General features: G+C 42.6%; 2 protein-coding genes, 2 long non-coding RNA genes and 1 pseudogene across 6 annotated transcripts; 1 reads left to right on the top strand and 4 right to left on the bottom strand.

The window, feature by feature from the left end:
- Positions 1-20665: 20665 nt before the first annotated feature.
- Positions 20666-22263, bottom strand: LOC9311234 (ammonium transporter 1 member 1). Its single transcript, XM_021025596.1, has one exon. The coding sequence runs from the start codon at positions 22215-22217 to the stop codon at positions 20712-20714; it is 1506 nt and encodes a 501-aa protein (XP_020881255.1). The 5' UTR covers positions 22218-22263; the 3' UTR covers positions 20666-20711.
- A 2779-nt stretch (positions 22264-25042) lies between these two features.
- Positions 25043-27188, bottom strand: LOC9311233. 2 transcript variants are annotated; one of them, XR_002331584.1, is made up of 4 exons: positions 26910-27188; positions 25979-26812; positions 25752-25820; positions 25043-25251 (listed from the first exon to the last, which is right to left on the bottom strand). It is a non-coding gene; the product is annotated as an uncharacterized LOC9311233 (long non-coding RNA). The 2 variants fall into 2 exon arrangements; XR_002331583.1 differs by lacking the exon at positions 26910-27188 and having other exon boundaries at positions 25979-26872.
- Positions 27189-37821: 10633 nt separating this feature from the next.
- LOC9311231 lies at positions 37822-59003 on the bottom strand (annotated as a pseudogene).
- Positions 38065-44855, bottom strand: LOC110228357. Of its 2 annotated transcripts, XR_002331911.1 has the most exons (3): positions 44719-44855; positions 43922-44623; positions 38065-38914 (listed from the first exon to the last, which is right to left on the bottom strand). It is a non-coding gene; the product is annotated as an uncharacterized LOC110228357 (long non-coding RNA). The 2 variants fall into 2 exon arrangements; XR_002331910.1 differs by lacking the exon at positions 38065-38914 and having other exon boundaries at positions 43340-44623.
- A 348-nt stretch (positions 59004-59351) lies between the features above and the next one.
- On the top strand, positions 59352-60147 carry LOC110228250 (the record flags this gene model as incomplete). The annotated part of the gene is made up of 1 exon (XM_021025005.1): positions 59352-60147. A coding segment is annotated over one exon (675 nt), but the record flags the coding sequence as incomplete, so codon positions are not given.
- Positions 60148-66619: the final 6472 nt, after the last annotated feature.

Below are 66619 nucleotides of genomic sequence, written 5' to 3'. Positions count from 1 at the left end.
GATAGACTGATCGTCGGACGGATCGGATCGGATAGACCGATCGTTCGGACGGATCAGATCGGACAGACCGATCGTCGGACAGACGGATCGGATCAGAGAGGAAGACGGATCGGATAGACCGTCGCACAGACGGATCGACCGACCGGGATAGGTGGATCGATCGTCGTGTCAACAGGTTGGATCGACGTATGACCGGATCGGTGTACAATCGGATAAACGGATCAAGGCGAATGATCAACGATCCAATGGAGGGACGGATAGTTCGACGACTTGATTGATGGTTCGGATCGATAGCTCGATTATGGGGTCGATGGATCGTCCGTTCTATGAATCATATCGTCGAGGGAAAGGCACGAAAAGGAAATGGATCGGCAAATCTAAGATTGTCAATATGGAAGTATTGACGAATCCAAAAATAGTCTGATAGATGATATGGTTAACGGGAAGTTAATCGGGAAGGCGTATAAGGGAAAGGTGTTCGAGGAAGCACGAGGATAAGTGCAACCGAACACACCCAAGGGTCGCCCAAGGATGTAATCTCCCGAGAAAGGGAGAAAGCACCGAGAATGGGTAAGGCACGTGGTGCTCCATGTACGGATTAAATGTTGCGGCCGCCTTTATGAATCAAACGTCGCAGCCTTGGTGGAACCGATCGAAAATCGGTAAGACCAATGGTGACTCAACGGATAACCAACGGGAAAGTCCACGGTGAGAACCGATGGACAAAACGGATGTTGGACCCGCGAGCAAACCAATGGCCAACGGACGAATGATTTTATGGGCTAGCCTACGATAATCCGATGGGTGAATCCACAGACTCTTGGGTGTGATAATGATATTGTTCGGATCGCATGGATGGATCGGTAAGCCGAAGGCGTTATGACCACCATGGACCGGACGGGTAAACGGTTAGTAGACCGTGGGCGGTCGTAGTGATAAACGACCGGATCGGAAACATGGATGGTTCGATAAGCCGAGGGCTTGATCGTCCACCATGAAACCGAAGGGGTGTACATTTGGAGGACGGATGGACCAATGAGCCAAGAGCTTTATTCGGCCACCGTGAACCAAGAAAAACGTACGATCCCCAATCTCTATCGTAGGGACTTAGACCAGTGGGGTTGGTTGGATGAATGGCTAAATAACGATAGAGATTGGTCCATCAATAGACGATTGGTTAAGAATCGTTGTACGAATGGAATAAGGCGACGAAAGGGCTAAGAGAAGGATCAATAGACGGATCGAAGAGGAATCAAATCCGCATGTAGGCCAAGGTATGTAAACGCATCTAACTTATTAGTTAAGATAGACGTTTGGGAATTGGCCGTTGGATTAGGGATACAAAGAATATGCAATCGTTAGACTTAGAATGGTTAGCGAACAAATTGCATGACTTGGCCGAGTTAATGATCGATCTAAAGTCTAAGGGACAAAGATGATCAAACCGGTACAAGGGTTGGTTGGAATTAAACCAAGGGTAGAAAGACTTCCGCTGGGTACTAAGAAAGCGATTACAGAAGTAAGCCTCGTAAAGGCAATTCTATGTTAAATCGCGAAAAATATGGAGGTTCGGCCGGGAAGAGGCACGAACGTGTGACCATGGTCGCCGGACGCCGAGAAATTGAAAAAGATCGACCCAAGCCGTATGAACGGAACATCTTGGTAAGAAATTGTATTATTTAATTTATAGTTTTACGTAGATAATCTCAATTAAATAATTTGGTATTTATAGGTATGGATTCGATAAAGGATTCACAAAGATTATCAAGAAAATCATGGAGAGCGATTTCCCCGATCCTGCTTCGAATTTTACGTCGGTCTCCGGAGACACAAAGAAACGTTGGTTTAAGGTATTTGCGGTTAGTTTATTAAAATAAAATATATGCTTTATTTAGTTTGTTTATAATTTTAGCTAAAAAAATTAAATTTTAAAATTTTACAACACTAAAAATATATTTTTTAATTTTTTTAACACTGTAGCAAAAATTTTATTGGGATTATGGTCTTACGGCCGAAGTACAAGAAATATTTGAGGAAATATGTGGGAGTCGTTTATTGGATTATGTTTATGAATGGAAAAAGAAATGGCTTAACGAGAAAGAAAAGCCAAAATTGATGCGAGAAAACGTTTGGCAAGGGCTTATTGCATATTGGTTACAAGAGCATAATAAATCCCGTAGTGAAACTAATTCTCAAAATCGCAAGAGTGAACGCGGAGGCTATGGCATGGCTAAACATACTTGTGGATCAATGCCATATGTCCGGAAAAAGGAAAAAATGGTAAATAAAAATTTAAATTTTTTACATTTCAATTGGCATCATAATAAATTTTATTGTAAATTTTTAACTAATAAATATTTTAAATGCAAGCGTAATCCTGAAACCGGTGAGTTTTCCTATATGGTGACATTCATGGAGGAGACTCACAAACGGAAATCGGACGGGACATTTGTTGATAAAAAAGCTGAGGCAATAGCTCGTCGATGTCGGGAGATGGAGAAAGAGAAACTCACACAATTGAGTCAACATGAGGACACGCCTGATGATTATCAACTCACCCAAGCAGAAAAAAACGATATTTTCCGATCGGTAAGTAATAGTAATTAAAATATTATAATTTAGATAATATGTTTTATTTCCTAACAACATTTTCATTATAATAGCAAGTTGAAGTTAAAAAAGGACGTAGATTTGGATTTGGTTCCATTCCGTTTGACGAAGACATGGGCGGAAGTTCGTCATATTCACATGCACACGTGAATTGTCAAGAAAACGCAGCCGAAATGAAAGAGTTGAAGATTCAATTAAAAGATTGTAAGTTTTGGATGGATATGATGGCCCGTCTTCATCCCGACCTCGTTCCGCCTTCTCGCCAAGATCAACCCGGAAATGAAAATGAAACAAACAATGTTGACAATCTATTTGATAATATATAATATTCGCGTTTGTAATAATTTTTAGTTGTTTAAGAACTTATTAATGTTTAATTATGTTTTTTATATTATGTGGTGAATTTTATTTTATTTAATCATGTTTATTTATGTTTTTATATAATATTTGTGTTTGTTTTATTGAATTATTACAATTAAATTAAATTAATATTATTTAATTTAATTAATTATATTAATTAACAATAAAATATAAATATATTTTTTTAATAAAATATAATATTTCGTCGGAAATTCATCGGAAAATAATAAAAAATACGATTTGTCGGAAATTCGTCGGAAACTATTAAATATATTATTATATTATGTCGGAAATTTGTCGGAACGTTCCGACGAACTTCCGACGATTTTGGTCGGAAAATCTTCGGAATCGTACTCGATCTTGCGGCGTCGTTTCTAGGAATCTCCTCGGAATGGCGTCGGAATATGCCGTCGGGATATCGTCGGAAATTTTCCGTCGCTATTCCGACGGACATTTCCGACACCTTTCCGACGGGCTTTCGACGAACATTTCCGACGATTTTCCAACAAATATTTCCGACGAATTTTCCGACAACTCATCTCGACAGAAATTTCTGACGAATATCCGACAAATATTGTTTTCCGACCAGAAAATTCCGACAAACTGGGTGTAGTCGGAAATTCGTCGGAAACGTCCATTTCCGACGAATTTCTGACTATTTGGTTTGTCGGAATTTACTAATGGCCTAGGGTCCTAAATTTTATGGGTTCACTTTTATCAAAATCTAATACACTTATACACATAGTCAATGGTTGGTCCATGGATAAATGGATAAGCAATAGTTTAGGGTCCTAAATCTTATGGGTTCACTCCTATTAGAAACTAATACACACAATCAATTACTGGTCCAACGATAAGCAATGGCTTAGGATCCTAAATATTATGGCTATAATATTTTAATTGTCGCCTATAGTAATAATTTTAAGTATTTTAAATTTTTTTTTTTTTTGTCAACATTTGGGCTACAACTGGCAGGCCCATTAGCCTAATTTCTACAATTAAATTATAGAGTCGGGAACTCGATCCCTGGTGTGATGGTGTCTGTCTTCTGTGGACTTATCATTTGCCACTAGACCAAGATCACTTCACGTATTTTAAAATATTGTAATCTCATAAATTATATTTTTATATCAAATTTTATATAATAAAAACGAATTCTTCAATATTTAATTTAACATGTATCTGATTAGAATTTTGATACGTACCAAATTCTCGTGAAAAGTTCAAACTCTATAAAATAAAAAATTGAGTTCTTTAATACTTAATTTAACTAAATTAAAACTGTTGCCATCCCTAAATTAAAAGTTGTTGACATTCTTTCTTTTGCACCAGTTAGAGTTTGACCTTTTCACGTTTCGAATAATAAATAAGAGGAGCACAATTTCTAATCACGATTAAGGGCTTTGACAACATCGGAATGGCCTGTATAATGCTTACAAAACGATAGCATATATGTTTTCATAATGCCTTTCCAAATATGTGGTCTTCTCGATCGTAATTACTTTTATAAATAAGAATCTAAAAGAACTCAATGACGATGATAACACCATATTGTATATAGATGTATCTGGATATTTGAACTTATGAAGTCTAATTAAGAATCTAAAAGAACTCAATGAAGTAACAAGTCGATATTCGATAGTATTAGTAGCTCACTCACAAGAAATTTGAAACGTTATACCAAATCGAACGACATCCAAAGTTGCATGATCTTTCGCTTGTAGCCATCGAGTTGATTCAAGTAGTAAAAGGTGGTGGAGAAGTGAATCTTTCGGGTAGGTTGCTTGAAAGAAAATGACAGTGTTGGTTATTTTTTGGAAATAATTAATGTATGTCATGTGGGATCAACTTGGTGTACCATTAATATCATATGAGAACATTTATGATTCACGAAAGAAGTTTAACTAATCTCTCACTTTCTTCACTTGAACTACATGAACCAATACTAAAAACGGACAAGAAATTTTGCTAATCTAAATAGTGACATTTTCATTTATTCTTGTATGCTGATAAATCTTGAAACTAAAAATCATTTTCTCTTCAACCAAATAGTTATAGTTAGTTAAAAAAAAAATTTAATAATATATAACTAAGTCCGGATTCTTAAATAAAATAGACTCTGTAGACTGTAGGTACGTCAAGTTTTTAGATCGAAGTCAGACTTTTGAAATATTGAAATATTGAAATATTGTAAGCTTTTCTAAGCAATATACATTGAATTTATTTATTAGCAAAAAAGTCAATAGAACAAGGAAAATTCGATTTCGTGAAAAGTCTTACGGTTTTGTTTCTAGTTGTACGGTAACGTATAGTTTAGTTATTAAATATAAGCCACCAATATTGACTACTATGTACCCAACTTCTATTCAACTACAATAAATGATTGCATATGGAGTATACAGTTGGTGTGAGTCTGAATCTCTCAGATATTGTCTCAATTTTCGGACCGATTTATATTTGCGTATAAAGGTGTCATGTTCTTAATTTCTTTTTCTAATTTGAACATGGTGGAAATTTTTTCCTCATTTTCTGCATCTAGATACTCCAGTCTTCGGTTCCTGGACTTTACCGATGTCAAATTAGTCTACTATTTTTACAGATGTTAAAGATTTGGACTCTGACTTATATATCAGATAAATAATACAATAACGAAATAACCGAATAATTATTAGAAACCCAAATTTTCTTTATAAATTGATTAAAAAGGCTACAATAACGAAATAACCGAATAATTATTAAAAATAAGTTTTTTTTTAATATGCTAGTAATATATAGCGGAATCACTTTTTCTTTAAACCGTAAAAACATAAAAGCATTAAAATTTGATAAATATTCTGAATGATAAAAAATTAGTGAAATCATGTTTTTTTAAAAAGAAAAACTTAAAAAAAAACGTGACCCAGTGTTTCAATCCCTTGGGAACCTAAGAAAATAGTATATGCAGAGTTATTACTCCCTCTTTTCCTAATAAATTGATGCTTTGAGTTTTAGTTTTGTTCTTAAAAAATTGATTTTCTAGATTAAAAAATTTAAATGATTTTTTTACTTTATACTTTTTGCCACATGTCATGTAAGTAATTGTCTAAATTTTCTCTTTTCACTCATAAAGCAATTTTAAACTAATTAAAAAATTAAAACTTTATTATGTCTTAATATGTGTGAAAAATCTAGAAAATCAATCTTTTAGAAACAGATGGAGTACTAGTTACCATTTATGATAGAGACAATGATATCACGGGTTACATATGTAGAAGAATAGCGGAGAAAGAGGGTCGTTGAGGCTCACACATGAATCATCCGTTGTCATCTCTGATTATTTTTCGAGTAGATAATGATTATAATTTAGAAAATAAAAAGGATCCTATCAAAAATCGGACAAGTGGTTGATAACACTAACTAGTTATAAACAATTTTTTAAAAAGCTAGTATGGTATATAGAACTTTAAACGTGGTTTATAACCATCGTATAATCTCTACACTAGTTGTATAAACTGTTTCATGATGATGTTTATAACTAAAATATTTATTTCCACAAACCCTAGCAATTGCTGAATATAAACCATTCGAACCTTAGTAGAAAATGCTAAAACAATAAGAAGTCTTTGACCTAGAGAAAAACACTTAACTCAAATAAAGAAGAAGAAGAAGAAAAACTCCTATGTCTTATAATTAAAAAAAAAAAAACTAAATTAGAGTCAAATGTGGTTCAAAAAGACTCGATATGTTTGGAATGGTTTTACGTATCCACGTTCGTCAATCTAGTATATGTAATTATTACTCCAAAATGAATTGAAACCTTACTCATCAGAAGATTATTTCTTAGTTTATTTTGTGAAGTTTGAACTGTACGTTAGTTCAATATATTTGGAATAATTTTTTTAATTATGTTCGTCTATTTAGTCTCTTTATTAAATGTTTTATAATGATTGAAACCGCAACCGTCTATTTCCATAAATTTCCACAGTTTTAACCGCACTTGCTGCGTTTAAATTAGTCAGATTCTAAAAATAAAATAAACGTTTACTAGTATATATATAAAGAAGAAGTAAAGATAAACAACTTATAAACTTCAGAAAGCTAGCTCTACCTAACCGAGTAGAAATCACAAATAACAGTCCATGGAAAATTATCCAAAGACAACAGTGAAATATTTTCTTCAAAATGTTGAAAACTTGAAATGTACATATGTACCTAATAATGTGAAATTGTCATGCCGACGACCGGAGACATCTGGTAAACTTTTTTATTTAGTGTATGTATCAATCAAAGTGCTGGGCCATTTTAGTTCCTTAAAACTTGTCAAAAGGTTTGTGAAGAAGATATATACTTGATCACTTGATTGGCTTCTTTACCTTTTCATATTACTAATTTTTAATTTTGGAGTAACGACAAAATATCTGTTGGGCATAATTTTATCATCGGGATTAAATAAATAAAATCCGAGATAGATCCCACAAATCTGATAATTCTAAAGAAAATAATTAATATTTTTTAAAGATATTGGATAAAGTCAACGGGGATCTTGAGATAATCTAAAAGTCTCGTGATTATCCCGATCCTAGAAGGAACCAAGCGACAGACTCCAAAACCCACGTGGATTGGAGTCATGAGGTTTCTCTATAAATAGAGAGACATGGACGCTAGCAACAGACACGGAATCGAAAGCAACTACAAGAGAAGAATCCAAGAGCACGAGACACCTTCAGTCGACCTAGAGACGCGACTAGATTGATTTATCGTGCTTTGATTCTTGTATTTGGTTTCGATACTTTGATCAATAAATAGATTACATTCGACTATTCTTCTTGTTTTCCGTATATTCTCACGAACCGATTAGTTTTGTCCAAACAATATCATCTTTCCAATTGGTAGGAGATTTGGCCTCATGTATAACACTTCCATCTTTTTTCTAAAAAAGACTAAACTACCCTTAACTTTTTCATTTATGTACGGAGTTACCATTTAAAGATATCGACAACATTATCACGAGTTCCGAGAAATTTGTGATATTTTTTTTTGTGAATCCTGTTTGTTAATATAATAATATGATACTCCGAATCTTTAGTTCATTAGTTGCCGCAATAGGGTACGTACGATCCTCCAAAATCGTTGAGTTAAATAACAAATTGGTAAAATAATAATAATACATTCAAGTATTCAACATTCCATGTGGTGGACAAATGAAATTTGAGTTTCGTGCTTGGTTGTTCAAAGTATGTAAAACAACTGCAACTAGCTGGAATCTAAAGTCTAGTAAGTGACGTAATACGATATAATTATGATTCTATAAATAATCATGTTCTGTTAGATATGAAAGAGAGTAGTTGAGACTCACAAAATATCAGACATTATATACTTCGAGAAAATGGTTCAAGCTAGTTATTAATGTTTCTAGAAAGCGAGACATATATTTATGTCTATTGAAGTATTGAGTCAATGCAAGGAACTTCAGGGACGCGAGTGGAGAGGCAAATAGCTTGGAAAAAGCCAGGGGAGGGGTGGTTAAAGCTGAACACAGATGGGGCTTCTAGAGGCAATCCGGGTTTAGCAACGGCCGCTGGTGTTTTAAGAGATGAGTCCGGAGAATGGTGTGGTGGCTTTGCTCTTAATATTGGGATTTGTTCTGCGCCGTTAGCCGAGTTATTAAAAATGGCTAGTGCCGAAATTAAAGGAGTGATGGGATTTTCGGCGGGAAATCAGAAAGATTCTCGAGCGCAATCTTTTTTTTTTGTCGTCTAGATTTATTATTAATTGCAAATTATGAGGACGATACTTAAAAGGTAATTGTTGGTGTCGGATCCCGCACCAGAAGTACGAGACCAACCAAAGATTGCCACGTAGTCAAGCGGGTGGCCCATGAAAGGATGAAGCCCATTGGGCCCGTGAACCGAGGGGACGGTCGAAGTGGTTGTCATCACGTCGAGAATCCGAAGTGACTGCACTGTGATACGAGTTCGGTGTAGAAGATGCGGGTAAGTCGGTTCAAGGACACTTGGGCCAAAAAGGCGAGGCCCATGAAGATCAGAGTCAACTCAAATTCAAACGTTGAGCATTAAAGTCGAAGAATCAAAACGGACACACTTAAGAGGGAATAATTGTACTTAATTATCCATTTTAATGTCGCTTGTCTAGGTATAAATATAGAGGCCAATGGCCATGTAAGGGGGACCCTTCCTCTCGAGAAAGAAATACAATAGTAATTTTTCGTATCAATTTACAAGTTTTTATACGTTCATTTTTGTCCCTCAAGAATAATCTTTCCTTTTTTAATAAAATACTTGAGTGTGTAAATCCGACATCCACATTTTGGCGCCGTCTGTGGGGAAGATCAGGATTCTTGAGTGGTCAGATTTCTTCTTTTCTACATTTCCGAGATAAGCGACAATGTCCGGAGGAGACGCCGTTGAGACATCGTTGGCCGAAACCCTCAAAGCTATGCAGCAAACCATGTCGGACATATCACAAAAATTCTCGGATGTGGAGAAGGCCGTCGATACGTTGCAAACATCCCAGGTATCTCTTAGTCAAAACGTCAATTCTATACAAACTCGTGTTCGCTCTTTAAGTGCAGGAAACCCGGTGGGAATCCGAAGAGGGATATTCAACTCGCCAAGTTCCGCTGCACGAAATGAAATCAGCGGACAAACAACTCCCGGAGCTACTAATAATGTAGCTCAGACGTCGGAAGAAGAGACGCAACTCGGGGATGAAGAACAACTTGCAGCTCAGTATGAGCAGGAGAACCTCGACCAGTTCGAGACCATGGGGAAGGTTAGCCAGGAATTAAAAGAAATGAAATCAAAATTTCATCAGGCTACAAGTTCGGAGCCAGACATCAATCGAGTCATTGAAGAAGCTAGGCGAACCCCTTTTATCCCGCGAATTGCAAGCTTGAGGATCAAAGATTCCCGGAAGCTCAAGTTGGACCCTTACAGCGGATTGGAGGATCCAAAAAGCTATCTCGCAGCTTTTCTGATCGCTGCTGGAAGAGTCGAATTGGATGAAGCTGATGAGGATGCAGGTTACTGCAAGCTTTTTTCGGAGAATCTGTGTGGCCAAGCTCTAATGTGGTTCACCCAATTAGAGCCGGGTTCGATCAGTAATTTCGACGAACTATCAGCCGTATTCTTAAAGCAATACTCCATCCTTATGGATAAAAGCGTTTCAGATGCCGATCTTTGGAACTTAACGCAAGGATCTAATGAGTCACTTCGAGTTTTCATCACCAAATTCAAAGGAGTGCTGTCAAAGCTCCCAAGAATCTCACAACAATCAGCTTTATCTGCCCTACGAAAAGGACTGCGACATGATTCAAGGTTTAAAGAAGACTTAATACTTCACAAACCGGACACAATTCAGGATGCACTCTTCCGCGCGAACAACTGGATGGAGGTAGAGGACGAAAAAGAAAGTTTTGCCAAACGGAATAAACAAGAAAAGCCGGCAGTCACCGTCCCTACCAAGAAGTTCGAGCCTAGAGAGAGCAAAGGACCAAGGAAGTTTGGGTCGCAACCCTTCAACAATTCCGTCGGGAAGCAATTCCAAGGGAAAGGAAGATCAAACACTTGGGTCCGTGATGAAAGTCTATATTGCGACATTCATAAAGTAACCGGACATTTAACCAAAGATTGCAGCGTACTTAAAAAGCACCTCGCAGAGCTTTGGGCTAGTGGCGATCTTTCTAAATTCGATATAAAAGATTTTGTGAAGGAATACCACGAAGCAAAGGAAAACTCCAAAGATCAAGATTCCAAAAGACCAAGGTTATCCAACGAGGAAGAACCAAGGAGTTCAAAGGGAAAGATCAATGTGATTCTAGGAGGTTCCAGATTTTGCGGAGATTCAGTAAGTTCCATCAAAAAGCATAGACGAAATGTCTTGCTCAAAGCAAGCTTGAGCGAAGAGGTTGATTTTCAAGGTGCCTCAATATCATTTAACGAAGAAGAAACGCGGCATCTCGAAAGACCGCATGATGATGCTCTAGTCATTACTCTTGATGTTGCTAACTTCGAAGTATCGAGGATCCTTGTAGATACAGGCAGTTCGGTCGACTTGATCTTTTTAAGTACTCTAGAAAGAATGGGAATCAGCCGAGCAGACATAGTGGGGCCTCCGTCTCCATTAGTAGCATTCACAAGCGAGTCAGCCATGTCTCTCGGAACAATCAAGCTACCGGTCCTTGCCAAGAAGGTATCAAAGATCGTGGACTTCGTTGTCTTCGATAAGCCTGCAGCTTACAACATCATCCTCGGGACTCCCTGGATTTATCGGATGAAAGCAGTCCCCTCTACATACCATCAATGTATCAAATTTCCAACATCAAATGGGGTGGAAACAATTCGGGGAGATCAAGAAGCTTCACGGACGTGTTACTTAGCTAGCCACCGCTTGAAGATTCAATAGCAATTAACAAAGCCCGCAAAAGAGGGACTAAGAACAAAATTTCCTAGCGGGCAGAAGAAAGAGGATGTAGTAGTCGAAGTGGTACTGGAAGAAGACAAGCCGGACCGGAAAATTAGAATTGGAGCAACTTTGACTGGCCGAATAAAAGAAGCTTTGATCGAACTCTTAAGGAAAAACAAAGCATCGTTTGCATGGTCAGCAGCGGACATGCCGGGTATAAATCCGAGTATAATTTGTCATGAACTAAACGTAGATCCAAGCTTCAAACCGGTGAAACAAAAAAGAAGAAAGCTTGGAGTGGAACGGGCAAAAATAGTAAACGACGAAGTGGATAAACTCTTGAAGATAGGGTCCATAAGAGAAGTGCAATATCCGGAGTGGGTAGCAAACACTGTCGTTGTCAAGAAAAAGAACGGGAAAGATAGGGTTTGCATCGATTTTACGGACCTGAATAAAGCATGTCCTAAAGATAGTTTCCCGCTCCCGCATATAGATCGACTTGTAGAGTCCACCGCCGGAAATGAGCTGTTAACGTTCATGGACGCCTTCTCGGGTTATAATCAGATAATGATGAACCCCGAAGATCAAGAGAAGACGTCATTTATCACAGATAGAGGTATCTACTGTTACAAGGTAATGCCTTTTGGTTTGAAAAATGCAGGAGCAACTTACCAACGATTGGTGAACAAAATGTTTCACAATCACCTCGGGAAGACTATGGAAGTCTACATAGATGATATGTTGGTTAAATCATTGAAGAAAGAAGATCATGTTAAACATTTGGAGGAATGTTTTGATATTCTCAATAAATATCAAATGAAGCTGAACCCGGCGAAGTGCACATTTGGAGTCCCATCCGGAGAATTTCTTGGCTATATCGTGACGGAAAGAGGGATTGAAGCCAATCCAAATCAAATTGACGCCTTTCTGAACATGCCATCTCCAAGAAACTTCAAAGAAGTACAACGATTGACTGGGCGGATTGCGGCTTTGAACCGTTTTATCTCGAGGTCAACAGATAAGTCGTTGCCTTTCTACCAAATTCTAAAGGGAAACAAAGGATTCCTTTGGGATGAGAAGGGTGAAGAAGCTTTTGGGCAGCTTAAGGCATACTTAACCACTCCACCTGTACTGTCCAAACCGGAAGTAGATGAAAAACTTTACTTGTACGTATCAGTTTCAAACCACGCGGTTAGTGGAGTCTTGGTTCGGGAAGACCGTGGGGAGCAGAAACCAATTTACTACGTGAGCAAATCAATGACGGATCCGGAAACCAGATACACAATGATGGAAAAACTCGCACTCGCGGTGGTAACTTCGGCTCGGAAGCTGCGTCCATATTTTCAATCCCATCCGGTTGAAGTATTAACTAACCAGCCACTCCGAACAATACTTCATAGTCCAAGTCAGTCCAGACGTTTGGCGAAATGGGCGGTGGAATTAAGCGAGTACGACATAGAGTTCAAAAGCCGGATCAGTATGAAGGCTCAGGTCTTAGCAGACTTCCTGACCGAACTACCAATACCTGGAACAATAGAGCAACCGGAGAACCAAACTTGGAAATTACACGTAGACGGGTCTTCAACAAAACAAGGATCCGGAGTAGGAATCAAGTTGGAATCTCCAACATCAGAAATTCTAGAACAGTCATTCCGATTGTTATTCAACGCCTCTAACAACGAGGCAGAATACGAAGCCCTTATCGCCGGACTTCGACTGGCACAAGGAGTTGGAGCTAAGGAAATATTGGCTTATTGCGATTCGTAATTAGTAGTTAACCAATTTAATGGAGACTATGAGGCTAAAGATTCAAGAATGGAAGCATACCTCGAAGTGGTGAAGGATCTATCTAAAAATTTCTCGAAATTTGAATTAATCCGTATACCTCGGGGAGAGAATACAACTGCAGATGCACTTGCCGCATTGGCGTCAACATCAGATCCTGAGTTAAAGAGAGTTATTCCAGTAGAATGCATCTCGGAGCGAAGCATTCAAGACAGCAAGGAAACCCTCGTCGTTACAAGGTCTCGGGCAGCAGCACGCGACCATGGCGAACCAGAGATCGAACCGCCACCCAACAAACGAAGAAAGTCAAAGGGATCAAGTACATCTGACAAGGAACCCGTTGTCTTAGCTGAAGAAATGATTCCAGAAACGATGTTAGAAACAGAGCCATTACTCGAGGAGACTATTCTTGAACCAAACGAACATCCCGAACCAGAGCCACGGATGTTTCACAAAGTTGACCAAATTCCGGCTAAAGACTGGGGGGCTGATTGGAGGGAGCCAATAAAGCACTACATCACGACAGGCGAGCTCCCAAAGAATAAATGGAAGGCCAGGAAAATGAAAGTCGTTAGCGCGAAATTTTGCCTATCAAAAGATGCGTTATATAGGCGAGGGGTTAGTGACCCTTACCTATTATGCATTTTTGGGCCCGAAGTCGAAATTGTCATGAGCGAAGTGCATGAAGGGTTATGTGGGAGTCATTCATCAGGAAGAGCTATGGCTTTTAAAGTTAAAAGAATGGGGTACTTTTGGCCCACTATGATCACAGATTGTGTAAAGTTCGCCCAAAGATGCAAGCGCTGCCAACTCCATGCGCCATTAATCCATCAACCGTCGGAGTTATTCTCCTCCATTTCCGCCCCATACCCGTTTATGAGGTGGTCAATGGACATCATTGGACCATTGCACAAATCAACTCGAGGTGTACAGTACCTTTTAGTCCTTACGGACTACTTCTCGAAATGGATTGAAGCTGAGGCGTATGTTGGTATCAAGGATTCGGCGGTGAAGACCTTTATTTGGAAAAACATTATATGTCGACATGGAGTTCCGTACGAAATAGTCACTGATAATGGACCGCAATTCATTTCACACGAGTTTGATGCCTTTTGTGCGGACTGGGGAATTAAAGTTAGTTACTCTACTCCAAGATATCCGCAAGGAAACGGTCAAGCCGAAGCCGCGAACAAGACGATATTAAGCAATCTCAAGAAACGCTTAAGTCATCTGAAGGGAGGATGGTATGAAGAACTCCAACCCGTCCTGTGGGCTTATCGTACAACCCCTAGGCGACCTACAGGAGAAACTCCATTCTCTTTGGTTTATGGCATGGAAGCGGTGGTACCAGCTGAACTCAATGTGCCCGGACTTCGTCGAACAGAAGCACCGTTAAATGAGGAAGAAAATTCAGCAATGCTTAACGATTCACTAGATACCATAAATGAAAGGCGGGATCAAGCTCTAATTCGGATCCAGAATTACCAACAGGCAGCAGCCCGGTATTACAATTCTAAAGTTAAAAGTAGGCCGTTCTTCGTGGGAGATTACGTATTAAGACGCGTCTTTGACAATAAAAAAGAAGAAGGTGCTGGAAAACTTGGTATTAATTGGGAGGGACCTTACATTATTACCGAGGTGGTTCGAAACGGCGTTTATAGGTTAAAAGACCTAGAAGACAATCCAGTCAAGCGACCTTGGAATGTGATCAACTTAAAGAAGTTTTATGTTTAAAAGCCACATGCATTGTTTATGTACATGAACTACGATTTGGCTTGATCCCGAAATGGGTACGTAGGCAGCTCGAAAACGAGTTCAGCTATTAATAAAATTTTTGTTTTATTTCTTTATTAAAGGAAGAAGGTTCGGCTATGCGAACAAGTGAAGCAAATAGAAGGTTCGGCTAAAGCGAACGTACAAAAGATTGGAAATAGAGCGTTATAAAAAAAAAAAAACGGAGTGTCCTTCATCGTACACTTCGGATTATGGAAATCTTGTTGATGAGCAGAACACTTCAACTCCTTGACCAGCAAGATCGAGGATCGGCATCATGCAGTCCGGAATTCGAGCAAAGTCAGAAATTCCAAGCTCAGTCCACTCTCCGGGGTGAGATTCAAGGATGTGAAGACTTCTTGACACTGAAGTTAGCCTGCGTTGCATCCGGTTAATCCTCTTCCGAAGTCTCCTCTTTTCCGACGTAAGCTTCCGGTGTTGAAGCTCGAGCGCCTCTATGAACGCCGTCGCCGTTCCTTGGTCTCTGATTGGGAGATCCCTGATCAGAGCGCAAGGGGCTCGGATTTGAGATCTCAAGAAGCCGCGAAGTGGAGGAGGCTGCCTGTTGGGCTCACTTGGAACATCTTCATTCATCATTCCGATTCTGGAGAAGTCGGGCATAGATTCTGAACAGCGTAGGTTGAACTCCATGCCTGCTAAAATGAAAAAAGAGTGGTGAGGAGTAAAGGGGAATTGAACCTATAATTTATAGGAACCCCATGTCCCTAGCAAGCTGCGGATTCTATCCAAGGAATGGAATGATTCGCGGAGAGATTTATGCCCTCGAACGGATCCTGCATTGAAAGGCGCATCTCCAAGAATATTTGGAAAGAAAGGAAAGTTGCAAATATTTCCATAAATAAAAAGGGCCGAGGCCCATTACGAGTTTTAAAAAAAAAAAAAAAGAGAAAAGTGAGGAAGTTAAAGAACATTTATGGGAGAGGCTCAGGAACAGACTCCTTCATCGCCGGCTTAGATTCCGAAGTGGACGCCTTGTTCGTGGCATCCACTTCGGAACGATCTCGAACGCGTTTCCGGCAGTTGTTGGCCACCTCCTCCAAGTCCTCTTCCTCTTCACTGTCACAGACAGGGGCGTTCACGGGACCCGGGACTCCTCTAGCGCGAAGATACATCCGAAGCATCTTCGGGATCTCAGCAACGGAGTCAAAGTTCCGCCACTCCCATTGAAAGGGATCGCTCTCCAGGGCCCGTATCTTCCTTTCCACCCGGGCGATGCGAGCCTCGAGCGTCTGCTTTTTGAGTCCCAGCCGCTGCCTCTCTTCACATAAGCAACGGTGCTTGTCGACGACCTAGCATAAAAATGAGTGAATAAGGCAAAACGAAAAAAAAGTTTTTAAGTAAAAAAAAAAAACTTTGAATATTTACCTTGTCGATGAAGTCGCAAGCCTCTTTCTTCTCCTTTGAAGGGAAGTGAAAGACGGCGTGAGGAAAGAGAACGCCAGCCGGTTCAAATCCGTCGCCGGACAGGAAAAGTGGGCTGCCGGGAGCGATGGGGGCTACTTCTTCGTTTTCCATTCTTAAAATATTTCTCAAGAGAGATTCTATAGTCATGCTTAATAAAGCCTAGAGGTAGGTAAGCCTTTATTTATAATGATTTAGGGTTTGTCTTGGAACCATAAATTCATTAATGGTAGCGTTTCCGAGTGGGTTAAACCATTTTTGGAAAATCGAGAAAAGGCAATTATTGCATTAAAAGACGAGCCGTTTCCTTTAAGAAGGGAAAAAGCAACCGTCGCATCAACTGCAAAAATTTCTAAGGCCCAAGCCTAACAATTTTATCGAGTTAACTAAACCCGAAGTGGGGAACTCGCTTTAAGCCGAGCTCAGTTCTCGCATTCTAAAGAGAAAGGTCTGATCAGCCTAAAAATCTCGAAAGCATTGCCACAAGGCCACAAAAGGTTAAAGCGGACTTTGCAAACCCGCATATAATTTTAACCAAACCCCCTTGGGTCACAACCTAAAAAGGTTTAAAAGCCTCCTCAGGCGAATATCTTGTTCAACAGAAAATAAAGCCTCCTTAGGCAAAAATAAGTTTGGAATTAAGTCTTAAAATTAAAAGGACAATCCCCAATTTAAAGTGGATACAGCCACTACGGAATGATCTCCACCTCGGACTCCGGCTCAGCAATCAGAGTTTCATTCACCTCCTTGACTGGTGCTTGATCAGATGGAGCTCCCTGATCACCCTCCGCGGGACAACCAACCTCCGGGGTGACCTCCGGTACCACAGGAGCTACGGGCGGGACAATGCCCTCCGTCTCACTCGAACCTGGAAATAAAAATTCCAGTCAATCAAAGGTACAATGTAAGAAAAGGTAAGCCTTAGGAGCCAAGCGTTACCTGCCCAGTCTAAACCCGATTCACTTATTGGAGGTGATTCAGTAAAGAATGCCTCGAAGTCAAGCGGGTTGAAGGCCGAAGTGGGAAGAGCTGCCAAGCGACTCCGTTTTTCAGAAAGGTTAGTCGACAGCTCGGTCCTTTCTTGCTCCTCGGAGAAATCTGCTTCATGGATTTGATCCAGCAGAATCAGGTTACTTTCGTGCTCCTTGATGTCTGACTCCAAGTCCGACCTAGCTTTCTCGGTTTGCATAAAGCGAATGGCCCCTTGGATCAATTCCATCCCGCGTCCTTAATCTCCTTTCTGGCCTTCGATGCCGACCTTGCCAACTCAGAATCACGCAATTTGGTTAGCGCCTTGTACTTCGCGTTGAGCTCGATGAGTTGGGTGTTCAGGGAATCAGCGTTTGATTCAGACTCTTGAAGCCTACCTTGAACGCCAGTAAACTCTTCCTGGAGCTTGAAGTTCTGGTCGTACTGACCCTGCAGCTCCTCCTTTACCTGCGCAAGCTCCGACGTCAACCTATCGACCTTATCCTCCAGATCGTGCTTAGAGCCATCGGAAGAGTTGAGGTCAGCCTCAAGAGCTGAGAATTTCTTCTTCCACATATCAATCTCCTTCTCCCGTCCGATGACCAACCCTTCGTAATGTTCGATCATATCGTTAAATTCGCTCTGAGCCTGGATTATACATGAACCAGGGATGGTGAGTCAGTTCGCAGAATGGCAATGCAAAAAAAAAAAAAAAAAACGGAACTAACCCGAGATGAGTGGTGAGCGTGAAGCAAATAGCGTTCACGGATTGCAGGGCGCCATTTGTTGAAATCTGGCAAGATCGAACCCGAACGGGTTTTGAAGCATCGGAAGACGCTGCCTTCTGTCTCCATAGCTGCAAGGAAGGAAGAATTGTAAAAATTGGAATTTTAATAAAGACAAAAAGTTGAAGTATGTAAATCATCAAACCTGAAAGTGATTTGACTTGAGGGACAAGAGCAGGTTTTAACCTCGAGGAAGCATCTCGAGATTCAGAGTCTCCCTTTTTCGGAGACGCACTCCGAGCAGTCTTTCCACTATCAGGCTGGGAGGAGGAAGACATATCAACCGGGCGTGGAGGACCCATTGGTTCAGGAGGAGGAGATGATCGAGGTGAGCGGTCAGTCCGAGCCCTCGACTTTTCCCTCTGCGGAGAAGAATCGCTGCGAGAGGACTTGTCTCTCTTCCGGCGAACCAAGTTCTTAATTGGCTCGTTACTAAAATCATCTCGGGGAGGACGAGGTGAATCACGATGAGGAGATTGAACCCTCCGAGGAGAACGTGAGTCGCGACGATCGCGACGGGGAGTTAGTCTGAAGGAAGCAACAGATCGGGCTCCCTCGGTACTGCCATCATCGACCAGCAAGGTCCTACTATAGTCCCTCTTGTCTATAGAAGTCGCAAGAAACTTTTTCTTCTCCTTGCAAGCCTCAGCCATCGGCTTGGAAAGCAACTTACGCTTGGCCGCAAGGGCCCGAGATGACATTCCCTGAGTTGAGGGAGGGGGAGGAATTTGGTGAAGATGACCAGGCGGACTCATCCTGAGTCTGTGGTTAGCCTCTATGAATCGTTCGAGAGTGAAGGAATTCCAAAGGGTTTCCCCTTCAAGAATTATTTTGAAGAATTCGATGAACTCTTCAGATGGGTGATTGGAAGCGATGAAAGCTGCGAAATGAAACAACGGTGTTAGTTAATAAAGATAAAGAAACAACCGGGAAAGATACGAGCGACCTAATCTCTACCAGGTTTCGCCGACCACTTCGAAGGGAGGAAATCCGCAAGATTTCCAATCGAAGCGGGAGTTTTCTTAATCAAGAACCAAGGATGATGCCAATTTTCATCCTTGTTTGGAAGATGCGAAATGATGTTCCTGTTGGCGTTAGGATATGCTGAGAAATACCCCGTTTTCTTCGATGAGCTTCTCACACTTAGAAGCTCATTTAGTTCGGCAACTCCGATAACGTAACCGGCCTCCGCCGCGATTGTTATAATGCCGAGAATAGTACGAAGAAGATTGGGGGTTAATTGAGGAAGAGCGATTTCAAGGGCCGCTAGGTATAAAATTAGGGCTTCGGGAAGAGGAAAGGTCAGCCCGCAACCTTTGAAATAAATCTCATACACACAGAAGTAACCATCGCGATGGTTCTCCGGAGATTCTGTGGGGGAGGCTATTTGTGCTTCCGCCATAATTTCCGGCGGAATCCGGCAAAGCTCTCTCAATCGCTCGAGGGATTGAAGAGTACAAGTGGACCTATAGTGCGGACCGGCAATGTCACCGGGGCGGGTACACTCGTCGTTACTAGAACGCCTCTCGTCAAAAGACGGAGACTCGGGTCTATCGGAATCAGAAGTCATTGGTAAGAAAGAAAAATTCAAGATCCGGCGAAGAAGGGTTTTGGTGAAGGAACAGAGAGAGAGTTTTTGATTAAAGTACAAAAGTAAAAGAAGAGAGTAATGGTGAAAAGAAGTTACCTCAAGCTAATGATGAAACCGCCTCGGAAGTCGTGTGGGAAGTGGGAAGGTTTTTCCCGTTTTAATAGTAATTAATCAATATACGGTCATAATGATGACAGATGTCACTCGGTTAAAAATGGCTAGTGCCGAAATTAAAGGAGTGATGGGATTTTCGGCGGGAAATCAGAAAGATTCTCGAGCGCAATCTTTGGCCACTTGAGCATTTAAAGTCCTCCGAATTGGAATAGCACTTCGAAGAACTTGGGGGGCTAATTGTTGGTGTCGGATCCCGCACCAGAAGTACGAGACCAACCAAAGATTGCCACGTAGTCAAGCGGGTGGCCCATGAAAGGATGAAGCCCATTGGGCCCGTGAACCGAGGGGACGGTCGAAGTGGTTGTCATCACGTCGAGAATCCGAAGTGACTGCACTGTGATACGAGTTCGGTGTAGAAGATGCGGGTAAGTCGGTTCAAGGACACTTGGGCCAAAAAGGCGAGGCCCATGAAGATCAGAGTCAACTCAAATTCAAACGTTGAGCATTAAAGTCGAAGAATCAAAACGGACACACTTAAGAGGGAATAATTGTACTTAATTATCCATTTTAATGTCGCTTGTCTAGGTATAAATATAGAGGCCAATGGCCATGTAAGGGGGACCCTTCCTCTCGAGAAAGAAATACAATAGTAATTTTTCGTATCAATTTACAAGTTTTTATACGTTCATTTTTGTCCCTCAAGAATAATCTTTCCTTTTTTAATAAAATACTTGAGTGTGTAAATCCGACATCCACAGTAATGAAAACTCTAAAGAGAACACAAATGATCTTGAGTGGTCAGATTTCTTCTTTTCTACATTTCCGAGATAAGCGACAATGTCCGGAGGAGACGTCCAAAACAATATTCAAATATCACAAAGTAAAAATAAAAATCCAAATCAAACCGGAGTAGGAATAGTTTTAGCACCAGAAGGAGAAGGAGATCTTGGCTCAACTCTTCTAAGCTGAATGGCTTTGTGAGACTCATCATCATCATGGTACATATAAGCAAAACCACCGTGCCGGGTCATATCCATACCGGCCATCTCATCTTCCGATGATATCCGCAATAATTTCATTTTCTTGAGGATAAAGAAAAGTGTACCCATGGTCACACTAACCCAACCTGTGATCACAATTATTTGAATCAGCTGAGCTCCAAGGAGTTTTCCTCCACCACCCATGAACAAACCGTAAGGCCTTCCGGGTCTGTCGCCATAAACCTGGTTTAAGTACTTTTTCTCAGCGAAAAGCGCTGTAAAAATTAGCCCCCACGCGCCGCAACCGCCGTGGAGCTGTGCTGCCTCGAGTGGGTCGTCGTATTTGAGTTTCTCCGCGAGCTTGTTGCATCCAAGGAGGACGAGAGCCGCTACGAACCCGCAGATGATCGCTGCCCATGGCTCTACGACGGAGCAGCCGCCGGTTATTGCTGCAAACCCTCCGAGGAGACCGTTACATACATCGGTGACGTTCCAATGGCCAGAGAGAAGACGTTTTCCGAAGAGAGTCGTGAGCGCCGCGGTGCAGCCGGCTAAGGTGGTAGTGACGGCCGTCCGTCCGACCGCGCTCCACTGGCCTTGATACGTTCCTGTTTGGTATGTGACTAGGATCTTGTTGAAAGAACCGGGGTTGAATCCGTACCATCCAAACCAAAGGAGGAATGTTCCAAGGACAACAAGTGACGCTGAGTGGCCACGAAGAGCGATGGCACGGCCACCGTTATCGAACCGGCCGAGTCGTGGTCCTTCAATGAACGCTCCCCAGAGTCCAGCGATACCTCCGACCATATGAACAACACCGGAGCCAGCGAAATCGATCGCTCCGGTTCTGAAAAGCAAATCTCCATCGGTCCGGAACGGACTGGCCCATCCATCAACCGACCAGAACCAGTGAGACACGACCGGGTAAACAAACCCGGTTAAGAAAGAGGAATAGATTAGGTAAGCCACGAACTGAGTCCGTTCAGCGATCGAACCACTAGTGATTCCAGCCGCGGCTATAGCAAAGGCCCATTGGTAGAGAAAATTGGAATAATCAGCAGTGGCCGTGGGGATATCTTTGAGACCAAAGTAGTGTTTACCAATGAAACCATTGGACGGAGATCCAAAGGCAAAAGCATAGCCAAATAGATAGTAAAAGAGACCTCCGGCCGCAGCATCAAGAACGTTGGTAAGCATGATGTTCATCGTATTCTTGGCTCTTACGGAACCGGCACAGAGCATAGCGAAGCCAAGCTGCATAGAGAAGACAAGGTAAGCGGAGAAGAGGAGGTAAGTGGTGTCTATGGCGAAAGCGGCGTCGATGAACTTGTTGTCGACGACGCTTAGCTGGCCACAGATGTAGTTGGCAGCCTCCGTGGCATTGGGACCTAACAAGACGGCGAGTTCGGTCACCGAGCAAGACATGTTGAGAGATTAGAGAAGAAGAAACAGAGAGGCTGAGAAAGAAAGTGTTTGCTTCTCTGTTTATATAAAAGGAGGAGAGCTAAAGGGGCCTAGCTAGGGTTGACTTTTCAAATTACAGCGTGACGAAATTTCGTATTGTATAACGCAAATTGCCAAATTCTTTTAAGTTTTGTTTGCTAGTAGTACATGTGAATCAGGAAAAAGAATGTAAATAGTATTCATCTAATAAATCGGTGAAGATAAGATCTGTGTGTTCGGAAAAAAATATTCTATCACATCCAAATACTAACATAAAAATAAAAATAGAAAATATATATATGTAAATGTAACTGTTTGGATTTTGTAGTTTATTTGTTTTGAAGTTGATATTTCTCATCTCTTATGAAGATAGGGCTTGATTGTTTCTCCCGCTAGCACCCGCCTAGCGGTTACTAGCGGTCGATTGCGGTTGTTAGCGGTTGGTACCAATCATAGAAATCGCTCCATACCGTTTCGAACCGCTACAAATCGCTGGATTTCAAAAGCTCATTCCCGCAAGCGTTTGCGGTTGCGGGCGGTAGCGGTTGGATTTTTTTTTTTTTTAAACATGTTTAAAAAAATTAGATTCACAAATCTTTTATTCTTACCTAACAAACTAGTATAAAAGTCAGTTCATCTCAACCCTAATATATTTGTAACGTTTTCTTTTTGCTAATTAAACGTGTTTCTTTTTCTATGATAGTAGATTTGGTTAAATTTTGCTAATGATCATGTTGATTTTAGTTGTAATTATGTTTTATTATATTTGTTTTAAGGTGATATTCATGGCTTCCCAACCTAATCTTTTGGTTTCCGTACTTCTACAATATTTTTTATGTTTATATGTTATTTACTGGATTAGAATAGTTTATTGAAATATATTTTAATATTTCAGAAATTTATATGGTTTGACGAGATCACATATGCTTTACTTCAATGGGTTATTATATATGGAGAAACAAACGGAAGAACCCAAAGAAGAATCCAAAATCAGATTTCTAAGTAGTGCTCAAAGAGAAAATATTCTTAAGAATATTAACGACCAGTTTGGAATTGATTTGAGTTGGAGCTGTGTTAAAAATCGTTTAGATACCTTGAAGAAATTTTATAATTTTTGTAAAAGAAATCCGCGAATTCAACGTTATTTGCAGTTTGTCCCGTTACATGATGCAATTTTTGGTGTTAAACCAGATGCATAAAATACTATCTTGTTGTGAAATTTCTTTATTTTTGAATAATTATTTAGTACTTTATTTATGTTTTAATTATTAAGTATGTTCAATTTTTCTAATATTATCATAATAATATATTGTTTTTTTTTAGTAGTATTTCTTATTATTTTGGTCATTTTTTAATTTAGCTACTACCCGCTGGTTTACCAGTCATAAAAATCCCGCAAACGCATCTATTTTCAAACGCTAAACCAGTCGTTCAAAACGTTTGGTAACGCTTGAATCCGCAACTGCCCGCTTCCGCAAACTCCCGCAACCGCAAACGCAACCGCTGCATTTAAACCAGTCAGGCCCATAGTAAAAGTTTATTTGACCAGATATTATTTTTGTTTGCAAAAAGTCATAGATTTTAAGTATATAAATATGTCTCTTCTAAAAGATATTTAAGTTATAAATTTCGTACTTTGATAAAAAGAATTTTGCATTTCAAATATATCGAACTCACTAATATAAAATAGTAATATAAATCTATGATATATCGATCAAGTTGTTGGTGGTATATCTTAAATATTTTGAATTAAATTGATCATAATATTATTGCTCTGTAGTTTATATGCGTTGTAGTTGCATTTCCATCCATGACCAACCCAGAGCATAAGCAACACAAACCAAATATTAAGGTTCAAAATTTTATAAATCACTTGAAAAAATAAAATAAAATAAAATTTAGTACTGATTTTTTTTACATATAATATTAATAAGATGAAATTTAGACTTATTTTTTTTTAATTTAGTTTTGTTGATTAATATTTCTGTTTGATGTTACTATTGAACTTCTCCTATTTCTTTCGTTTATAAGTTTATAACATTCAAACTTTTTAATTTTGAGTACGGCTCTCGATAACGTTGAACTGGTGCATATAACTCCAACCACACACAAGTTTCCTTGACTGATAGTTATAGCCTATAGGATACGTCGTAGTGCATTTAACCCAACCACTACTTATAAGAGCCTGATTTATACATGATTTTTGCTCATTCCCGTATCAATATTCTTTACATACTATTAGAAAGTTACTTTTAACTTTAACTTTTTTTTTTTTTTTTTTTTTTTTTTTTTTTTTTTGTAATAGTTACTTTTAACCTTATTATTATAAAACAGACGCAATAAGAGTTAAAACGAAATAGCCTGTTCGTTTGACCGCCGCAGGCGGCAGCGGCGGTAACGCTACCGCAGGTTGTTGTTCGTTTCATCGTCGCAGCTTCTGCCGCCACCGCTGCCGCAGGTTTTGTGTTTGTTTTGTCGCCGCAGCTTCCGCCGCCGCCGCTGCCGCAGGTTTTGTGTTCGTTTTGTCGCCGCAACTTCTGCCGCCGCCGCCGCCACAGGGTTTGTGTTCGTTTCGCTGACGCGACAAAAATATAATTTTGTATAATTTTTATATATTTTTATAATTTTATTTTTTGGGTCAAATTTGTATAAATTTATTTTACATCAACAAAATATAATTTATAAATTTACATCCATAAAGATATTTACTTAGCTAGTAATAATTTTTAGTTAAAATGTAATTATAATAACATATTTTTGTGATAAATTATGAGCAAAAATTGAAATAAAAATAATAAACCAAAACATATATAAACAGAACTTGATTAAACAGATTATAAATATCTCAAACAAATACTTTCCCGTAATTCAAAACAGAAAAACAGAGAGTTTAAAATAAAAATATAATCTTATTAAGCTTAAAAACACTAATAATCATCAAGGTTCCTTCTAGTCCTATGCTGCAAAAATTTAATCTTTTTAGCCATTTTCTCTCTCAAAAGACTTCCGTTTTAACCTGAAAAATCATCAAAAGCCAAACAAACAAGTGTTAAACAAGTGAACAAATTTCATACAAGAAACCACAAGCTTATCTCACCATAAAACACATTGAACAAAAGAAATTCTAAAACATGAAGGGATTTAATGGCCGAACATGAAGGGAGAGAAGAGACAAAGAATACTACAACTCAAATTATTTGCCAAGTCAATTTATTCAATTAAAAAACTATTGCAATAGAAAACAGATACAAAAGAAATCAAAGCATTAGAGACAATAAAACAAGTCAATACTCAGCTATGTGATGTGATATCAAAGACAAGGCAAACCCATAAACTTTGATGAACTTTTGAATTCGGATTCAAGTAAACACAGCCACAAGCAAACCTTTAAAGTCTGAGGCAACTATTTCATAATCTATTCAAGCGACAACCATACTCTATAATTCTCCAAATAACATGTACACACATTCAGTTTTGGAGTTTTAGGATGTCTGTATGATTAGTAGATAAACTTACTGATTGTTTAACTCCCCTCTGTTCAAGATATGATTCAAGAACTGAAGCTTGTTTCTTGACCTCAGCCAACTGAGAAAACACAAATCTACAAGTTAGAAACAAATAATAAAGGAGAAATAAGCACATTCTTAAAGGAGAAACTATTTCATAATCCGTACATATGAACATGTCCAGTAATATGCATAATAATAATGCCAAAATATAACACGAATCCTAACAAAACTCACCAATTTTAATGGACAAAGCACCAGCGGCCTGCAAAAATAGAAACAAAACAGATCAATGCCTTTAACAGAGATGATACAAAATGATTACCTGAAGTAGGAAGTGACATAGAAACAGCTGAACCATCACCATTGCAGTACGAACACACATTTACATATGGGCCCAGCAATTAAATTGCAAAGCAAAGTTTGTGTTCGTCGAAGTTAATGTTACAGACAAACTCCAAATCACAAGAATCACAAAACAATCAACACAAATCAACACCAAAACCAAGATAAATCGATTCAATGTTCATGAAAAACACCCAATCGAGGCTAGCTCTCAAGATGAGAGAACCCTAGCACTTTCAAATCCAGAATCTCCAAAGAGTTTACAATTTGATCGATAAATTGACAAAAAAAATGACAAAGGCATGATGAAATAGGCTGCTCGCGACGGCCATTTCTCGCCAGCCTCACTCTGCTTGCCACGCGTCACCCTCTTATTCGTCCTTATTATTCTTTAGCTTCTCACGTGCGGAGCCACACGTGTGGTTCTGTATCAGTTAACCAGCTCACAGAAAAAACTGAGAGGTCGAGATATATGAATTTATACCAAAAACATCTCTAATTTTTGCAGTTAACCAGCCCACAACACAGATCGATTCACTCACTGATCTAGAACTACCCATAATCAAATCTTCGATGAGCTCAAATCAAAAACAGATCGATTCACTCACAGACCAAACAGAGAAAGAGAGAGTGAGAGAGAGAGATTTAACCAGCTTCGTCGTCGAGAGAGAGATTTGAATCAAGCTTCGTCGTCGAGAGAGAGATTTGGACGCGACGAAGAAGAGGCTGCGGCAAGAGCAGCGTTAATTTTGATTTTAGGGTTTAGGTTATTTTGTAAATCTTTCAAAACAATAAGGGTATTTTCGTAATTTATCATTTATACCGCAACTTTTAAGCATCAGACGCTGGATAAAATCGGCGATCGAAATTTTAAAAGCAATTGACTCGCGTTTGACGCAGCGTTCTGCCGCAGGTACCGGCGGCAACGAAACGAACATCATTATCTGCGTTCGCCACAGCCGCAGGCAAACGAACAGCACCAATATTAATTGGGGAATAAAGTTGATTCCAACATCCCTTCGAATCTTTTTGCTTCCAAAATAAGCTATTTTCTGTTTTGAAATTATTGCTTATATAGAAGTCATCATCAAGAATAGCATCTGAGACTTTTGGTCTGAAAACCTAAAATCGACAAGTGATATTATGTAACTTTTTTTTTTTTTTTTTGGGTGATTACTGATTATAATCATTTCATATCCTCCTAAGGAATGGGCTAATACTACTAGTCATAGGCTTCTTCACCTTATTGGGTTCAACTATATTGTGTAATCACATTGAACTTTTTGCCAGCAATTTAAATTAATGCACTCAATCAACAAATTGTTTTTATCACTCAAATGGGAATTTTCTGTCTCGCATTATATAGACAAAATCTGCTTACATAATCACAGCTAAGATTTTGAATTAATCTTTGGCATTTTTCTAAGGAAAATAAAGGTTTCACATACTAGTAACCGTTGGTAGCCTTCTCAACTATTGAATCTAAGTATATGGCTCTAACTAAAAGTGTGAGGCTATTTTTTCTAATTAACTTTAGTTATTTTTTCATTTTCTAATTAACTTTAGTTATTTTTTCATTTTCTAATTATTTTTTTTTAAAAAAATTGATGGAAATACTTCGTGTAGTTAACAAGACATTTATATTATCTGGAAATGATTATGGTGATAGTACGGGGATGTTCGTATGTAATACCAATAGTTCGTGTAGTTAGCGAGACATTAAAATAGTCTGCATGTGTGGTGATGTGTTGGTGTATAGTTCGTGTAGCTGGAAATCATTTTTCCTCACTAGGGATATTCTATAAATATAATGTATCACTCCTATTTGTCATGTTCTTCGTTGTATATCCTTATATCATGTGACTATTGATTCTTTACTTACTCTTTTAGTGTAGAATTTGCAACTTTTTAGTTCTAAACATTAAGATTATAGCGTTTGTATAATTCAAAATTTCCAAATAAATTTCCGAGAAAGGAAACTCAAATTTGGTTAAAGAAAAAAAAGAACGCAAATGTGACATTTAGATTAGGAGAATAAGAAAAAAGGTAAAAGCACTTATTAATTTGTCGGAAACATGAATCATGAGCATCTTTCTCTAGCTGTAAACATACAAGTAGCTTGATTTTTACTCTTTGGGTTAAAGTATTACCACCATGAGCGTAATATACACGGAGTGTTGATTCGCCAATCTCAGTTTGGATTATAATCATTGTTGCTATATTATCCTTTGAACTGTCAAGAATCTAGTTAGTGATACAAAAAGATCTCGATTATATTCCTATAGATATATGACCTTTTTTGCATATGTTACCTTGCTTGCAGTTAGATCTTTGTTAGGAATCTTTCATAGTTCCTAGATCTACTTTGTCACGTATAAGACATCGTCCCCCACTTGGAAAAACATTCCATTGCACGTTGCAACTTGATCAATGGAGATGACATCAAGAACCTCTGTCCTTCAAGCCAAAGAAACAAAAAAAATCTAACCCCATATGCTTTAATCCCATGTCGTTGCTGCTATATTTCTTGGTTGACTTTCTGAAGAGAATGGCAAAGCTTTCGGCGAAGACTTGATTATGGACTAATGAACTTCCACGGTGAAACTTGTCTTTCATAAGGATAATTATTAAGATATATGCATCTTGTATATAGGAAGGTCTATTTTTACGTGGAAGTCTTTAAATGTGTGTGTGTGTGTGTTTTTTTCTTTTATAAATCATTGTCTTCAAATGTTTTCATTTATACTAATTCTAAAAACTAAAGGGTCTATAGGAGATGAAGAGTATTAGAGTAATGTACAATAAAGTTCAGCCGTGTTGATGATAATAATATTAAGTACATGTAAAAGTTCCCCTTTTAGAGGTAGGTGTGATGTTGTTTCATGCTTTATATCGATTAACCAAATCTGTGCCACTTTTTCAATATTTTTCTAATTGATTGACGTGACACTCTATGTAACGCCCGCGAACCAGGTTTCGGTTCAGCGTGTCGATCGACACCATTAGGGTGTGTCGATCGACACTAACGTTTTCGACAATTGGGCTTTTGGGCTTTCGATTGTGCGATTTCGTTCGGTTTAGGGAAGGAAAACCCTAATTGACTCGTTTATAAGGTTCAGGCCCTGAACTTCAGGGAATGCGACCTAGGGCTTTCATCAGCCACTTTGTCGTTTTCCAAGAGAGTTTTAGAGAGAAAAGTTCCTGAGAGCCTTTCTGTGAGTTCCTGAGCCTGTTTCTGAGAGATTTCCTGGTGGTGAAGGAGATCTAAGTCCGGTGGTGCGTTGAGAAGCTTGTAGGGGTCGTTCTCCTTCCTGTGTTCGTGCAGTTTCGTTCAGTTTTCTTCCAGAAAGAGGTGAGTGCATGACTGAGGGCTTATCTGAGCATTAGATCCTTTGTGTGAACCGTTTATGTGTTGATTTGATGAGTTATTGACTGTTTTGTGTGTTTGCTTGGTCGTGATTGCCTTGTTGGGTCCTTGTGTGGCCTGTGTGTGAATCGTTGGTCGAATTAGGGCACTGGAGAAGGAGAATTCGCGATGTGGAAATCGCTGGAAAAGTGCCTACGCGATTGGTGTCATTCGACACCAATGGAAGGTGTCGTTCGACACAGATCGGGCAAGGTGTCGATCGACACAGGGAGTGTCTGTCGATCGACACCAATCGGGCTGAGCGTCGATCGACACGGAGGTCGTGTGTCGATCGACACACGTTCGTCAGACAGTCTGGTTTGTTTGAGTTTGCTGTTTTTGTGTATTGTTTCTATTGCTTGTGTGTATAGCCTGTTGCTTGGGAGGATTGCCTCACTAAGTATTTATGATAATACTTACGCATCTCATTCGTGTTGTGATGCAGGTAAAGGCAAAGTGTGACGTGGAATCGTGGCGAGGAAGAGGGGATGATCTAGATGTTCGTGTGTTGTGATCATCGTTGTTGTGTCTGTTTTGCTAGGTTGTTAGTTCAGAGAGATAGAACTTTCACCTAGGTTGCTTTTCATAAATTCTTGAGTTGAGATTTGAAGTATATCTTCACTCAGCCAAAGCTGAACCTGAGCCAGAGGCGGTGGATGGAGCTGGTGGCTGATTATGATCTGGAGATAGCTTACCATCCTGGTAAAGCTAATGTGGTTGCTGATGCACTAAGCCGTAAGCGTGTGGGCTGCTCCAGGGCAGAGTGGAAGCCTTGGCGAGCGAGATTGGTGCGTTGCGGTTGTGTGCTATTACCCGAGAGCCGTTGGGGTTGGAGGCTGTGGATCATGCAGATCTTCTGAGTAGAGTGCGGTTGGCTCAAGAGAAGGACGAAGGTTTGATTGCGGCTTCTAAGGCAGAGGGCTCTAAGTATCAGTTCGCAGCTAATGGGACTATCCTTGTGCATGGGCGGGTTTGCGTGCCTAAGATAAGGAGTTGCGGCGTGAGATCTTGAGAGAGGCTCATGCGAGCATGTTTTCCATTCATCCGGAAGCGACCAAGATGTATCGAGACCTCAAGCGGTACTATCATTGGGTTGGGATGAAGAGGGATGTAGCTGACTGGGTCGCTAAGTGCGACGTTTGCCAGTTGGTGAAGGCTGAGCATCAGGTTCCTAGTGGTCTGTTGCGGAGTTTGCCCATTCCGGAGTAGAAGTAGGATATGATCACTATGGACTTTGTGGTTGGTTTGCCTGTGTCACGGACCAAGGATGTTATTTGGGTGATCGTGGACCGTCTGACTAAGTCAGCACATTTTCTGGCCATCAGAAAGACCGATGGAGTGGCGGTTTTGGCTAAGAAGTATGTGAGCGAGATCGTGAAGTTGCATGGAGTACCTGTGAGTATTGTGTCGGACAGGGACCCCAGGTTTACTTCAGCTTTCTGGGATGCCTTTCAGGCAGAGATGGGCACTAAGGTGCATTTGAGTACGGCGTATCATCCTCAGACAGATGGGCAATCTGAGAGGACTATCCAGACACTGGAGGATATGTTGCGAATGTGTGTCTTGGATTGGGGTGGTCATTGGGCTGATCACTTGAGTCTGGTGGAGTTTGCTTATAACAATAGCTACCAGGCGAGTATTCAGATGGCTCCTTATGAGGCGTTGTATGGGAAGCCATGCAGGACACCATTTTGCTGGACCCAAGTGGGAGAGAGGAGCATATATGGTGCAGACTTTGTTCAGCAGACTTCCGAGAGGATTCGGGTTCTGAAGCTGAACATGAAGGAAGCTCAGGATCGTCAGCGGAGTTATGCTGACCAGAGGAGGAGAGAGCTTGAGTTCGAAGTTGGGGATAGAGTGTACCTTAAGATGGCCATGTTGCGAGGTCCGAACAGGTCTATCTCTGAGAATAAGTTGAGTCCGAGGTACATGGGTCCGTTTGAGATTGTTGAGAGGGTGGGACCAGTGGCATACATGCTGGAGTTGCCAGAGGTCATGCGCGCGTTCCACAAGGTGTTCCATGTGTCGATGCTGAGGAAGTGTCTTCACAAGGATGATCAGGTGTTGGCTAGGATTTCTGAGGATCTTCAGCCCAACATGACTTTGGAGGCGAGACTAGTGAGGATTCTCGAGAGGAGGATCAAGGAACTTCGGCGGAAGAAGATTCCTTTGATCAAAGTCCAGTGGGACTGCGACGGTGTGTCGGAGGAGACTTGGGTGCCAGAGGCGAGGATGAAGGCAAAGTTTGGGAAGTGGTTCGAGAAGCAGGCGGCTGCTTGAGTGCCTATCCTTGGTTTCCAGTTTCAGAGTTTTCAGAGTTTTTGGAGTTTTTGAGTTTTGAGTTGTTGTTCTTATTTTTCTTTCATTATGTATTTTCGTTTGGAGTTGTAACGATTATGACATTTTGAGATTAATAAGATGAGTATTTCTTGGATTTGACTTGAGTTGTCTTATTTAAGAATGTATTGAGCGGTTTCTAAAAAGGGAAAGTTTCCTCAAGTGGAATTTCTATTTTTGGAAAGTTCGAGGGAGTACTCGAAAGCGGTTAGTATTGTTGCTCCGGGACTTGAGTGTCCTGATGACTTGAGAGGAGCGGAGTATGCTCCAGAGGTACCGGTATTTGAGGGACTTGGTGTCTTTAGAGTGCGTTGGGTACGGTGGCTTCGGGTGACGATCCGAGAGCACGCTCTTTAGGGTGACGACCCGACAGCGAGTTTGTAGTATTATCTTCTCCAAGTGTCGGAACTTGATGACTTTGTGGCTGATAGTGAGCGGACACAACTCTGGGTTTTGACCTGTGAGCGGGGAGGATAATACATTCGATACCTGAGATACCGTAGGCCGAGGCCTGAGAGTAGCGGTTTATGCTCAAAGACTGCGGTCTGAGAGCAGTATTGGAGTCGTGAGCAACAATGACTAGCGGAAGTCGGGAGTATATCGGCTAAGCTGGGACCCGGAGGGGTCGGATTGGAGAAAGTGCGGACCGACGTTTCGGTTGTTCAGAGTTTGCGGATTGGAGGTGTTAAGCTAGATTCGAGGACGAATCTATGTTAGTGGGGGAGAATTGTAACGCCCGCGAACCAGGTTTCGGTTCAGCGTGTCGATCGACACTAACGTTTTCGACAATTGGGCTTTTGGGCTTTCGATTGTGCGATTTCGTTCGGTTTAGGGAAGGAAAACCCTAATGGGCTCGTTTATAAGGTTCAGGGAATGCGACCTAGGGCTTTCATCGGCCATTTTATCGTTTTCCAAGAGAGTTTTAGAGAGAAAAGTTCCTGAGAGCCTTTCTGTGAGTTCCTGAGCCTGTTTCTGAGAGATTTCCTAGTGGTGAAGGAGATTTAAGTCCGGTGGTGCGTTGAGAACCTTGTAGGGGTCGTTCTCCTTCCTGTGTTCGTGCAGTTTTGTTCAGTTTTCTTCCAGAGAAGAGGTGAGTGCATGACTGAGGGCTTATCTGAGCATTAGATCCTTTGTGTGAACCGTTTATGTGTTGATTTGATGAGTTATACTGTTTTGTGTGTTTGCTTGGTCGTGATTGCCTTGCTGGGTCCTTGTGTGGCCTGTGTGTGAGTCGCTGGTCTAATTAGGGCAATGGAGAAGGAGAATTCGCGATGTGGAAATCGCTGGAAAAGTGCCTGCGCGATTGGTGTCGTTCGACACCAATGGAAGGTGTCGTCCGACACAGATCGGGCAAGGTGTCGATCAGGGAGTGTCTGTCGATCGACACCAATCGGGCTGAGTGTCGATCGACACGGAGGTCGTGTGTCGATCGACACATGTTCGTCAGACAGTCTGGTTGTCTGGTTTGTTTGAGTTTGCTGTTTTTGTGTATTGTTTCTATTGCTTGTGTGTATAGCCTGTTGCTTGGGAGGATTGCCTCACTAAGTATTTATGATAATACTTACGCATTCGTGTTGTGATGCAGGTAAAGGCAAAGTGTGACGTGGAATCGTGGCGAGGAAGAGGGGATGATCTAGATGTTCGTGTGTTGTGATCATCGTTGTTGTGTCTGTTTTGCTAGGTTGTTAGTTCAGAGAGATAGAACTTTCACCTAGGTTGCTTTTCATAAATTCTTGAGTTGAGATTTGAAGTATATCTTCACTCAGCCAGAGCTGAACCTGAGCCAGAGGCGGTGGATGGAGCTGGTGGCTGATTATGATCTGGAGATAGCTTACCATCCTGGTAAAGCTAATGTGGTTGCTGATGCACTAAGCCGTAAGCGTGTGGGCTGCTCCAGGGCAGAGTGGAAGCCTTGGCGAGCGAGATTGGTGCGTTGCGGTTGTGTGCTATTACCCGAGAGCCGTTGGGGTTGGAGGCTGTGGATCATGCAGATCTTCTGAGTAGAGTGCGGTTGGCTCAAGAGAAGGACGAAGGTTTGATTGCGGCTTCTAAGGCAGAGGGCTCTAAGTATCAGTTCGCAGCTAATGGGACTATCCTTGTGCATGGGCGGGTTTGCGTGCCTAAGATAAGGAGTTGCGGCGTGAGATCTTGAGAGAGGCTCATGCGAGCATGTTTTCCATTCATCCGGAAGCGACCAAGATGTATCGAGACCTCAAGCGGTACTATCATTGGGTTGGGATGAAGAGGGATGTAGCTGACTGGGTCGCTAAGTGCGACGTTTGCCAGTTGGTGAAGGCTGAGCATCAGGTTCCTAGTGGTCTGTTGCGGAGTTTGCCCATTCCGGAGTAGAAGTAGGATATGATCACTATGGACTTTGTGGTTGGTTTGCCTGTGTCACGGACCAAGGATGTTATTTGGGTGATCGTGGACCGTCTGACTAAGTCAGCACATTTTCTGGCCTTCAGAAAGACTAATGGAGTGGCGGTTTTGGCTAAGAAGTATGTGAGCGAGATCGTGAAGTTGCATGGAGTACCTGTGAGTATTGTGTCGGACAGGGACCCCAGGTTTACTTCAGCTTTCTGGGATGCCTTTCAGGCAGAGATGGGCACTAAGGTGCATTTGAGTACGGCGTATCATCCTCAGACAGATGGGCAATCTGAGAGGACTATCCAGACACTGGAGGATATGTTGCGAATGTGTGTCTTGGATTGGGGTGGTCATTGGGCTGATCACTTGAGTCTGGTGGAGTTTGCTTATAACAATAGCTACCAGGCGAGTATTCAGATGGCTCCTTATGAGGCGTTGTATGGGAAGCCATGCAGGACACCATTTTACTGGACCCAAGTGGGAGAGAGGAGCATATATGGTGCAGACTTTGTTCAGCAGACTTCCGAGAGGATTCGGGTTCTGAAGCTGAACATGAAGGAAGCTCAGGATCGTCAGCGGAGTTATGCTGACCAGAGGAGGAGAGAGCTTGAGTTCGAGGTTGGGGATAGAGTGTACCTTAAGATGGCCATGTTGCGAGGTCCGAACAGATCTATCTCTGAGAATAAGTTGAGTCCGAGGTACATGGGTCCGTTTGAGATTGTTGAGAGGGTGGGACCAGTGGCATACATGCTGGAGTTGCCAGAGGTCATGCGCGCGTTCCACAAGGTGTTCCATGTGTCGATGCTGAGGAAGTGTCTTCACAAGGATGATCAGGTGTTGGCTAGGATTTCTGAGGATCTTCAGCCCAACATGACTTTGGAGGCGAGACTAGTGAGGATTCTTGAGAGGAGGATCAAGGAACTTCGGCGGAAGAAGATTCCTTTGATCAAAGTCCAGTGGGACTGCGACGGTGTGTCGGAGGAGACTTGGGAGCCAGAGGCGAGGATGAAGGCAAAGTTCGGGAAGTGGTTCGAGAAGCAGGCGGCTGCTTGAGTGCCTATCCTTGGTTTCCAGTTTCAGAGTTTTCAGAGTTTTTGGAGTTTTTGAGTTTTGAGTTGTTGTTCTTATTTTTCTTTCATTATGTATTTTCGTTTGGAGTTGTAACGATTATGACATTTTGAGATTAATAAGATGAGTATTTCTTGGATTTGACTTGAGTTGTCTTATTTAAGAATGTATTGAGCGGTTTCTAAAAAGGGAAAGTTTCCTCAAGTGGAATTTCTATTTTTGGAAAGTTCGAGGGAGTACTCGAAAGCGGTTAGTATTGTTGCTCCGGGACTTGAGTGTCCTGATGACTTGAGAGGAGCGGAGTATGCTCCAGAGGTACCGGTATTTGAGGGACTTGGTGTCTTTAGAGTGCGTTGGGTACGGTGGCTTCGGGTGACGATCCGAGAGCACGCTCTTTAGGGTGACGACCCGACAGCGAGTTTGTAGTATTATCTTCTCCAAGTGTCGGAACTTGATGACTTTGTGGCTGATAGTGAGCGGACACAACTCTGGGTTTTGACCTGTGAGCGGGGAGGATAATACATTCGATACCTGAGATACCGTAGGCCGAGGCCTGAGAGTAGCGGTTTATGCTCAAAGACTGCGGTCTGAGAGCAGTATTGGAGTCGTGAGCAACAATGACTAGCGGAAGTCGGGAGTATATCGGCTAAGCTGGGACCCGGAGGGGTCGGATTGGAGAAAGTGCGGACCGACGTTTCGGTTGTTCAGAGTTTGCGGATTGGAGGTGTTAAGCTAGGGGAGAATTGTAACGCCCGCGAACCAGGTTTCGGTTCAGCGTGTCGATCGACACCATTAGGGTGTGTCGATCGACACTAACGTTTTCGACAATTGGGCTTTTGGGCTTTCGATTGTGCGATTTCGTTCGGTTTCGATTTCGTTCGGTTTAGGGAAGGAAAACCCTAATGGGCTCGTTTATAAGGTTCAGGGAATGCGACCTAGGGCTTTCATCAGCCATTTTATCGTTTTCCAAGAGAGTTTTAGAGAGAAAAGTTCCTGAGAGCCTTTCTGTGAGTTCCTGAGCCTGTTTCTGAGAGATTTCCTAGTGGTGAAGGAGATCTAAGTCCGGTGGTGCGTTGAGAAGCTTGTAGGGGTCGTTCTCCTTCCTGTGTTCGTGCAGTTTTGTTCAGTTTTCTTCCAGAGAAGAGGTGAGTGCATGACTGAGGGCTTATCTGAGCATTAGATCCTTTGTGTGAACCGTTTATGTGTTGATTTGATGAGTTATACTGTTTTGTGTGTTTGCTTGGTCGTGATTGCCTTGCTGGGTCCTTGTGTGGCCTGTGTGTGAGTCGCTGGTCTAATTAGGGCACTGGAGAAGGAGAATTCGCGATGTGGAAATCGCTGGAAAAGTGCCTGCGCGATTGGTGTCGTTCGACACCAATGGAAGGTGTCGTTCGACACCAATGGAAGGTGTCGTTCGACACAGATCGGGCAAGGTGTCGATCAGGGAGTGTCTGTCGATCGACACCAATCGGGCTGAGTGTCGATCGACACGGAGGTCGTGTGTCGATCGACACATGTTCGTCAGAAAGTCTGGTTGTCTGGTTTGTTTGAGTTTGCTGTTTTTGTGTATTGTTTCTATTGCTTGTGTGTATAGCCTGTTGCTTGGGAGGATTGCCTCACTAAGTATTTATGATAATACTTACGCATCTCATTCGTGTTGTGATGCAGGTAAAGGCAAAGTGTGACGTGGAATCGTGGCGAGGAAGAGGGGATGATCTAGATGTTCGTGTGTTGTGATCATCGTTGTTGTGTCTGTTTTGCTAGGTTGTTAGTTCAGAGAGATAGAACTTTCACCTAGGTTGCTTTTCATAAATTTTTGAGTTGAGATTTGTTATTGTTGAACTATTGGTTATTTTATTGGATTTATTTTTAAGACTTTAATGCTCTTTCCCGTTGATTGTGTTGAGGTGTTTAGTGAGTATGGGATCACTAGACATGAGTTTATTTAAATAAAAAAAAATGGGTTGGGGTGTTTCACTCTATTTTGAAAAAGAACTGTCCTATTATATTATATGATTTGTTTGTATGCTTTTAACTTTCATCTCACAATTGAAGATTTGGTTAGATTTTTTCTCTTCATTTTTTTTTTTTCTTTTCTAAGTTTGGTTTTAATGATTGGAGTACTTAGTTTCTTTTACCTAGTTTTTTTATAGGTGTTTGTTTAAATAATTAAATTGACATCTCTTTCTTGCTTAGATATGAATAATTAAACCGAATTAAGACCAACCAAACAAAACTAGAGTTTTGGTTTGAGTTCAGTTAGAGTTTTTGTAAAACTGAATTAACCAAACCCGAACCAAACCTGAAAAATAAACCGAAATGTCTACCCTTTCAAAGCTTAGCTACTAAATCATATTTACCTCAAATTTTGTAGCCATCCACCGATACATATAAGAATCACAAAAGACATCAACGTAAATTGCTTCCTTGATGAAAATATTAAGAGAAAGGTACAAAGATAAGAGAGAGGACTAACATTTAATAAAGAAACCAAACCTTGAAGCAAAATGAACTATAAGAACATATATTATATAACCACAGTGATAGATTTATTTGACTATTTGTTCACTTTCTCGGGAACAAGCTTGAGATGCTGCGACTTATGCATAGCAAGACCCGTCATGACATCCATATTGATCTCATCTGCTTTCATCCCATTAGGAAGTTTGAAGTTGAAGTTGAGAAGAAGTGTAACACCCGTCTCACCCTCTCTCGGGAACGGCGTGCCACGTGTAATATCCGTCTCACCCTCTCTCGGGAACGGCATGTTACCATAAATCACTTTAACAACAAATAACTCTTTTTCCATAAACATCCAGTTCTTTATAAAATACCAGCGCAAAAATCCGATAAAACATACTAAATCCACATAAGTCGATAACACGACTGTTTAATAAAAGTCTCGAATAGAATACTGAAAACGATAATCCATCCCAAAATGACACATCCCAACTCATCAAGTCATAACTACTCGTCTGGCTCACCTGAAATGGGGAAAGAGGGGTGAGCAACAGGGGAGTCGCTCAGTGAGGTATGGGATGCTAAGTCCGCATGTCACTGACTCAGCCAAGAAAACTAATCGCAAAATAATGGAGTACAAAATATGAGCAAACACAGCACCTACAGTGCTCAATCAACATACAATTTTCCTACGGAGGGATAGTGGCCAATCACACCCTCAACGAGATCATTTATGGGATAGTGCCCAATCACACCCTCACACAGAGGTAACTCATGGGATAGTGCCCACTCACACCGCCCCTGGGACGCTTATCGATCTTAAGGTGGAGGGCAACAGATCGATTATGCATTGCCCTCACCCCTACCTCAAACAATGCGGCACCATACAGAAGTTCCTTTATCTGTATCCGCTATATCTCATATAATATATATATATATATATATATATTTATAACAAAAAAACATTTAACAGTATGTGACAAACAAATGGGTTTAATCATCTATCTTCCTATGTCCAATTTAAGCAATCAAACTAACTAGACTCGATCATTGAAACACATCACATTCAGTGCTGCACTATTCGTAAATTAGGATTCTCGAACAAAGCACAGCGGTTTGGAAATAGCCCTCACCTTAGCAATGCTGAACCTACGACTTCTGGACCTCGAATGAATAAACCGACTCCGGATCTGAAACCGGAACGAAAAATCGAGTCAAACGGCGTCCGAACGAAGAAAAACGGTTTTCGGGTCAACTGGTCAAAGTCAACGGTCAACGGTCAAAGTCAACGGTCAACAGTCAACGGTCAACGGTCCAACCAGTCAAATCGATCCGGTTAACTTAAACCAGAAATCAATTGATTTAAACCGACCGGTTAACTTTAACCGAGAATCAATTGATTTAAACTGAACGGTTATCCTAAACCGAGAATCAATTGATTTAAACCAACCGGTTAACCTAAACCAAGACCAAATCGATTTCAACCGGATTAAATCAATTTAAACCGACCGGTTAACCCAAACCGGTCGGCGGCAACAAATCCGGCGAACCTTACCGGAAAAGTCACCGGCGGCGACGGCGGTCCGGCGACGGCGGTCCGGCGACGACGCGGCGGCGGAATCCCGGCGGCGAACGGACGGCTGCCGGTCACGGCGGCTCCGGAGAACAGCGGCGGTTCCGGTCACCGGCGGCGGCGCGTGAGCTCCACGCTCCGAGGACTCGGCGGCGCGTGGCTGCGCGTGGGCGTCACGCGCTTCCTTCTTCCGGCGCGTGGCGGCGCGTGGCTCGTCGGCGGTGGCAGCGCTTGGTGTCTCCGGCTTCTTCTCGTCGTCACGAATCCGATGGTACCCTTGGTTTTGCGAGATTCGAAGCGGTTAGGGAGAAATCTTGAAAATACTAAACGGCCCGAAACTAAAACCTTTAAAACTCGGTTTTAGGAGTTACCTTCGACTAAGCTTTCCGTTGGCTTGGTCGGCTCGGTTACGGGAGAGGGTGGACGGCGGTTCGGTGGTGCTAACTCTGGCGAGATTTCTGCAGAGTAATACTACTCAGGAGAGTTGTGGGAAAAATGAGAGATAGAGGAGGGTATTTATAGAGGAATAGAGGAGGATACCTAGGTCAAAGAATTGGGCCTCATGGGCTTCAGCGGATGGGCCTTGGGCCTTAAATGGGTTGTTACAATTCTTCCCCACTAATAAGGAATTCGTCCTCGAATTCAAATCCTCATTCGCATGCTCATTCTCATCCAAAACAGCTCTGGGTAGTCTGACCTCATCTCATCTTCGGACTCCCAAGTTTCCTCCTGGATCCCGTCACTCTCCCAACGAACCCTGATCTTTACCACCATCTTTCCCTGTACGACTTGTTCTTGCCGCTCCAAAATCTCAACTGGTCGACTCGGTACTGTCAGATTCTTACGGAGAACCCTAGGCGGATGCTGCAAAATAAGCTTTGGCTCTCTGACAACCTTTCTCAAAACTGACACGTGGAACACATCATGGAAGTCTGACAACTCTGTCGATAAACCCAAACGGTAGGCTACTGCTCCAATCCGCTCAACAATAGGATACGGTACATGGGACCTCGGCTTAAGCTTCTTTAGTTTTCGAGTCTTAGCGCTTCCTGAAATGTCCTCATTTTAAGGTATACTAAGTCACCCACCTCGAACTCTAAATCGTTCCTGCGCTTGTCTGCATAGCTCTTCTGACGGTCATGTGCTTCCTTCAGTCGACTCTTGAGCATCTCAACTTGTTTTACCGCTTCTTGAACCATTATAGATTCTAAGTCACAGAACTCCTCCACTTCGGTCCAACAAAGTGGGGTACGACACGGCCTACCATAAAGAGCCTCAGATGGTGCCATTCCCATGCTGGAGTGATAAGTGTTATTGTACACAAATTCTACCAAGGGTAGGTACTCGAGCCAGTTCTCCTCCCAGTCGAGTACGCATGTTCTCAACATGTCCTCTAGCGTTTGAATTGTCCTCTCAGACTGCCCCTCAGTCTGGGGATGATAAGTTGTACTAAGGCGTACCTTTGTTCCCAAGGCCTTCTGTAAAGCTTGCTAGAAAGTATATGTAAATTTTTGGATCCCGATCCGACACTAAGCTTATTGGCACCCCATGCTTAGAAACAATCTTGTCTAGGTACAGCTGCGCTAAGACATCTGCATTGTCTAATTTCTTGATGGCCAAGAAATGAGCTGTCTTGGTGAGTCGGTCCACGATCACCCAAATGACATTCTTACCACCTGGTGGTTGTTGGAAGTCCGGTGACAAAATCCATTGTTATCATAGTCGTTCCAGGATAAGGGTAAATTCTGGAGTAAACCACTTGGAACTTTATACTCTGTTTTTACTTGCTGACAAATCTGACACTTTGATACCCAAGCAGCCACATCACGTTCCATATTGGTCCAATTATAATACCGCTTTAGGTCATGATACATCTTAGTCGTTCCAGGGTGAACCGAAAACCGTGAACTGTGAGCTTGTGCCAAGATCTCATCCTTCAGACCTTTGGCATCTGGCACCCTAATTCGGTTCTTATACATGAACATACTATTCTCCGCAGTGTGGAGTCCCTCTTTGCAATCTCATATTTAGCTCTTGATTTAATTAATAACCTACTCTTCCCCTAGAATATGGTTGATTCCATTGTCAAGCAATATGACCACATGGAACATCTAATGTCATAGTTGCTTAACCTTCTTGAGTTAAACAGAAAACTCATCTTCCAAATTTCCAAGTAAATTTTCAACAACGGTTTTTCCATTACCTTGTCTTTGTAAAAATGACTGATGCACAAACATACGTCTTTATTTAACAATGCTCCGAAATACGATTCTAACCATGCCCGTTATGGTTTAATGTGACACGTTGATTAAGGTCCACAACGATTCTGATGCACTCACTCTGCAATTCTAACTCCCAGCTACAAACTTGTAAAACTCACGTAGTGTTTTCCTAACACTCTTTTTGAAATCCTTATTCTTTCGAAGTATTACTTTTTCCACGTAATTGCTCATTTGCCACAGAATATCTTTCCTGCATTATGCAAACTCCAAATCCAAAATAATGTCTTCTCAAAGTCCTTAGTGATTTCCGTTTCACTATATCCTTAGTGGATTCCTTTGCCATATAGTCAGATTGAAGATTATATTCCAACATTTTTAAGGCTTTCTCCAAACCCACAATATAAAAATTTTCCTCCCAGACACCTTTCATCTTGACCTAGCCCGCTCTACAACTATCCAAGTTGTGTCCTTATTGTAAATCGTCTTTGGCAGTTCAATAGCAAATTTTATTCACCATACCCTTTTCCTTTCGGGTAAAAATAACTTCGCTGAAGTCAATGGAAATAATACAGCACAACCCCATTGGCATAACTTCCTCTTGTTATGACACTCTATCACATCCACATTCTTAAAAAAAAACATTCATAGTGTAGATTACCGTAATGTGTCCTCCCACACTGCTCTTTGCCACTTCCTTTGTAATAATTTTCTTAAGTGTTCTCCATACATAAGCATAACTTGGCTTGTGTGTTTGCTACCACAACTTATCTTTACACTTTGTTGTAAACATCACAACATGTTCTTTGTCGAAATACATTATTGGGTTGTCGTGTGGGGTCCGCCCACACTACTCTCCACCCCTTTTTAGCACTTCCCTTAAGTGCTCTCTATACATAAGACTAAAATAGACTGACTTGCTCGATAGAAAATCACGTCTTTGAACTTTGTAGAACCATCTCGGAATCTCATCTTTGGTCGTAGTAACACTTGTTTCCGTCAAATGTCAGTTAACCATTTGGAAGTTACTCTCCCACTCCTCCATCCACTCGAACTTCACGTCCATTCTTATGAGTCAAAACATTGGTTTATCCATAGCAAACTCTTATACAAACTTCTGACACTAACTTGCCAGTCCAAGAAAACTATGGTCCTCACTAGTTCTCTTTTTAATGTTGGCTAATTGGTAAATAAAGTTAACTTCTCCAAGTCAACTTAATAATCCAAAGAAAACTATTGTCCCCATCTGAAATGGAGGAAACTCGATTAGCTTTAGCGGAGATGCGGACGCTACTAACAATACACTTAATACTCAACAGAAAGGTGTGTCATCATTTTTTTTTTTTTTTTTTAGAAATTCTCCCATTCCCGAAACAACTTTTGTTTTAAAAACAAATTCCGAATACTCGAGCGTTCTAACTCTAAACAGCCCCCGGGTCAAAACCGGGTCAGCTAAACCTCGCTCTGATACCAAAACTGTAACACCCGTCTCACCCTCTCTCGGGAACGGCGTGCCACGTGTAACATCCGTCTCACCCTCTCTCGGGAACGGCATGTTACCATAAATCACTTTAACAACAAATAACTCTTTTTCCATAAACATCCAGTTCTTTATAAAATACCAGCGCAAAAATCCGATAAAACATACTAAATCCACATAAGTCGATAACACGACTGTTTAATAAAAGTCTCGAATAGAATACTGAAAACGATAATCCATCCCAAAATGACACATCCCAACTCATCAAGTCATAACTACTCGTCTGGCTCACCTGAAATGGGGAAAGAGGGGTGAGCAACAGGGGAGTCGCACAGTGAGGTATGGGATGCTAAGTCCGCATGTCACTGACTCAGCCAAGAAAACTAATCGCAAAATAATGGAGTACCAAATATGAGCAAACACAGCACCTACAGTGCTCAATCAACATACAATTTTCCTACGGAGGGATAGTGGCCAATCACACCCTCAACGAGATCATTTATGGGATAGTGCCCAATCACACCCTCACACAGAGGTAACTCATGGGATAGTGCCCACTCACACCGCCCCTGGGACGCTTATCGATCTTAAGGTGCAGGGCAACAGATCGATTATGCATTGCCCTCACCCCTACCTCAAACAATGCGGCACCATACAGAAGTTCCTTTATCTGTATCCGCTATATCTCATAAAATATATATATATATATATATATATATATATATATATATATATATATATTTATAACAAAAAAACATTTAACAGTATGTGACAAACAAATGGGTTTAATCATCTATCTTCCTATGTCCAATTTAAGCAATCAAACTAACTAGACTCGATCATTGAAACACATCACATTCAGTGCTGCACTATTCGTAAATTAGGATTCTCGAACAAAGCACAGCGGTTTGGAAATAGCCCTCACCTTAGCAATGCTGAACCTACGACTTCTGGACCTCGAATGAATAAACCGACTCCGGATCTGAAACCGGAACGAAAAATCGAGTCAAACGGCGTCCGAACGAAGAAAAACGGTTTTCGGGTCAACTGGTCAAAGTCAACGGTCAACGGTCAAAGTCAACGGTCAACAGTCAACGGTCAACGGTCCAACCAGTCAAATCGATCCGGTTAACTTAAACCAGAAATCAATTGATTTAAACCGACCGGTTAACTTTAACCGAGAACCAATTGATTTAAACCGAACGGTTATCCTAAACCGAGAATCAATTGATTTAAACCAACCGGTTAACCTAAACCAAGACCAAATCGATTTCAACCGGATTAAATCAATTTAAACCGACCGGTTAACCCAAACCGGTCGGCGGCAACAAATCCGGCGAACCTTACCAGAAAAGTCACTGGCGGCGACGGCGGTCCGGCGACGACGCGGCGGCGGAATCCCGGCGGCGAACGGACGGCTGCCGGTCACGGCGGCTCTGGCGAACAGCGGCGGTTCCGGTCACCGGCGGCGGCGCGTGAGCTCCACGCTCCGAGGACTCGGCGGCGCGTGGCTGCGCGTGGGCGTCACGCGCTTCCTTCTTCCGGCGCGTGGCGGCGTGTGGCTCGTCGGCGGTGGCAGCGCTCGGTGTCTCCGGCTTCGTCTCGTCGTCACGAATCCGATGGTACCCTTGGTTTTGCGAGATTCGAAGTGGTTAGGGAGAAATCTTGAAAATACTAAACGGCCCGAAACTAAAACCTTTAAAACTCGGTTTTAGGAGTTACCTTCGACTAAGCTTTCCGTTGGCTTGGTCGGCTCGGTTACGGGAGAGGGTGGACGGCGGTTCGGTGGTGCTAACTTCGGCGAGATTTCTGCAGAGTAATACTACTCAGGAGAGTTGTGGGAAAAATGAGAGATAGAGGAGGGTATTTATAGAGGAATAGAGGAGGATACCTAGGTCAAAGAATTGGGCCTCATGGGCTTCAGCGGATGGGCCTTGGGCCTTAAATGGGTTGTTACAAGAAGGTTCGCATATGGAACCTCAAGCATCGCCGCACCAAGACGCATTCCAGGCAGAGCCGTCGCAGGGAATTATGAGGCCACAAGCCCAAAAATATTTTTTGTTATGTTAAAAAAAACTTTTAATGGAAACACAGATAAATAAGAGTTTTGAGGGTCGAACTAATGACATCATAGACTCTCTTTCACTGTTATACCACTAGGCTAAATGAACTTTTTGTGAAATATGGCCGATTATAGACCTATATAATTTAAGGCCGCAAGCTGATGCTTCATCGCCTTGGGCCGGCTCTGATTCCAGGGCACGTACATTCTCCGGCCTGACCCGAATGGTATAAACTCATAGTCTGTGCCTTTGAAGTCAACCTCCTTCTCAAGAAACCTCTCGGGCCTGAACTCGTCAGGGTTCGGTCCCCACTCCTTCTCGTCACGTGACACGGCCCAGGCGTTGACGTTGACCGTTGTCCCGGCCGGGATGTCGTAACCGGCGATCTTGGTATCTTGAATGCACGCACGAGGGATAAGGAGAGGTATGACCGGCTCGATCCTTAGGGTTTCTTTAACTAAGGCTCTGAAGTAAGGAAGGTTCTTGACGTCTTCTTCAGTAACGAATGTTAACCCTTGTTCTTTCATATAGTCTCTCACTTCTGCTTGAGCATTCTTCATCACTTGAGGGTACTTCATTAGATACGTCATTCCCCACACAACCGCCGCAGCTGCTGTATCCGTACCCGCCACTACGATATCCTTTTGGAACGCAAAAAACATAAAGAAGATTGTAACACAAGCAAACATTTTCTTGTGGTGCAAGCAACTATTAAAAACATAGATAAGAAGTGATGTTATACTTACCAAGATCACGGCTTTGACATTATCTATTGGAGTCAAACCAACGTCCCACATCGGAAGATTAGAAGAAGAAAAGTATAATATATAAGTGAAGTCCAACTCCAACTAGTATGAGGCCTTTTGGGAAGGAGCCCACAGACAAATCCGTGCGGGCTTGGCCCAAAGCGGACAATATCATACTATTGGGGAATTAGAATTGGTCTTGGACTTGGAAAATTCAACATGGTATCAGAGCCCAAGGTTCAAATTCTGGTGGACCTAGAAAAGTGGATACGGATATACCTCTCCTTAACCCGAGTAATGGGGGCCCAAGAAGGGGTTTATTATCGGTCTAACTGGGATCGGTTCGAGATGGAGTTATCATCTCGAGTGTGGATGTCGGATTCACACACTCAAGTATTTTGTTAAGTGGGAAAGATAATTCTTGAGGGACAAAAATGAATGCGTAAGAACTTGTAAATTGATACGAAAATTGCTATATATTTCTCTCTTGAGATGAAGATCCCCTTTACATGGCCACTGGCCTCTATATTTATACATAGCTAAACGACATTTAAAATGAGTAATTAAGTACAATTATTTCTTCTTAAATGCGTCCGTTTTGATTCTTCGGCTTTAATGCTCAACGTTTGAATTTGAGTTGACTCTGATCTTCATGGGCCTCGCCTCTTTTGGCCCAAGTGTCCTTGAACCGACTTACCCGTGTCTTCTACACCGAACTCGTGTCACAGTGCAGTCACTTCGGATTCTCGAAATGGTGACAACCACTTCGACCATCCCTTCGGCTCACGGATCCAATGGGCTTCATCCTTTACGGGCCATTATCCTGATTACGTGGCAATCTTTGGTTGGTCTCGTACTTCTGGTGCGGGATCCGACACCAACAATTAGCCCCCCAAGTTCTTCGAAGTGCTATTCCAATTCGGAGGACTTTAAATGCTCAAGTGGCCAAAGATTGCGCTCGAGAATCTTTCTGATTTCCCGCCGAAAATCTCATCACTCCTTTAATTTCGGCACTAGCCATTTTTAACCGAGTGACATCTGTCATCATTATGACCGTATATTGATTAATTACTATTAAAACGGGAAAAACCTTCCCACTTCCCACACGACTTCCGAGGCGGTTTCATCATTAGCTTGAGGTAACTTCTTTTCACCATTACTCTCTTCTTTTACTTTTGTACTTTAATCAAAACCTCTCTCTTTGTTCCTTCACCAAAACCCTTCTTCGCCGGATCTTGAATTTTTCTTTCTTACCAATGACTTCTGATTCCGATAGACCCGAGTCTCCGTCTTTTGACGAGAGGCGTTCTAGTAACGACGAGTGCACCCGCCCTGGTGACATTGCCGGTCCGCATTATAGGTCCACTTGTACTCTTCAATCCCTCGAGCGATTGAGAGAGCTTTGCCGGATTCCGCCGGAAATTATGGCGGAAGCTCAAATAGCTTCCCCCACAGAATCTCCAGAGAACCATCGCGATGGTTACTTCTGTGTGTATGAGATTTATTTCAAGGGTTGCGGGCTGACCTTTCCTCTTCCCGAAGCCCTAATTTTATACCTAGCGGCTCTTGAAATCGCTCTTCCTCAATTAACCTCCAATCTTCTCCGTACTATTCTTGGAATTATAACAATCGCGGCGGAGGCCGGTTATGTTATCGGAGTTGCTGAACTAAATGAGCTTCTGAGCGTGAGAAGTTCATCGAAGAAAACGGGATATTTCTCAGCATATCCTAATGCCAACAGGAACATCATTTCGCATCTTCCGAACAAGGATGAAAATTGGCATCATCCTTGGTTTCTAATTAAGAAAACCCCCGCTTCGATTGGAAATCTCGCTGATTTTCTCCCTTCGAAGTGGTCTGCGAAACCCGGTAGTGATTAGGTTGCCCGTATCTTTCCCGGTTGTTTCTTTATCTTTATTGACTAACACCGTTGTTTCATTTCGCAGCTTTCATCGCTTCCAACCTCCCATCTGAAGAGTTCATCGAATTCTTCAAAATAATTCTTGAAGGGGAAACCCTTTGGAATTCCTTCACTCTTGAACGATTCCTGGAAGCTAACCACAGACTCAGGATGAGTCCGCCTGGTCATCTTCACCAAATTCCTCCCCCTCCTTCAACTCAAGGAATGTCATCTCGGGCCCTTGCGGCCAAGCGTAAGTTGCTTTCCAAGCCGATGGCTGAGGCTTGCGAGGAGAAGAAAAAGTTCCTCGCGACTTCTATAGACAAGAAGGACTACAGTAGAACCTTGCTGGTTGATGATGGCAGCACCGAGGGAGCTCGATCTGTCGCTTCCTTCAGATTAACTCCTCGTCGCGATCGTCGCGACTCACGTTCTCCTCGGAGGGTTCAATCTCCTCGCCGTGATTCACCTTGTCCTCCCCGAGATGATTTTAGTAACGAGCCAATTAAGAACTTGGTTCGCCGGAAGAGAGACAAGTCCTCTCGCAGCGATTCTTCTCCGCAGAGGGAAAAGTCGAGGGTCCGAACTGACCGCTCACCTCGATCATCTCCTCCTCCTGAACCAATGGGTCCTCCACGTCCGGTTGATATGTCTTCCTCCTCCCAGCCTGATAGTGGAAAGACTGCCCGGAGTGCGTCTCCGAAAAAGGGAGACTCTGAATCTCGAGATGCTTCCTCGAGGTTAAAACTTGCTCTTGTCCCTCAAGTCAAATCACTTTCAGGTTTGGTCATTTACATACTTCAACTTTTTGTCTTTATTGAAATTCCAATTTTTACAATTCTTCCTTCCTCGCAGCTATGGAGACAGAAGGCAGCGTCTTCCGATGCTTCAAGACCCGTTCGGGTTCGATCTTGCCAGATTTCAACAAATGGCGCCCTGCAATTCGTGAACGCTATTTGCTTCACGCTCACCACTCATCTCGGGTTAGTTCCGTTTTTTTTTTTCTTTTTTTTTTTGCATTGCCATTCTGCGAACTGACTCACCATCCCTGGTTCATGTATAATGCCAGGCTCAGAGCGAATTTAACGACATGATCGAACATTACGAAGGGTTGGTCATCGGACGGGAGAAGGAGATTGACATGTGGAAGAAGAAATTCTCAGCTCTTGAGGCTGACCTCAACTCTTCTGATGGCTCTAAGCACGATCTGGAGGATAAGGTCGATAGGTTGACGTCGGAGTTGGCGCAGGTAAAGGGGGAACTGCAAGACTACTATGACCGGAATTACAAACTCCAGGACGAACTGTCTGGTGTTCAGGGTAGACTTCACGAATCCGAATCAACCGCCGACACCCTGAATAACCAACTTATCGAGCTTGACGCGAAGTACAAGGCGCTAGCCAAGTTGCGTGATTCTGAGTTGGCAAGGTCGGCATCGAAGGCCAGAAAGGAGGTTAAGGGACGCGGGATGGAATTGATCCAAGGGGCCATTTGCTTCATGCAAACCGAGAAAGCTAGGTCGGACTTGGAGTCAGACATCAAGGAGCACGAAAGCAACTTGATTCTGCTGGACCAAATCCATGAAGCAGATTTCTCCGAGGAGCAAGAAAGGACCGAGCTGTCGACTAACCTTTCTGAAAAACGGAGTCGCTTAGCAGCTCTTCCCACTTCGGTCTTCAACCCGCTTGACTTCGAGGCATTCTTTACTGAATCACCTCTTATCAGTGAATCGGGTTTAAACTGGGTAGGTAACGCTTGGCTCCGTGGCTTACCTTTTTCTTACCTTGTACCTTTGATTGACTGGAATTATTATTCCTAGGCTCAAGTGAGGCGGAGGACGTTGTCCCGCCCGTAGCTCCTATGGTATCGGAGGTCACTCCGGAGGTTGGTTGTACCGCGGAGGGTGGTCAAGGAGCTTCATCTGATCAAGCAGCTGCCAAGGACGCGAATGAAGCTTCGACTGTTGAGCCGGATTCCGAGGTGGCTGCTGCTCCGTAGTGGCTGTGTCCACTTTAAATTGGGGATTGTCCCTTTATTTTTAAGACTTGATTTATTTTGGCCTAAGGAGGCTTTATTGTTTCTTTTGAACAAGATATTTGCCTGAGGAGGCTTTTAAACCTTTCTAGGTTGTGGCCCAAGGGGGTTTGGTTAAAATTATATGCGGGTTTGCAAAGTCCGCTTTTAACCTTTTGTGGCCTTGTGGCAATGCTTTCGAGATTTTTAGGCTGATCAGACCTTTCTCTTTAGAATGCGAGAACTGAGCTCGGCTTAAAGCGAGTTCCCCACTTCGGGTTTAGTCAACTCGGTAAACTTGTCGGGCTTGGGCCTTAGAAACTTTTGCAGTTAATGCGACGGTTGCTTTTTCCCTTCTTAAAGAGAACGGCTCGTCTTTTAATGTAATAATTGCCTTTTCTCGATTTTCCAAAAATGGTTTAACCCACTCGGAAACGCTACCATTAATGGATTTATGGTTCCAAGACAAACCCTAAATCATTATAAATAAAGGCTTACTTACCTCTAGGCTTTATTAAACATGACTATAGAATCTCACTTGAGAAATATTTTAAGAATGGAAAACGAAGAAATAGCCCCCATCGCTCCCGGCAGCCCACTTTTCTTGTCCGGCGACGGATTTGAACCGGCTGGCGTTCTCTTTCCTCACGCCGTCTTTCACTTCCCTTCAAAGGAGAAGAAAGAGGCTTGCGAGTTCATCGACAAGGTAAATATTTAGAGTTTTTTGACTTAAAAACTTTTTGTTTTGCCTTATTCACTCATTTTTATGCTAGGTTGCCGACAAGCACCGTCGCTTATGTGAAGAGAGGCAGCGGCTGGGACTCAAAAGGCAGACGCTCGAGGCTCGCATCGCCCGGGTGGAAAGGAAGATACGGGCCCTGGAGAGCGATCCCTTTCAATGGGAGTGGCGGAACTTCGACTCCGTTGCTGAGATCCCGAAGATGCTTCGGATGTATCTCCGCGATAGAGGAGTCCCGGGTCCCGTGAACGCCCCTGCCTGCGCCGTTCCGTCCGACAGTGAAGAGGAAGAGGACTTGGAGGAGGAGGCCGGCAACTGCCGGAAACGCGTTCGGGATCGTTCCGAAGTGGATGCCACGAACAAGGCGTCCACTTTGGAATCTAAACCGGCGATGAAGGAGCCTGTTCCTGAGCCTCTCCCATAAATGTTCTTTAACTTCCTCACTTCTCTCTTTTTTTAAAAAACTCGTAATGGGCTTCGGCCCTTTTTATTTATGGAAATATTTGCAACTTTCCTTCTTTTACAATATTCTCGGAGACGCGCCTTTTAATGCAGGATCTGTTTGAGGGCATGAATCTCTCCGCGAATCACTCTATTCCTTGGATAGAATCCGCAGCTTGCTGAGGATATGACTTTTTCTATAAATTGTTGTCTCAATTTCCCTTTACTCCTCACCATTCTTTTCATTTTAGCAGGTATGGAGTTCAATCTTCGCTGTTCAGAATCTATGCCCGACTTCTCCAGAATCGGAATGATGAATGAAGACGTTTCAAATGAGCCAAACAGGCAGCCTTCCCCACTTCGCGGCTTCTCGAGATCTCAGATCCGAGCCCCATGTGCTTTGATCAGGGATCTCCCAATCAGAGACCAAGGAACAGCGACGGCGTTCATAGAGGCACTTGAACTTCAACACCGGAAGCTTACGTCGGAAAAGAGGAGGCTCCGGAAGAGGATTAACCGGATGCAACGCAGGCTTACTACGGTGTCAAGAAATCTTCACATCCTTGAATCTCACCCCGGAGAATGGATTGAGCTTGGAATCTCTGACTTTGCTCGAATTCCGGACTGCATGATGTCAATCCTCGATCTTGCTGGTCAAGGAATTGAAGTGTTCTGCTCGTCAACGAGGATTTCGTAGTTCGAAGTGTACGATGAGGGACACTTCGCCTTTTTTTTTTTGAATAAACGCTTTATTTCCAATCTCTTGTATGTTCGCATAGCCGAACCTTCTTCCTTTAATAAAGAAATAAAACAAAAAATTTATTAATAGCTGAACTCGTTTTCGAGCTGCCTACGTACCCATTTCGGGATCAAGCCAAATCGTAGTTCATGTACATAAACAATGCATGTAGCTTTTAAACATAAAACTTCTTTAAGTTGATCACATTCCAAGGTCGCTTGACTGGATTGTCCTCTAGGTCTTTTAACCTATAAACGCCGTTTCGAACCACCTCGGTAATAATATAGGGTCCCTCCCAATTAATACCAAGTTTTCCAGCACCTTCTTCTTTTTTATTGTCAAAGACGCGTCTTAATACGTAATCTCCCACGAAGAACGGCCTACTTTTAACTTTAGAATTGTAATACCGGGCTGCTGCCTGTTGGTAATTCTGGATCCGAATTAGAGCTTGATCACGCCTTTCATTTATGGTATCCAGTGAATCGTTAAGCATTGCTGAATTTTCTTCCTCATTTAACGGTGCTTCTGTTCGACGAAGTCCGGGCACATTGAGTTCAGCTGGTACTACCGCTTCCATGCCATAAACCAAAGAGAATGGAGTTTCTCCTGTAGGTCGCCTAGGGGTTGTACGATAAGCCCACAGGACGGGTTGGAGTTCTTCATACCATCCTCCCTTTAGATGACTTAAGCGTTTCTTGAGATTGCTTAATATCGTCTTGTTCGCGGCTTCGGCTTGACCGTTTCCTTGCGGATATCTTGGAGTAGAATAACTAACTTTAATTCCCCAGTCCGCACAAAAGGCATCAAACTCGTGTGAAATGAATTGCGGTCCATTATCAGTGACTATTTCGTACGGAACTCCATGTCGACATATAATGTTTTTCCAAATAAAGGTCTTCACCGCCGAATCCTTGATACCAACATACGCCTCAGCTTCAATCCATTTCGAAAAGTAGTCCGTAAGGACTAAAAGGTACTGTACACCTCGAGTTGATTTGTGCAATGGTCCAATGATGTCCATTGACCACCTCATAAACGGGTATGGGGCGGAAATGGAGGAGAATAACTCCGACGGTTGATGGATTAATGGCGCATGGAGTTGGCAGCGCTTGCATCTTTGGGCGAACTTAACACAATCTGTGATCATAGTGGGCCAAAAGTACCCCATTCTTTTAACTTTAAAAGCCATAGTTCTTCCTGATGAATGACTTCCACATAATCCCTCATGCACTTCGCTCATGACGATTTCGACTTCGGGCCCAAAAATGCATAATAGGTAAGGGTCACTAACACCTCGCCTATATAACGCATCTTTTGATAGGCAAAATTTCGCGCTAACGACTTTCATTTTCCTGGCCTGCCATTTATTCTTTGGGAGCTCGCCTGTCGTGATGTAGTGCTTTATTGGCTCCCTCCAGTCAGCCCCCCAGTCTTTAGCCGGAATTTGGTCAACTTTGTGAAATATCCGTGGCTCTGGTTCGGGATGTTCGTTTGGTTCAAGAATATTCTCCTCGAGTAATGGCTCGGTTTCTAACATCGTTTCTGGAATCATTTCTTCAGCTAGGACAACGGGTTCCTTGTTAGATGTATTTGATCCCTTTGACTTTCTTCGTTTGTTGGGTGGCGGTTCGATCTCTGGTTCGCCACGGTCGCGTGCCGCTGCTCGAGACCTTGTAACGACGAGGGTTTCCTTGCTGTCTTGAATGCTTCGCTCCAAGATGCATTCTACTGGAATAACTCTCTTTAACTCAGGATCTGATGTTGACGCCAATGTGGCAAGTGCATCTGCAATTGTATTCTCTCCCCGAGGTATACGGATTAATTCAAATTTCGAGAAATTTTTAGATAGATCCTTCACCACTTCGAGGTATGCTTCCATTCTTGAATCTTTAGCCTCATAGTCTCCATTAAATTGGTTAACTACTAATTGCGAATCGCAATAAGCCAATATTCCCTTAGCTCCAACTCCTTGTGCTAGTCGAAGTCCGGCAATAAGGGCTTCGTATTCTGCCTCGTTGTTGGAGGCTTTGAATAACAATCGGAATGACTGTTCTAGAATTTCCGATGTTGGAGATTCTAACTTGATTCCCACTCCGGATCCTTGTTTTGTTGAAGACCCGTCTACGTGTAATTTCCAAGTTTGGTTCTCCGGTTGCTCTATCGTTCCAGGTATTGGTAGTTCGGTCAGGAAGTCTGCTAAGACCTGAGCCTTCATACTGATCCGGCTTTTGAACTCTATGTCGTACTCGCTTAATTCCACCGCCCATTTCGCCAAACGTCCGGACTGACTTGGACTATGAAGTATTGTTCGGAGTGGTTGGTTAGTTAATACTTCAACCGGATGGGATTGAAAATACGGACGCAGCTTCCGAGCCGAAGTTACCACCGCGAGTGCGAGTTTTTCCATCATTGTGTATCTGGTTTCCGGATCAGTCATTGACTTGCTCACGTAGTAAATTGGTTTCTGCTCCCCACAGTCTTCCCGAACCAAGACTCCACTAACCGCGTGGTTTGAAACTGATACGTACAAGTAAAGTTTTTCATCTACTTCCGGTTTGGTCAGTACAGGTGGAGTGGTTAAGTATGCCTTAAGCTACCCAAAAGCTTCTTCACACTTCTCATCCCAAAGGAATCCTTTGTTCCCTTTTAGAATTTGGTAGAAAGGCAACGACTTATCTGTTGACCTCGAGATAAAACGGTTTAAAGCCGCAATCCGCCCAGTCAACCGTTGTACTTCTTTGAAGTTTCTTGGAGATGGCATGTTCAGAAAGGCGTTAATTTGATTTGGATTGGCTTCAATCCCTCTTTCTGTCACGATATAGCCAAGAAATTCTCCGGATGGGACTCCAAATGTGCACTTCGCCGGGTTCAGCTTCATTTGATATTTATTGAGAATATCAAAACATTCCTCCAAATGTTTAACATGATCCTCTTTCTTCAACGATTTAACCAACATATCATCTATGTAGACTTCCATAGTCTTTCCGAGGTGATTGTGAAACATTTTGTTCACCAACCGCTGGTAAGTTGCTCCAGCATTTTTTAAACCAAAAGGCATTACCTTGTAACAGTAGATACCTCTATCTGTGATAAATGACGTCTTTTCTTGATCTTCGGGGTTCATCATTATCTGATTATAACCCGAGAAGGCGTCCATGAATGTTAACAGCTCATTTCCAGCGGTGGACTCTACAAGTTGATCTATATGCGGGAGCGGGAAACTATCTTTAGGACATGCTTTATTCAGGTCTGTAAAATCGATGCAAACCCTATCTTTCCCGTTCTTTTTCTTGACAACGACAGTGTTTGCTACCCACTCCGGATATTGCACTTCTCTTATGGACCCTATCTTCAAGAGTTTATCCACTTCGTCGTTTACTATTTTTGCCCGCTCCACTCCAAGCTTTCTTCTTTTTTGTTTCACCGGTTTGAAGCTTGGATCTACGTTTAGTTCATGACAAATTATACTCGGATTTATGCCCGGCATGTCCGCTGCTGACCATGCAAACGATGCTTTGTTTTTCCTTAAGAGTTCGATCAAAGCTTCTTTTATTTGGTCAGTCAAAGTTGCTCCAATTCTAATTTTCCGGTCTGGCTTGTCTTCTTCCAGTACCACTTCGACTACTACATCCTCTTTCTTTTGCCCACTAGGAAATTTTGTTTTTAGTCCTTCTTTTGCGGGCTTCGTTAGTTGCTATTGAATCTTCATACGGTGGCTAGCTAAGTAACAAGTCCGTGAAGCTTCTTGGTCTCCCCGAATTGTTTCCACCCCATTTGATGTTGGAAATTTGATACATTGATGGTATGTAGAGGGAACTGCTTTCATTCGATAAATCCAGGGAGTCCCAAGGATGATGTTGTAAGCTGCGGGCTTATCGAAGACGACGAAGTCCACAATTTTCGATACTTTTTTGGCAAGGACCGGTAGCTTGATTGTCCCGAGAGACATGGCTGATTCGCTTGTGAATGCAACTAATGGAGACGGAGGTCCTACTATGTCTCCTCGGCTGATTCCCATTTTTTCTAGAGTACTTAAAAAGATCAAGTCGACCGAACTGCCTGTATCTATAAGGATCCTTGATACTTCGAAGTTTGCGACATCAAGAGTAATGACTAGAGCATCGTCATGCGGTCTTTCGAGATGCCGCGTTTCTTCTTCGTTAAATGATATTGAAGCACCTTGAAAATCAATTTCTTCACTCAAGCTTGCTTTGAGTAAGACATTTCGTCTATGTTTTTTGATGGAACTTATTGAATCTCCGCAAAATCTGGAACCTCCTAGAATCACATTGATCTTCCCCTTCGAACTCCTTGGTTCTTCCTCGTTGGATAACCTTGGTCTTTTGGAATCTTGATCTTTGGAGTTTTCCTTTGCTTCGTGGTATTCCTTCACAAAATCTTTTATATCGAATTTAGAAAGATCGCCACTAGCCCAAAGCTCTGCGAGGTGCTTTTTAAGAACGCTGCAATCCTTGGTTAAATGTCCGGTTACTTTATGAATGTCGCAATATAGACTTTCATCACGGACCCAAGTGTTTGATCTTCCTTTCCCTTGGAATTGCTTCCCGACGGAATTGTTGAAGGGTTGCGACCCGAACTTCCTTGGTCCTTTGCTCTCTCTAGGCTCGAACTTCTTGGTAGGGACGGTGACTGCCGGCTTTTCTTGTTTATTCCGTTTGGCAAAACTTTCTTTTTCGTCTTCTACCTCCATCCAATTGTTTGCGCGGAAGAGTGCATCCTGAATTGTGTCTGGTTTATGAAGTATTAAGTCTTCTTTAAACCTTGAATCATGTCGCAATCCTTTTCGTAGGGCAGATAAAGCTGATTGCTGTGAGATTCTTGGGAGTTTTGATAGCACTCCTTTGAATTTGGTGATGAAAACTCGAAGTGACTCATTAGATCCTTGCGTTAAGTTCCAAAGATCGGCATCCAAAACGCTTTTATCCATAAGGATAGAGTATTGCTTTAAGAACACGGCTGATAGTTCGTCGAAATTGCTGATCGAACCCGGCTCTAATTGGGTGAACCACATTAGAGCTTGGCCACATAGATTCTCCGAAAACAGCTTGCAATAGCCTGCGTCCTCATCAGCTTCATCCAATTCGACTCTTCCTGCAGCGATCAGAAAGGCTGCAAGATAGCTTTTTGGATCCTCCAATCCGCTGTAAGGGTCCAACTTGAGCTTCCGGGAATCTTTGATCCTCAAACTTGCAATTCGCGGGATAAAAGGGGTTCGCCTAGCTTCTTCAATGACTCGATTGATGTCTGGCTCCGAACTTGTAGCCTGATGAAATTTTGATTTCATTTCTTTTAATTCCTGGCTAACCTTCTTCATGGTCTCGAACTGGTCGAGGTTCTCCTGCTCGTACTGAGCTGCAAGTTGTTCTTCATCCCCGAGCTGCGTCTCTTCTTCCGACGTCTGAGCTACATTATTAGTAGCACCGGGAGTTGTTTGTCCGCTGGTTTCATTTCGTGCAGCGGAACTTGGCGAGCGAACATCCCTCTTCGGGTTCCCACCGGGTTTCCTGCACTTAAGGAGCGAACACGAGACGGCCTTCTCCACATCCGAGAACTTTTGTGATATGTCCGACATGGTTTGCTGCATAGCTTTGAGGGTTTCGGCCAATGATGTCCCAACGGCGTCTCCTCCGGACATTGTCGCTTATCTCGGAAATGTAGAAAAGAAGAAATCTGACCACTCAAGAATCCTGATGTCCCCACAGGCGGCGCCAAAATGTGGATGTCGGATTCACACACTCAAGTATTTTGTTAAGTGGGAAAGATAATTCTTGAGGGACAAAAATGAATGCGTAAGAACTTGTAAATTGATACGAAAATTGCTATATATTTCTCTCTTGAGATGAAGATCCCCTTTACATGGCCACTGGCCTCTATATTTATACATAGCTAAACGACATTTAAAATGAGTAATTAAGTACAATTATTTCTTCTTAAATGCGTCCGTTTTGATTCTTCGGCTTTAATGCTCAACGTTTGAATTTGAGTTGACTCTGATCTTCATGGGCCTCGCCTCTTTTGGCCCAAGTGTCCTTGAACCGACTTACCCGTGTCTTCTACACCGAACTTGTGTCACAGTGCAGTCACTTCGGATTCTCGAAATGGTGACAACCACTTCGACCATCCCTTCGGCTCACGGATCCAATGGGCTTCATCCTTTACGGGCCATTATCCTGATTACGTGGCAATCTTTGGTTGGTCTCGTACTTTTGGTGCGGGATCCGACACCAACATCGAGGAGGCGTGTTAAGATCCACATGTGGTCCTTGGTTTGAAGGGGAGATTGTTGAAGTCAAACCAACGTCCCACATCGGAAGATTAGAAAAAAAAGTCTAATATATAAGTGAAGTCCAACTCCAACTAGTATGAGGCCTTTTGGGAAGGAACCCAAAGACAAATCCGTGCGGGCTTGGCCCAAAGCGGACAATATCATACTATTGGGGAATTAGAATTGGACTTGGACTTGGAAAATTCAACATTATCTACAGTGAACTCAGAAGCGAAAGGTTGTTCTTTGTAGATCTCCATCAAGAGATCGATCATGCTCTCGGTTTCGGGCTTGAACCTCTTGGGATCAAGAGTCTCATTGACAATCTCTTGAATATAAGTGTCTTGTCTTTCAAAACACTCTTTCATATAAACTGTGAGGCCTGACAAATCATCGAGAAAACTAGAATATGGGAAAAAATCAGAGAAAAAAATATTCCCCAAAACGCTTTGAGTCCCATAAATAATCTTGATGAACCTCTTCATCTCTTCCCCATCTTCATTGTACTTCTTCCCGAACGCTTGTCTACACACAACAGAGTTCGTGAACGTCAACATAAGCTCGCTTATATCGACCACTTCGGATTTATCGGCGGCCTTGTTGATCTTATTCATCATTCTCCTAGCCTCTTCCTCCCGTACATGCTTAAAGGTGGCCACACGTACGTGTGGGTGAGAACAAGTGGTTCATCCCCATCTTCCTTATCTCTCGGTAATAAGGTGTGTAGTGGTTCAATGCCATGTGATCACGCCGGCAGTAGGATATGAACTCGTGGCCACGGTGTGGAGGCCGGTCGGCAAAGTTGACATCTTGCATCTTGAGAAGCTCTTTAGCTAACTCAGCTGAAGATATCACCACCATTGTTCTGGTTCCTATCTTGTATGACAAGATTGGTCCGTATTTCTTGGCCCATCCAGCAAAGAACCGTTGTGGGTTAAGCTTTTGAAGCTAGTGGAGGTTTCCGATCACCGGAAGCGGAGATGGTCCCGGAGGCAGCTTGAACCGTTTGGTTTTCGGTTTTTGGTACATGAAGAAGAGGAGAACCGCGGCGAGAGCCACGACGCCGATGATATCTTCCATTCTTAGTTTGTTACTACTTTTGAGTGTGTTACATTAAACAGCACAAAAAAGAAAGGATATCGAGGAAGTGAGTTCCACGCGCCCCTAATTTTTTCTCTCCCAAAGCTTTTCTTGCGACAACCCTAACTCCGCCGTGTTCTTGCCTCTCCGGTGTCTGGTTGCGACCAGCGCCGTGAGAGGGCTGTTGGTTACCTTGGTCTCGTTTCATCTTTGCACTTGAAGACTCCCGAGAGTTGACTCGGCTCTGTTTCTCGTGGCGAGTGTCGTAGGCCTGCCGTGCGCGACGACCGTTTCTCCAGTGACTGAAATCTCATGCTTTTTGCCTCTACTGCCTGTAGACGGCGATAGATCAAGGTGGAGGCTGTGATTTTCGGTCCTAGCGTCTCGCATCTTAAGCTGCGGAGCAAGCTGTTGTTTGTAGATCTGTCCCAGATCGCCTTCTTCCTGGTGTTTACGATCGTCGAGAGTGCTTCCCTTGGCTGTGCCGTGCCGTGGTGTCGCTTCTCCTCTTCTGCTCGGACTCATTTTTTCCAAGATCTCTCTTGGTCTAACCGTCCCGTTTCGGCTCGTGTCTGCCGGAGTCCTGGGTTTCACTGTGTCGGGTTGTTCGCCTTGAGGACAGCTTACTCCCACACGCCGGAAGCCTCTGTCCACTCCGTGCGTGTCGATTTCGTGTGTTGGAGTTTCAATCGAAAGGCTTTCTTTGGCTCTTTGGATGGTTTGGCAGCCTCCTGTTGGGGTTTCGACCCTTTTGAGCTTCTGATTCCTCAGCCTCTCTTTTGTGGCCCTCCTTCGCATAGGTTTTCAGAGCATGGCTTCAGTTGGCGCTTTTTGTCTTTTCTCTTTCGTCGAGCCTTGTCTTTTTTGGAGTTTCATGTCTCTGTTGGCATCTTCTGCTTGTGGACAGCAGCAGGATTATTAGGAGCGTGTTTCTCTCGTGGCGGGTCAGGATCCCTCGTCGAATCAGTAGCTCAATTTGCTTCTTGTGTAGCTGCTGTGGTGGTTGATAAGGTGAGGTTTTAGTTATCGGTGGTAGCTTGCTCTCCTCTCCTTTTGAGATCTCCGCAAGTATTTCAATTCTTTGGTGTATTTCAAGGCATGTTCTCTGTTGTGGCTTCCCGTTGATTTCGCTTTTGTTTGAAGATTGCAATACGGTCAATGTTGTCGTTGAAAAGGAGGTTCTGGTTGCCTTTTGATCGAGTTTGCATACAGCAGGGTTGTACCTGGATCAAGAAGACAACAAGAAAAACAAAAAGTTAGTAACCGAAGTGAAAATTGAAATAGAACTTGATCTAAGCAAGTCTGAAATCTCAAATGTAACAAACAAACACCCAATTGGCAACGGCGCCAAATTGATAGTAAGATTTTCACTAAGATCAATTATCCTTAAATCACTATCATGTCATTGTAGTACGGCTCGGTCTCGGATCTCATGCGAAAGGCTTATAGAGCAAATTGTCTGTCGTATCTTGGTGTGTTACAAGCAATAACAGGTTTTGATGTTGTTAACAATCCTAAATGATCATGCAAAAACAGAAATTATAACAGAAATAGCTAATATACTCGACCAACACAGCCTGATGCCAAGCACTGGGTGTGGTCGAGTATCAGGTCGAGTAACAGCAGAAACTGCAATAAAACTACTCTACCACACAGTCCGTTTGCCAGACACTGGATGTGGTCGAGTAACAGGTCGAGTACCAAATGGAAACTGCAGTAAAACTACTCTACCACACAGTTCGTTTCCAAACCGCTGGGTGTGGTCGAGTACTTCAAGTGAAATAAGTAAAAATGCAAAAACTAAGCAACAAGTAACGAGATCAAGCAATCAATAGCGATGTGAACAAAGAAATCAATTGGAAGAGAAATTCCCGAGGATGGGGTAATCGAGTAGTGAAGTCTCCTTAATCTAACAGGTGGTTAACATGCTCAACAAACTATCCCTAGACAACAAGTTCAATAACCAAATCAAAGTGCTACCGCAACAGAGATCCTCAAGCAAAGCTAGTCCCAGACTCAATCACCATTGACGAGAGCTAACCTAACAGGCATTACGAAACAACAAGTCTAAGCCAAAACGCTCCCTGTAACCAATACCTTGGTACAGAGCCACGAATCTCTGGAATTAGTGGTTCAGACATTTCATCGAACACCTTTTGGGTGCGGAAATGTCTGGGCACAGATTCCAGTTGATCAGAAAGCAATCAGCATTAAGAACAACTAATCCAGAAGGGATCTACCAATCAAACTCAACCACCTAGCAGATCAAGGATTCTAAACTACTCTAACCCATCCTCAAGAACCCTAATCACTACTCAAAACTCATGAACATGAACATAAACCCAGAAATGCATAAAAACTTCATACTAGCAAGATCTCAACAAGATGAACAACTTTGTAGAAGAAATCAAAAGCAAATACTCAATAGATTAAGAGAAATCTGGATTACAAAGATGAAGAAACACTAATTGTTCTGCAGAAAATAACTTAGACAGAATAAAACTTAGTCTCAAAATTATGAGAAACAACCTATTTATAGCAAATACTAGGAAACCCTAAATCACAAGAAGACAAAGTATTAAGGCGGTTTACGGAGACATTCGGCTTCGTGCAATCGAGTGAAGAAGTCGAGCAAAGCTGGCTCCTTTGCGGTTTCTTGATCTGGTCGTGATGCGATCGAGTGACTAGGTCGAGTATGCACTCGAGTAGTGCTTCATCCTCTTCTCTTCCTTATGCTCAGTGTCTGGTTGAGTTGGGATCTGAGACGACTTTGAAGCTTGTGATTAAGTGGCTGTGGGGAGTGGAGATCGAGCATCCAGTCGAGTGGCTGAAGAAGATGGTGCTCGACCACGAGGTCGAGTGGTAGGTCGAGTTGGTGAAGGAGAGGGTACTCGACCACGAGGTCGAGTGGTCAGTCGAGTGGTCATCTGAAGAGTCTGCTGGTGATGCTCGACCGCGCAATCCACTTGGTGATGAGGAGATGTGGTCGAGTGATCTTGAGAGGCTGGCTGCTGAGAGTGCTCGACTGTGCAGGTCGAGTGATACTGTTGGTTTTGCTCTGCTTCTCCCAATCTGCTCGCCAACAGCTCCAAATCACCTGAAAACACTCAAATATGCAACATGCATGCAAATCTATCCTAAACATGTAAAGTGATGACAAGTGATGAGAAATGGTATGAAACAATGACAAAATGATGATAAAGTGATGCTAAATGGATGCTTAAAACATGTGAAATATACACATATCAACTCCCCCAAACTTATTCTTTGCTTGCCCTCAAGCAAACAATTAAGAACAAGCTGGAGGAGAAGGCTCGGTCTCGGATCTCATGCGAAAGGCTTATAGAGCAAATTGTCTGTCGTATCTTGGTGTGTTACAATCTGCAACAGCCCTTCTCCTTTGCAACTCATCTGTGTTGGTGTCGGATCCCGCACCAGAAGTACGAGACCAACCAAAGATTGCCACGTAATCAGGATAATGGCCCATAAAGGATGAAGCCCATTGGACCCATGAGCCGAAGGGATGGTCGAAGTGGTTGTCACCATTTCGAGAATCCGAAGTGACTGCACTGTGACACGAGTTCGGTGTAGAAGACACGGGTAAGTCGGTTCAAGGACACTTGGGCCAAAGGGGGTGAGGCCCATGAAGATCAGAGTCAACTCAAATTCAAACGTTGAGCATTAAAGTCGAAGAATCAAAACGGACACATTTAAGAAGAAATAATTGTGCTTAATTAGTCATTTTAATGTCGTTTATCGGAGTATAAATATAGAGGCCAATGGCCATGTAAAGAGGAGCTTCCTCTCAAGAGAGAAATACTATAGCAATTTTCGTATCAATTTATAAGTTTTTTACATATTCATTTTTGTCCCTCAAGAATAACCTTTCCCACTTAACAAAATACTTGAGTGTGTGAATCCGACATCCACATTTTGGCGCCGTCTGTGGGGATATTAAGTTCTTGAGTGGTCAGATTTTTTCTTTATCACACTTCCGAGATAAGCAACAATGTCCGGAGGAGACGCCGCTGAGACATCATTGGCCGAAACCCTCAAAGCTATGCAGCAAACCATGTCGGACATATCACAAAAGTTCTCGGATGTGGAAAAGGCCGTCGATACGTTGCAAACATCCCAGGTATCTCTTAGTCAAAACGTCAATAATATACAAACTCGTGTTCGCTCTTTAAGTGCAGGAAACCCGGTGGGAATCCGAAGAGGGATATTCAACTCGCCAAGTTCCGCTGCACGAAATGAAACCAGCGGACAAACAACTCCCGGTGCTACTAATAATGTAGCTCAGACGTCGGAAGAAGAGACGCAGCTCGGGGATGAAGAACAACTTGCAGCTCAGTACGAGCAGGAGAACCTCGACCAGTTCGAGACCATGAGGAAGGTTAGCCAGGAATTAAAAGAAATGAAATCAAAATTTCATCAGGCTACAAGTTCGGAGCCAGACATCAATCGAGTCATTGAAGAAGCTAGGCGAACCCGTTTTATCCCGCGAATTGCAAGTTTGAGGATCAAAGATTCCCGGAAGCTCAAATTGGACCCTTACAGCGGATTGGAGGATCCAAAAAGCTATCTCGCAGCTTTTCTGATCGCTGCTGGAAGAGTCGAATTGGATGAAGCTGATGAGGATGCAGGTTACTGCAAGCTTTTTTCGGAGAATCTGTGTGGCCAAGCTCTAATGTGGTTCACCCAATTAGAGCCGGGTTCGATCAGCAATTTCGACGAACTATCAGCCGAGTTCTTAAAGCAATACTCTATCCTTATGGATAAAAGCGTTTCGGATGCCGATCTTTGGAACTTAACGCAAGGATCTAATGAGTCACTTCGAGTTTTCATCACCAAATTCAAAGGAGTACTGTCAAAACTCCCAAGAATCTCACAGCAATCAGCTTTATCTGTCCTACGAAAAGGATTGCGACATGATTCAAGGTTTAAAGAAGACTTAATACTTCATAAACCAGACACAATTCAGGATGCACTCTTCCGCGCAAACAACTGGATGGAGGTAGAAGACGAAAAAGAAAGTTTTGCCAAACGGAATAAACAAGAAAAGCCGGCAATCACCGTCCCTACCAAGAAGTTCGAGCCTAGAGAGAGCAAAGGACCAAGGAAGTTTGGGTCGCAACCCTTCAACAATTCCGTCGGGAAACAATTCCAAGGGAAAGGAAGATCAAACACTTGGGTCCGTGATGAAAATCTATATTGCGACATTCATAAAGTAACTGGACATTTAACCAAGGATTGCAGCGTTCTTAAAAAGCACCTCGCAGAGCTTTGGGCTAGTGGCGATCTTTCTAAATTCGATATAAAAGATTTTGTGAAGGAATACCACGAAGCAAAAGAAAACTCCAAAGATCAAGATTCCAAAAGACCAAGATTATCCAACGAGGAAGAACCAAGGAGTTCGAAGGGTAAGATCAATGTGATTCTAGGAGGTTCTAGATTTTGCGGAGATTCAATAAGTTCCATCAAAAAGCATAGGCGAAATGTCTTACTCAAAGCAAGTTTGAGCGAAGAAATTGATTTTCAAGGTGCCCCAATATCATTTAACGAAGAAGAAACGCGGCATCTCGAAAGACCGCATGATGATGCTCTAGTTATTACTCTTGATGTCGCTAACTTCGAAGTATCAAGGATCCTTATAGATACAGGCAGTTCGGTCGACTTGATCTTTTTAAGTACTCTAGAAAAAATGGGAATCAGCCGAGGAGACATAGTAGGACCCCCATCTCCGTTAGTTGCGTTCACAAGTGAGTCAGCCATGTCTCTCGGAACAATCAAGCTACCGGTCCTTGCCAAGAAGGTATCGAAGATCGTGGACTTCGTTGTCTTCGATAAGCCCGCAGCTTACAACATCATCCTCGGGACTCCCTGGATTTATCGGATGAAAGCAGTCCCCTCTACATACCATCAATGTATCAAATTTCCAACATCAAGTGGGGTGGAAACAATTCGAGGAGATCAAGAAGCTTCACGGACGTGTTACTTAGCTAGCCACCGTTTGAAGATCCAATAGCAATTAACAAAGCCCGCAAAAGAAGGACTAAGGCAAAAATTTCCTAGTGGGCAGGAAAAAGAGGATGTGGTAGTAGAAGTAGTATTAGAAGAAGACAAACCAGATCGGAAAATTCGAATTGGAGCAACGTTGACTGGCCAAATAAAAGAAGCTTTGATCGAACTCTTAAGGAAAAACAAAGCATCATTTGCATGGTCAGCAGCGGACATGCCTGGTATAAATCCGAGTATAATTTGTCATGAACTAAACGTGGATCCAAGCTTCAAACCGGTAAAACAAAAAAGAAGAAAGCTAGGAGTGGAGCGGGCAAAAATAGTAAACGACGAAGTGGATAAACTCTTGAAGATAGGGTCCATAAGAGAAGTGCAATATCCGGAGTGGGTAGCAAACACTGTCGTTGTCAAGAAAAAGAATGGGAAAGATAGGGTTTGCATCGACTTTACAGACCTAAATAAAGCATGTCCCAAAGATAGTTTTCCGCTCCCGCATATAGATCGACTTGTAGAGTCCACCGCTGGAAATGAGCTGTTAACATTCATGGACGCCTTCTCGGGTTATAATCAGATAATGATGAACCCCGACGATCAAGAAAAGACGTCATTTATCACAGATAGAGGTATCTACTGTTACAAGGTAATGCCTTTTGGTTTGAAAAATGCAGGAGCGACTTACCAACGGTTGGTGAACAAAATGTTTCACAATCACCTCGGGAAGACTATGGAAGTCTACATAGATGATATGTTGGTTAAATCATTGAAGAAAGAAGATCATGTTAAACATTTGGAGGAATGTTTTGATATTCTCAATAAATATCAAATGAAGCTGAACCCGGCGAAGTGCACATTTGGAGTCCCATCCGGAGAATTTCTTGGCTATATCGTGACAGAAAGAGGGATTGAAGCCAATCCAAATCAAATTAACGCCTTTCTCAACATGCCATCTCCAAGAAACTTCAAAGAAGTGCAACGGTTGACTGGGCGGATTGCGGCCTTGAATCGTTTTATCTCGAGATCAACAGATAAGTCGTTGCCTTTCTACCAAATTCTAAAAGGGAACAAAGGATTCCTTTGGGATGAGAAGTGTGAAGAAGCTTTTGGGCAGCTTAAGGCATACTTAACCACTCCACCTGTACTGTCCAAACCGGAAGAAGATGAAAAACTCTACTTGTACGTTTCAGTCTCAAACCACGCGGTTAGTGGAGTCTTGGTTCGGGAAGACCGTGGGGAGCAGAAACCAATTTACTACGTGAGCAAGTCAATGACGGATCCGGAAACCAGATACACAATGATGGAAAAACTTGCACTCGCGGTGGTAACTTCGGCTCGGAAGCTGCGTCCATATTTTCAATCCCATCCGGTTGAAGTATTAACTAACCAACCACTCCGAACAATACTTCATAGTCTAAGTCAGTCTGGACGTTTGGCGAAATGGGCGGTGGAATTAAGCGAGTATGACATAGAGTTCAAAAGCCGGATCAGTATGAAGGCTCAGGTCTTAGCAGACTTCCTGACCGAACTACCAATACCTGGAACGATAGAGCAACCGGAGAACCAAACTTGGAAATTACACGTAGACGGGTCTTCAACAA

The sequence above is a fragment of the Arabidopsis lyrata genome (genome assembly GCF_000004255.2).
Source record: "Arabidopsis lyrata subsp. lyrata unplaced genomic scaffold ARALYscaffold_5, whole genome shotgun sequence".
In the NCBI taxonomy this organism is placed as follows: Eukaryota; Viridiplantae; Streptophyta; class Magnoliopsida; order Brassicales; family Brassicaceae; genus Arabidopsis; species Arabidopsis lyrata.
This window is presented reverse-complemented; position numbering and strand designations above follow the sequence as displayed.

Excerpts from the sequence above, each read along its gene's own strand:
- LOC9311234 (XM_021025596.1), bottom strand. The coding sequence starts at position 22,217 with ATGTCTTGCTCGGTGACCGAACTCGCCGTCTTGTTAGGTCCCAATGCC.